Source organism: Primulina tabacum, chromosome 18 (assembly GCF_025594145.1).
Source record: "Primulina tabacum isolate GXHZ01 chromosome 18, ASM2559414v2, whole genome shotgun sequence".
NCBI lineage: Eukaryota > Viridiplantae > Streptophyta > Magnoliopsida > Lamiales > Gesneriaceae > Primulina > Primulina tabacum.
Window position 1 is genome coordinate 22085516 of NC_134567.1, and position 72089 is coordinate 22157604.

General features: G+C 36.4%; 6 protein-coding genes and 1 pseudogene across 10 annotated transcripts; 4 read left to right on the forward strand and 3 right to left on the reverse strand.

Annotated features, from left to right (window-relative positions):
* Positions 1-3059: 3059 nt before the first annotated feature.
* LOC142532368 (uncharacterized) lies at positions 3060-5323 on the reverse strand. The gene is made up of 4 exons (XM_075638683.1): positions 5281-5323; positions 3846-4142; positions 3185-3545; positions 3060-3096 (listed from the first exon to the last, which is right to left on the reverse strand). Exons 1-4 carry the CDS (start codon positions 5321-5323, stop codon positions 3060-3062), a joined length of 738 nt encoding a protein of 245 aa, XP_075494798.1.
* Positions 5324-15379: 10056 nt separating this feature from the next.
* On the forward strand, positions 15380-18688 carry LOC142533454 (uncharacterized). Of its 5 annotated transcripts, none has more exons than XM_075640216.1 (5): positions 15380-15553; positions 16033-16298; positions 16688-16793; positions 17767-17908; positions 18171-18688. In XM_075640216.1, the coding sequence occupies exons 1-4, from the start codon at positions 15476-15478 to the stop codon at positions 17905-17907; spliced, it is 591 nt and encodes a 196-aa protein (XP_075496331.1). In that variant the 5' UTR covers positions 15380-15475; the 3' UTR covers position 17908; positions 18171-18688. The 5 variants fall into 5 exon arrangements, 4 of the variants coding, with proteins under 4 accessions (XP_075496331.1, XP_075496333.1, XP_075496332.1 ...); XM_075640218.1 differs by lacking the exon at positions 18171-18688 and adding an exon at positions 17484-17584 and having other exon boundaries at positions 15382-15553; positions 17767-17797; XM_075640220.1 differs by having other exon boundaries at positions 15423-15680.
* Positions 18689-18815: 127 nt separating this feature from the next.
* LOC142532369 (putative protein phosphatase 2C 33) lies at positions 18816-22447 on the reverse strand (annotated as a pseudogene).
* A 322-nt stretch (positions 22448-22769) lies between these two features.
* Positions 22770-24473, forward strand: LOC142533455 (26S proteasome regulatory subunit 8 homolog B-like). The gene is made up of 4 exons (XM_075640221.1): positions 22770-22898; positions 22995-23093; positions 23446-23556; positions 24152-24473. Exons 1-4 carry the CDS (start codon positions 22800-22802, stop codon positions 24290-24292), a joined length of 450 nt encoding a protein of 149 aa, XP_075496336.1. The 5' UTR covers positions 22770-22799; the 3' UTR covers positions 24293-24473.
* Positions 24474-38629: 14156 nt separating this feature from the next.
* On the reverse strand, positions 38630-39061 carry LOC142532370 (uncharacterized). The gene has a single exon (XM_075638684.1). The coding sequence runs from the start codon at positions 39059-39061 to the stop codon at positions 38630-38632; it is 432 nt and encodes a 143-aa protein (XP_075494799.1).
* A 2465-nt stretch (positions 39062-41526) lies between these two features.
* LOC142533017 (uncharacterized) lies at positions 41527-43145 on the forward strand. The gene is made up of 3 exons (XM_075639602.1): positions 41527-41642; positions 42122-42387; positions 42777-43145. Exons 1-3 carry the CDS (start codon positions 41565-41567, stop codon positions 42991-42993), a joined length of 561 nt encoding a protein of 186 aa, XP_075495717.1. The 5' UTR covers positions 41527-41564; the 3' UTR covers positions 42994-43145.
* A 12136-nt stretch (positions 43146-55281) lies between these two features.
* On the forward strand, positions 55282-58053 carry LOC142533114 (uncharacterized). Its single transcript, XM_075639755.1, has 5 exons — positions 55282-55550; positions 55649-56561; positions 56842-56947; positions 57376-57575; positions 57713-58053. Exons 2-5 carry the CDS (start codon positions 55819-55821, stop codon positions 57981-57983), a joined length of 1320 nt encoding a protein of 439 aa, XP_075495870.1. The 5' UTR covers positions 55282-55550; positions 55649-55818; the 3' UTR covers positions 57984-58053.
* Positions 58054-72089: the final 14036 nt, after the last annotated feature.

Here is a 72089-nt window from a genome sequence, read left to right on the forward strand (position 1 = left end):
ATGTCACACCCTTACACTATACTTAGCATAATTACCATAATCAAAATAGGGTTTGAATGATATACCTATAGTATGAAGCAGATCAAACAAGGGCATCAAATTGACGGTTTATAAAAATTTTGACATGATGTCCCTATATTTTGTATAAGCCCAAACCCAAGCAACAACATTTATATATACATAGAAACATATTTAAATATACAAACATACATTGTATCCTCACACATATCGTGGAACTTGTTTCAAACCCTGACATTCAATTCATTATAATACATATGCGGAAGCTACACAATAAGAAGTCCCGGTTCTTGTCAAGGTGAGGCACGTTACAAGCATCCATTGGCGAACCGACATCCTATATATCTTCATTACCTGATCCTGTAATACATGAGCTACGTGAGTTTATAAAACTCAATAAGTTGGCACTTATATGTATCAATATGCATCGAAGGAACATACATATCAAGTCGTGATAAATAATGAATCTTAAAAACATGTCATACCGTAGCATATATTCAATGTTCATTTTTGTACTTGAGCCTCATTAGTTGACCTGTACTACCGTGCTTGCTTTATTATATAGCTACTACTGTGTTGGACGTCAGGGAGCAACTTTGGCATCCCCACGCCCCATGAACATATATTGGCCAATAGCTTTGGTGGACTTAAAACCACCCATGATGTCAACAAGCTCTATATCATGTAAAATCAGTCATTTTCTTTTCATGTTCATGTTCGTGTTCATGACATAGCACCCCTCTTCAATATTCATGAGTTCCTTACGTATTTAATACATAACAATGGAATATGATGCTATGTTTTCATCAATAAACATACTAACAATGTACATATAGCAATAATCAATGGGAAGTATTTGAAAACATAATACTACTCATGTATTACTTCAAGAACATGCCAACTTACTGTCCAAGCTTAAGAACACTGGTTTGAGACGGTGTTTCTCGCTCCTATACTGTCAAATACATCAATAAACCCATCACTATGTATATACTAGGTGAAAATCACTCCTCTACATGTGGAACAACTAAAGAGAAGAAAACTTACACCTATATGATGTTCTTGTGATGGAGAATAAACTTCTAACCTCAAAATGATGAAGAAGAAGAAGAGATGAGCTTTTGGAGGAAGATTTATTGGTGTCTTTCGAGTTTTGCTGTGGAAAAGGGGTTGTGGAATGGTAAATAAGGTCAAGGAAGTCGAAACTTATCTTCTTATATGCAAGGCGGCGCTCGGGCGGTCATAAATTACCGCTCGAGCGCGGCACTTTCTGTCCGAAACCAAAAATCCAGAACCATTGGCGCTCGGGCGGTAATTTCTTACCGTTCGGGCGCCACTCTGCGCACAGCCACCTCAAAGATCGCTTCAGAAACGGCTCTTCCGTTCATAATCTGAAAAATGGTAAACAGGAAAGTTGTAGCTCTATGTCTTGGCTTGAATCTCCCACTAATTTCATGTCATTTGTAGTTCTGAGTAAAAAGTTATGCCCATTCTTCCAACATGTGTCATTGTAGGAGTGACGATACACACGACCCACTTCGGGGCGCTTTTGGCTTGTCTTCCACAATGATTTGGACAAAACTCAAAACATGAAAGTTGTAACCTTATATATTAGCTTTCTAATGGTTATGACCTGACACCATTTGGATCAATATTTCAATGATTATGCTAAAACACGTACGAACTACCATATTTTCATCTCATTTCCCACCACTTCTGATACACTATTTCTACGTACACATCTTACTATCACTATTTAGACACATATTCATTCTCAATACACCATGGACAATATAAATATCATGTTCAATCTCAATATTGATACCTCACTCATCACGTGAAATCTAATGAGCTAAATAACTACGTAATAAACGACATAAAAGCATTATTATCATTTGTACGAGTAACCGGGCATTACAATTCTCCCCTCCTTCAAAGAATTTCGTCCTCAAAATTTGACGTACCATATAGTTCAGGATATCTCTGTTGAATCTCGTCCTCTCGCTCCCAAGTTGCCTCATCAATTGCATGATTGCGCCATAACAGTTTAACCAAGGGTATTTCCTTGCCTCGTAACACTTTTGATTTCCTATCGAGGATTTGGATCGGTCGTTCTTCATACGAGAGATTTGATGCAATCTCCAATGGTTCATAATGAAGAACGTGAGAAGGATTGGCCAAATACTTTCGTAGCAAGGAAACATGAAAAACATTATGAACATTTGATAAGTTCGGTGGTAAAGCAACTCGGTAGGCCCTGTCTCCTATTCTTTCCAAGATTTCAAACGGACCGATATATCTTGGACTTAATTTTCCCTTCTTACCAAAACGCAAAATGCCCTTCAATGGTGATATATTTACAAATACATGGTCACCAACCTGAAATTTCAATCGACGACGTCGCACATCAGCATAACTCTTCTGTCGGCTCTGGGTAGTGTGCATTCTTTCTTTGATCTTGGTTACCAATTCGGCTGTCTGTTGTACCAATTCAGGGCCTAATAATTTCCTTTCTCCTATTTCATCCCAATGTACTGGAGATCGACATTTTCTACCATATAAGGCAGTATATGGTGCCATTCCGATACTTGACTGATAGCTATTGTTATATGTGAATTCAGCCAATGGTAGTTTACTGTCCCAAATACCTGGAAAGTCAATAGTACAAGCCCTCAACATATCTTCTAAGATCTGATTCACTCATTCTGATTATCCATCAGTTTGAGGGTAGAATGCTGTACTAAATGCTAATCGAGTTCCCATAGCATGATGTAAAATCTTCCAAAATGCAGACATAAATTTGGGATCTCTATCAGATACAATGGACACTGGGATGCCATGAAGTCTCACTGTCTCTTGGATGTATTCTTCAGCATATTGATTCATCGTGTATGTGGTCTTCACTGGAAGAAAGTGACCTGATTTCGTAAGTCGATCCACAATAACCCATATAGCATTGAACCCTCTTTGTGTTCTTGGCAAACCAAGAATGAAATCCATCGTGATGTGTTCCCATTTCCATTCAGGAATAGGAAATGGTTTCAAGAGTCTTGCTGGTCTTTGATTTTCAGTCTTGACCTGTTGACAAGTTAGACATTGTGCAACAAATTGAGCAATGTCCTTTTTCATACCTGGCCACCAAAATAATGGTTTCAAATCTTTGTACATTTTTGTGCCTCCTGGATGGATCGAATAGGGAGTGGCATGAGCATCAATAAGAATGTCATTTCTGATTGTTCCTTGCTTTGGTACACACAACCTCCCTCGATATGTCCATATTCCTTCCCCATTCAATTCATAGTTCAAATTTCCTTTTTCTTCATCTCGCTGTCTCAGTTGTTGTAATTCAGTATCTGTATTTTGTTCGGCCTTGATTCTGTCTGCAAGCGTTGGTCGAACCATAAGAGATGATAACTGAATTGCAGCTCCATTTGGAATAACATCAAGCTTCAAGTTCTGCAAATCCCATAGGATTTGTTCTTGTACTTGCATTGCAGCAATAGAACTGGACTTTTGACTTAACGCATCTGCAACAACATTGACTTTACCTGGATGATAGTTAATAACACAATCGTAATCCTTCACCAATTCCAACCAACGTCATTGTCTCATATTCAGTTCCTTTTGCGTGAATAAATATTTCAGACTCTTGTGGTCCGTGTAAATTTCACACCGTTCACCATACAGATAATGGCGCCATATTTTCAATGCAAATACCACTGCTGCCAGTTCTAAATCATGTGTGGGATAATTCTTTTCATATTCCTTCAACTGTCTTGAGGCATAAGCAATCACCTTCCCGTGCTGCATTAAAACTGCTCCTAAACCTTGTTTCGAAGCATCACTGTATACCACAAAATCTCCCGATCCTTCTGGAATAGCAAGGACCGGTGCTGATGTCAATTTTGCCTTTAACTCTTGAAAACTGTGATCACATTCTTCGTTCCATACAAATCTCACATTCTTTCGTGTTAACGCAGTCAAAGGCAATGCTATCTTAGAAAATCCCGCTATAAACCGATGGTAATAACCAGCTAACCCAAGAAAACTACGTACCTCGGTAACAGTGGTAGGTCGTATCCAGTTATTAACAGCTTCAATCTTGCTTGGATCCACTGATATGCCTTCTTTTGAAATGATATGACCTAAGAATGCTACTTGTTCAAGCCAAAATTCACATTTCTTCCATTTGGCATATAAATGTTTATCCTTCAAAGTCTGCAAAACTAATTGCAAATGTTCTCGATGCTCCTCTACAGTTCGTGAGTAGATGAGAATATCATCTATAAACACAATCACGAACTTGTCTAGAAATGGATTGAAAACTTTATTCATTAAATCCATAAAAGCTGCTGGTGCATTTGTTAGTCCAAATGGCATTACAAGAAATTCATAATGCCCGTACCTGGTTCGGAAGGCAGTCTTTGATATATCATCTGATCAAACAAATCATCAATTCTGGGGAGTGGATATTTGTTTTTAATTGTCACTTTGTTCAACTCCCGATAATCAATACATAAACGAAGAGTACCGTCTTTCTTTTTCACAAACAAAACAGGTGCATCCCACGGTGAAAAGCTCGGTCTAATAAACCCTTTATTAAGCAACTCCTGTAACTATTCTTTCAATTCTTTCATTTCTGTAGGAGCTAATCGATAAGGAGCTTTTGAGATCGGATGAGTTCCTGCCACAACATCAGTTACAAATTCGATATCTCTATCTGGGGGTAAGCCTGTTACATCATCAGGAAATACTTCTGGAAATTCACAAACACATCTGTATCTTTCAATTCACGAACAAGTGGATCACTAGTTAACACAGATGCTAAATATCCTTGACACCCCTTCTGTAGTAATTTACAAGCCTTCATACAAGAGATTATCCGAAGAGGTAAGGATATACCTGCACTTGCTACTGTGAATGGTTCAGCTCCTACTGGTGCAAACTTGATCATCTTTATGCCACAGTCAATAGTAACTCTGTACTTCGAGAGCCAATCCATTCCCAATATCACATCAAAATCGGTCATTTTCAAAACAATCAATTCAGCATACATCTGATGGCCTTGGACATATATTGGACACCCTCGCACAATCTGATCTGTCTGTAATTCTTGCACGGAAGGTAAGGCTATGGCGAGTTGCGTCTCTATTGTACTTGCTGTAATGCCCAGTCTCCTTACAAACGATTCCGAAATAAAGGAATGCGTGGCTCCTGAATCTAGTAAAACAATAGCAGTAATACCAGAAATCAAGAACATACCAGCGATCATCGATGTATCCGCATCCACTTTTTCTTTGGTCATCGAGAAAAGGCGTCCCTGTACTTTCTTAGAACTCCCTGGACAATTCCTGGCGAGATTCCCTGGCTTTTTGCAACGATAACAAACATTGGAACCTTGCATACATTCCCCGCCATGAAGTTTGCCACATTTAGGACAAGGTGGCCTGTCCTGTTCTTTACGTGGAAGGGTACCCTTGTCACGGGGTTCCTCTGGTCGAGTACCCTTGCTATCGGTCTTTTTGCCTTGTCCTGTTCCTTGGCTCTTTTGAAAGTACTGCTGCCTTCGCTGTTGCCTATCTCTGTCAATGTCTTATTCGTCCTGTTCAGCCATAAGTGCTCTTTCCACTATCTCCCCATATGATGCAAATGTGGTTGATCAAGCACAAAAGAAAGCATGGGAGTCGTTGGAGTTGCCCGAAGGACCTATAACGAGGAGACGAAGCAAGAAGTTTAAAGATGCACTTCAAGGACTCATGATGAGCTATCAAGGAAGTCCTACAAGTTGGATGTCTAAATTAGAGGAGGTTGAGAATCATGGGAATAATATTGGAGGTTTTTGGAATGTTATTCAAGTGCAATTGCCGAAGTTAGAGCGCACCCGCGCCAGTTCATGGACTGCACCCACGGTCCATAATAATCAAATTTAAGAGAATATTGCCGAAGCTATACCACACCCGCGGTCAGAAGGCGAGCGCACCCGCGGAAGGCGAGCGCACCCGCGCTCCTAAAAGGACCGCACCCGCGGTTCTTTGCATCCGAATTTCGCCGAAGCGGCACCGCACCCGCGGTCCAGTCTGCAGCGTACCCGCGGTCTTTTGTCAACTTCCGTGTCAAATTTGCTTGTTATCATAATTAAGCCTTTTTACACTACTTTTTCATACTTTATTGAATATATATTCAGTGTATCAGACCATGAACGAATAATGATGAATGATAGATAAATGTTCTTGAGTTTTCTCTCAATTTGCAAAGCTTGTGCTTTGTGTTTATCAAAATCAAACTTATCAAGATTGTATCTTTGTGGCGTTTGTCGATTGTTCTTCGCACGGATTGTCAAAACAAGTTCTTTAAAGGTTCGTTTGAAATTCAATTGTTTTATCGTTGATATTTGTTGCTAAGTTATAATCGCTTAGAGGTGAATATCACAAAATCGTTACTTGTTTCAAAAGATCGGGACAAAATAATCGTTCCTTGTTTGTTATTGAACTGAGGGTGCGATTTATATATTCGTGCTTGCCTTTCATTCGTACGAGGATTCATATCATTTGGTATCAGAGCTTTGGTTCATTGAATTCAAGTAAGTATCGTTGTTGTTATTTTTTAGATCTGTCTCAAATTTCATTCTGTTTTCAGATCTGTGGTATCCTTTTGTTTCTATTGTCATATCTACCAAAAACAAAAACAAAAATTTGTTCTGTTTCAAGTTTTGTGTTATCCTTTGTTCTATTTTAAGATCTGCGTTTTTTCTATCATCTTTTGATAATCCAGAATTCCCGAAAAATTTGTTCTGTGTTATTCTGTCGTTCTTGTTTTTGTGCAATCCATGTGAAACAGTTGCAAGTGTTCACAAGTTGAATCTTGTTAGTTTGATAAAAAAAAATAATATATATATAAAGATTGAGCACACCTTTGAGATAACTATCAAATTCTAGTGAAAAACATTTGAGTGCGAGTGTTATTTCTTTGGAGTGATCGTGAGAATTTGGGTGAGGAAAATCTTTTATTTCTACTAACATTTTATTGCAGGTACAAAATCTGAAATTAAAATGGAGAGGGAAGTAGGAGAGAGTTCGAACCAAGGGTTATCTAAGGTTCAAATGGAGGCGTTATTTGGGCATTTTAGTAGAATGTTGAGGGCCGAGTTGGATCCTTTATATGAGAGGTTGGATAGGCTTGAAGTTAGTACGAGTGAAAATAAATCTAAGCCTAAAGGTTTGGGTAGAGTGGATGAAGAAAAGAATGATTATGATTTGGAAGGAGAAGAGGAGAGCCAAAACGAGAATTGGGGTAGAAGCGGAAGAGGTAGAGGATTTGGTAGGGGAAGAAGAGAAGCCTTACGTGGTAGGTACGATGATGGGAATAAGGAAGATAATAACATAGGCAGCATTAAGATGAAAATTTCGTCGTTCCATGGTAAGTCGGATCCAGAGGCTTATTTAGAATGGGAAAAGCGAGTTGAATTTGTGTTTGATTGTCACCATTATTCCGAACAAAAGAAGGCTAGGTTGGCTGTGGTTGAATTGGTTGATTATGCACTTATTTGGTGGGATCAATTAGTGACCACTAAGAGAAGATGGAATGAGAGGCCTATATAAACTTGGGCGGAGATGAAAAGCGTAATGAGGAAGAGGTTTGTACCAAATCACTACTATAGAGAAATGTTTAAGAAGTTACAAACTTTGAGACAAGGTGTGAAGAGTGTTGATGACTACTATAAAGAATTGGAAGTAGTCATGATTAGAGCAAACATAGATGAGGATAGTGAGGCTACTATGGCTCGTTTTCTGTGTGGTTTGAACAGGGAAATTCAAGACCAAGTGGAGCTTAGACATTACTTGGATCTAGATGAAATGGTGCAAATGGCGATAAAAGTGGAACAACAACTCAAGAGGAGAGGAGTTGTTCGTACCACACAAACTGGGAATACATCAACACCTTGGCGTTCCAACGTTGTTAAACGTGAAGAAAGCAAGGTAGTAGTCAAGCCCAAAGTTGACATTAAACAGGAGGTGCCTAAGCAGGGAATGCAAGGTAAACCTGAAGCTCCTATTAATCGTTCTAGAGATATTAAATGTTTTAGGTGTCAAGGAGTTGGACATATTGCTAGCCAATGTCCCAATAAAAGGGTGATGGTGTTGAATAATTATGGGGAGTATGAATCTCATAGTGAGGGAGATGATGGAGAGGATGAAGATGAGATGCCTGCATTAGAGGATCCTGATGAGGGATATGAAGCAGTTGTGGGTGAGGCATTAGTGACTAGGCGTATCATGAGTGCCCAAGTCAAAGAAGAGGAGACGAATCAGCGGGAAAACTTGTTCCATACTAGATGTTTTGTCAGTGGCAAAGTTTGCAACGTTATTATAGATGGAGGAAGTTGTACCAATGTTGCTAGTCTTGAGATGGTTGAAAAATTGAGTTTGCCTACTTTGAAACATCCTCAACCATATAGGCTACAGTGGTTGAACGACTGTGCTGAAGTGAAGGTGAACAAACAAGTTTTGGTTGCGTTTTCGATTGGGAAGTATGTTGATGAGGTATTGTGTGATGTGGTACCAATGCATGCTTGTCATATTTTGTTAGGAAGACCATGGCAATATGATAAGCAAGTGACACATGATGGGTTTAGAAATAAATATTCTTTTGTACTCAAGAAAGAACCCATTGTTTTACTTTCTTTGTCCCCAAAACAAGTGTTGGAGGACCAATTGAAAAAGAAGAAGAGAGATGAGGCCGAAAGAAAGAGTGAATTAAAAAGTGAGATGGCCTTTGAAAAGAAAAATGAAATGGCTAAAAACAAAAGTGATAAAAAAATTGAGATAGCCATACAAAAGAAAAATAAGGAAAAAGAAAATGAGAGGAAAGAGACCAAAAAGAAAATATATATGGTCCAAAAGAGTGACATGAAACAATTGTTGCACACACATGATACACTTGTGTTGATTCTTTACAAAGAGATTCTCTTTAACACAAGTGATATAGCCGGAAATCTTCCGAGCATTGTTGTTTCCCTTTTGCAGGAGTTTGATGATATATTTCCAGAGGAGCTACCTCAAGGAATACCACCATTGAGGGGGACTGAGCACCAAATTGATTTTGTGCCCGGAAGTGCATTACCAAATCGTCCAGCGTATAGAAGCAATCCGGAGGAGACCAAGGAGCTTCAACGGCAGGTAAGTGAATTATTAGATAGGGGTTTCGTGCGTGAGTCCATGTCTCCTTGTGCTGTACCTGTTTTATTAGTTCCTAAGAAAGATGGCTCATGGCGTATGTGTGTAGATTGTAGGGCAATCAATAATATAACCATCAAATATAGGCATCCCATACCTAGACTAGATGATATGTTAGATGAATTGCATGGTGCTTGTATTTTTAGCAAGATTGACTTGAAAAATGGTTATCACCAAATTAGGATGAGGGAAGGTGATGAGTGGAAAACGGCTTTTAAAATCAAGTACGGGTTATATGAGTGGATGGTCATGTCTTTTGGCTTAACTAACGCTCCTAGCACTTTTATGAGGTTAATGAACCATGTCTTGTGTGCATACATAGGAAAATTTGTTGTTGTTTACTTTGATGATATCCACTAATATAACAAAGACTTGGATGAGCATGTTAATCACTTGAGACTTGTGCTAATCACACTAAGGGCTGAAAATTTATATGCTAATTTAAAGAAATGTGATTTTTGTACAAGCAAACTTGTCTTCCTTGGTTTTGTGGTAAGTTCGCAGGTGATACAAGTGGATGAGGACAAGGTAAGTGCTATTCGAGATTGGCCAACGCCTGCTTCTGTTGGTCAAGTTCGAAGCTTTCATGGTCTTGCAAGCTTCTATAGGAGGTTTGTAAAAGATTTTAGCACACTGGCGGCACCGATGACGGCGGTGATTAAGAATAACGTTCCATTCCATTGGGGCGAAGAGCAAGAGAAGTCTTTTAATATTATTAAACAAAAGTTAATTAATGCGCCTTTACTTGTTTTGCCTGATTTTTCTAATACTTTTGAAATTGAATGTGATGCTTCAGGTGTAGGTATTGGTGGTGTTTTGATGCAAGGAGGACGATCAGTGGCGTATTTTAGTGAGAAACTCAATGGAGCAGCGCTGAACTATCCAACGTATGACAAGGAGTTGTACGCGCTTGTGAGGACTTTGGAAGTGTGGCAACACTACTTGAGGCCTAAAGAGTTTGTGATTCACACGGATCATGAGTCTCTTAAGCACCTTAAGGGGCAGCAGAAGTTGAACAAGCGGCATGTCAAGTGGGATGCATTCATAGGTACATTTCCCTACATCATCTAGTACAAAAAAGGTAAGGAAAATGTAGTGGCTGACGCATTATCACGGAGGTATGTACTAATCTCTACTTTGGGGTCTAAAGTTTTGGGGTTTGAGCATGTGAAGGAATTATATGTGCTAGATGAGGATTTTAAGAAAGTATTTGAAACATGTATGCATGGTCCACATGACAAATTTTATTTGCATCATGGTTTCTTGTTTAAAGAAGATAGGTTGTGCGTCCCTAGATCATCCATTCGTGAATTACTTGTTAGGGAGGCACATGGGGGTGGCTTAATGGGGCATTTTGGTGTGGCTAAAACTTTAAGTGCATTGCATGAACATTTCTATTGGCCACACATGAAACGTGACGTTGAGCGTGTTTGTGATAAGTGCATTACTTGTAGACAAGCTAAATCTAAAACACAACCACATGGCTTGTATACACCACTTCCCGTCCCTAGTGAACCTTGGTTGATATTTCTATGGACTTTGTTTTGGGGTTGCCTAGGACAAAGAAGGGGGGGGATTCTATATTTGTTGTTGTGGATAGATTTTCTAAGATGTCTCATTTTATTGCTTGTCACAAAACTGATGATGCATATCACATTGCGAATCTATTCTTTAGAGAAGTCGTTAGGTTGCATGGCATGCCTAGGACTATTGTTTCGGACCGTGATGTTAAATTCTTGAGTTATTTTTGGAAAACGTTATGGGCTAAACTTGGCACAAAATTGTTGTTTTCTACTACATGTCATCCTCAAATGGATGGGCAAACTGAAGTTGTCAATAGAACTTTAGGAACACTTTTGCGTGCTATTCTTAAAAAGAACTTAAAGAATTGGGAGGATTGTTTACCATTTGTTGAGTTTGCTTATAATCGTAGTGTTCATTCTACTACGAATTATTCACCATTTGAAATTGTATGTGGTTTTAATCCTTTGACTCCGTTGGATTTGATGTCTTTACCTGTGAGTGAAATGTTGAATATGGATGGCAAGAAGAAAGCTGAATTCGTTAGAATTTTGCATGAGAAGGTCAAGGATAACATCGAGAAGAAGAATTTACAATACACGAAGCAAGCCAACAAGGGAAGGAAAAAGATGATTTTTGAAAAGGGAGATTGGGTGTGGTTGCACTTAAGGAAGGAAAGATTTCCAGAAAAGCGACGTTCAAAACTCTTACCTAGGGGTGACGGACCATTTCAAGTGCTTGAAAAGATCAACGACAATGCCTACAAATTAGACCTACCAGGTGAGTATAATGTCAGCTCTACTTTTAATGTCAGTGATCTTTCGTTGTTTGATGTAGGAGATGATCAAGATTTGAGGACAAATCCTTTTCAAGAAGGGGAGAATGATGCAAATGTGGTTGATCAAGCATCAAAGAAAGCATGGGAGTCGTTGGAGTTGCCCAAAGGACCTATAACGAGGGGACGAAGCAAGAAGTTTAAAGATGCACTTCAAGGACTCATGATGAGCTATCAAGGAAGTCCTACAAGTTGGATGTCTAAATTAGAGGAGGTTGAGAATCATGGGAATAATATTGGAGGTTTTTGGAATGTTATTCAAGTGCAATTGCCGAAGGTACAGCACACCCGCGCCAGTTCAGGGACTGCACCCGCGGTCCATAATAATCAAATTTAAGAGAATATTGCCGAAGCTATACCGCACCCGCGGTCAGAAGGCGAGCGCACCCGCTCTCCTAAAAGGACCGCACCCACGGTCCTTTGCATCCGAACTTCGCCGAAGCGGCAGCGCACCCGCGGTCCAGTCTGCAGCGCACCCGCGGTCTTTTGTCAACTTCCGTGTCAAATTTGCTTGTTATCATAACTAAGCCTTTTTACACTACTTTTTCATACTTTATTGAATATATATTCAGTGTATCAGACCATGAACGAATAATGATGAATGATAGATAAAAGTTCTTGAGTTTTCTCTCAATTTGCAAAGCTTGTGCTTTGTGTTTATCAAAATCAAACTTATCAAAGATTGCATCTTTGTGGCGTTTGTCGATTGTTCTTCGCACAGATTGTCAAAACAAGTTCTTTGAAGGTTCGTTTGAAATTCAATTGTTTTATCGTTGATATTTGTTGCTAAGTTATAATCGCTTAGAGGTGAATATCACAAAATCGTTACTTGTTTCAAAAGATCGGGACAAAATAATCGTTTCTTGTTTGTTATTGGATTGAGGGTGCGATTTATATATTCGTGCTTGCCTTTCATTCGTACGAGGATTCGTATCACCATAAGGTAGCAACTTTCGACATTCGTACATCTCTTTTAATTTCAGAGCGAAGTCCCCTCATGAAGTGTTCGCCCTTACTTGTGTCATCCTGGGCAATATAGGGTACGTATTGGACTCCAGCTTCGAATTGTTGTATATATTCAGTCATTGACATGGTTCCTTGCTTTAAATTCAGAAAATCACTGGCTTTCTTAGCTCGTACGTCTTTACTGAAATATTTGTTGTAAAACACAGTTTTGAAAGTTCCCCATGTCAATGGTCTAACCGGTAATGCTACTTTTGCACTTTCCCACCATATTCTTGCTTGTTTTGTTAAGAGAAAGATGACACAAGTTACTTTATCTGCATCTTCCATATGAAGGTACGAGAAGATGGACTCCAACGACTTAATCCATTCTTCTGCTACTGCTGGATCGGTGCTTCCCATGAATTCCGGAGGATTCAAACGTCTAAAACGATCATATACGTCTGTCTGAACAGGCACATGTCTGTGTACTATGGCTTGTACTTGTGCCTATTCATGAGTAGTCCGTTGCATCTCCAGTAGCTGATGTATTTGTTCACCATGGACTTTTGCTTGTTGTTGGAGCAATTTGGCATAGTCATCTACCGATCGTGGTGTACTGCCTTCATCGGTTGCTGGGGCCTTGCCCTTAGATGACTCTCCTTCATGTACCTTACGTTTCGGTGGCATCGTCGCTTATCTTAACCTACATATAGGTCACGTAGAAACACATAACTTAGCATAAACTATGGGATACAAAGATACTTACTTGCCGAGTTCCCCATGTATGGATGAAGTGCAGTGTCTTCCCTGTTGAAGAACCGTGGGCTCTGATACCACTCTAAAATGTCACACCCTTACACTATACTTAGCATAATTACCATAATCAAAATAGGGTTTGAATGATATACCTATAGTATGAAGCAGATCAAACAAGGGCATCAAATTGACGGTTTATAAAAATTTTGGCATGATGTCCCTATATTTTGTATAAGCTCAAACCCAAGCAACAACATTCATATATACATAGAAACATATTTAAATATACAAACATACATTGTATCCTCACACATATCGTGGAACTTGTTTCAAACCCTGACATTCAATTCATTATAATACATATGCGGAAGCTACAAAATAAGAAGTCCCGGTTCTTGTCGAGATGAGGCACGTTACAAGCATCCATTGGCGAACCGGCATCCTATATATCTTCATTACCTGATCCTGTAATACATGAGCTACGTGAGTTTATAAAACTCAATAAGTTGGCACTTATATGTATCAATATGCATCGAAGGAACATACATATCAAGTCGTGATAAATAATGAATCTTAAAAACATGTCATACCGTAGCATATATTCAATGTTCATTTTTGTACTTGAGCCTCATTAGTTGACCTGTACTACCGTGCTTGCTTTATTATATAGCTACTACTGTGTTGGACGTCAGGGAGCAACCTTTGGCATCCCCACGCCCCATGAACATATATTGGCCAATAGCTTTGGTGGACTTAAAACCACCCATGATGTCAACAAGCTCTATATCATGTAAAATCAGTCATTTTCTTTTCATTTTCATGTTCGTGTTCATGATATAGCACCCCTCTTCAATATTCATGAGTTCCTTACGTATTTAATACATAACAATGGAATATGGTGCTATGTTTTCATCAATAAACACACTAACAATGTACATATAGCAATAATCAATGGGAAATATTTGAAAACATAATACTACTCATGTATTACTTCAAGAATATGCCAACTTACTGTCCAAGCTTAAGAACACTGGTTTGAGACGGTGTTTCTCGCTCCTATACTGTCAAATACATCAATAAACCTATCACTATGTATATACTAGGTGAAAATCACTCCTCTACATGTGGAACAACTAAAAGAGAAGAAAACTTACACTTATATGATGTTTTTGTGATGGAGAATAAACTTCTAACCTCAAAATGATGATGAAGAAGAAGAGACGAGCTTTTGGAGGAAGATTTATTGGTGTCTTTCGAGTTTTGCTGTGGGAAAGAGGTTGTGGAATGGTAAATAAAGTCAAGGAAGTCGAAACTTAGCTTCTTATATGCAAGGCGGCACTCGGGCGGTCATAAATTACCGCTCGAGCGCGGCACTTTCTGTCCGAAACCAAAAATCCAGAACCATTGGCGCTCGGGCGCCACTCTGCGCACAGCCACCTCAAAGATCACTTCAAAAATGGCTCTTCCGTTCATAATTTTAAAAAATGGTAAACACGAAAGTTGTAACTCTATGTCTTGGCTTGAATCTCCCACTGGTTTCATGTCATTTAGAGGTCTGAGGAAAAAGTTATGCCCATTCTCCCAACATATGTCATTGTAGGAGTGACGATACACACGACCCACTTTGGGGCGCTTTTGGCTTGTCTTCCACAATGATTTGGACAAAACTCAAAGCATGAAAGTTGTAACCTTATATATTAGCTTTCTAATGGTTATGACCTCACATAATTTGGATCAATATTCCAATGATTATGCTAAAACCCGTACGAACTACCATATTTTCATCTCATTTCCCACCACTTCTAGTACACTATTTCTACGTACACATCTTACTATTACTATTTAAACACATATTCATTCTCAATACACCATGGACAATATAAATATCATGTTCAATCTCAATATTGATACCTCAATCATCACGTGAAATCTAATGAGCTAAATAACTACGTAATAAACGACATAAAAGCATTGTTATCATTTGTACGAGTAACCGGGCATTACAATATATATACATTTTAAAGCTGATATACAATGTGATATATTTCCGTTGATTAAATGAGCTATTTATTTATTCTTTTGTCTGAATTCAATTGAATGGGCTATAAGGCTATTGGTTAAGTGAGATATAAAAAGCCCAAAACAGAAAATTTTGGTCCAACAATATATGGCCCAATCATATAGAACCCACGTCTCAAGCTGTGGGGCTGTAACATCCCTTACGCATTGTTTTCCATACTCGCAGGTAGCTGTTGTTTTTCTCGTTCTCTTATTTTCTCTATACTTTCGTCTGTAGCTTGATTTTATGTTTTTGGCTTTTTTCCTGGGAAATTTGGTCACTTCTATTCTGTTTTGGGGAATTCTGGATTTTGGTAGGGTTTCTAATGATTTTTTCTTTGGCATGTGAACATATTTAATTTAAAATTTTTTTATCGAGGTTTGCTTCTGCAAATTGTTAAATTTTACCTGTAATGGTTGCATCGATGAGAAAAATTATTACATCTGGCTTAATAATCCCTATAATGTTTTTTAATAATAAAGAAAATGTGCTTCCAGAAATATTCTTAATTTTTTGTGCATTTGGTCTTGAGATAGGTCGACTATTAAATTTAGCTGTATTGCGAATGTGAATTGTTCCCCAGACTTGATCATTTGCAGCGGAATTTGACTATACTTTCATTCTTGGTCTTATGTGGTGAATATCTAACTTTGAAACTTCCACAGTTTGCTGATTTCATGGAAGTAGGAGAGAGTGTGCTTGACACAATTTATGATGATGAAGGTATTGAGGATGGCCAAGATGTTGAGATGCAAGATGTTGAAGAGGGTGAGTTACTTGAACCTATTTCAAAGGCTGAATCAGGAGTAAGCTGTAATGTTGAAGTTAATCAGGTTTCCAACAACAGGAATTCAAGACGTAAGAAGAAGAAAAAGAAAAACAAGCAAAAGACAGACATCGATATTGGTCCAAATGTTACTGATATCAACAGGTTTGAAACATTTTGAAGCAAGATTTTGTTCATTTTATAGTATCCCTTTGGCATTATTTCGTCGTCGTATTTTTTATGTTATCTATTGTCATCCATAGCCTTATGTTACACTATTTTTGTATGGCATGGTGGCCTTAGAAGTTGCTATATCACTTATAGAGAGGAAAATATAATTCTGTACTTTTTTGTGTTGATAAACGAACACCATCACAGACGCAGCCTGCTTCTTTATATTCTGGACATGTACTCTATAGTCCGTCTATTGACAGGGATTCATATTTTCTGATGCAGTGTTTTCTAACTTTGCTAGCTTCAAATAAAACATTTCCCCGTTTTTACGATTATTTTCATTTTTTTGGTGACTATTTCCTTTGTATAAATATTTGTAGGTTTGTTTTAAATGTGTGTAAGCGTTTGAGAGAGAGGAAATCTTATCTTATGTGTACTGCTGTTGGTTGTATTGACGTCTCTGCTTTGAGTGATCTCGTCAAAGAGGTAAGACTTTGTTGTGTTGTTCTGTTGTACCACTTCATCTCTGGCCACCTATTGCTGATGATCTTCATTTTAAATTTACAAATTGTACTAAACTTGACTTTGACGGTTTGAACGGTGCTGTAGTTAGAGAATTTTGCTTGAATGATTTGCATGTTTATGATCTCTTAATTGGTTAAGTTACTTGAGGGAGTTATTGTACTTACACTGCAGTGCGATGCAAGATTTACAATCCAAAAATGGGATGAAGTGCGTTTTATAAAAAAACTGACTTAGCCGACATTTGGCTTTCTCATTACAATGCAATGCGTTTTTTTTACATGGTTCCAAAACTTGTTTTGGTGACAAAATGATGCACGTTAATCTTAGAACTTATCCCTATTTGGATGAGCTTTGATATGTGTTTACTTGGTGGGGCAGCGTGCTTTAGGTTTTATGACATCATTATCATAGATTAACCACGCTGCTCTCACCTTTGAACCCTTTCCGACTTATCTCGTACTGCTAACTAATGAAAAGTATTAGAATCTGTCATTAGTACTGTACTGTTTTGGTAAAACCTGGAATTGACCCTTGGTATTGTGATTGGTGAGATATTTGTTAACCATAGTTTTCTACAACTTTTAGGGATATAGTCTACTTCCTTCCCCCTCCTTAGTTCTGATTCTCAGTATTGTTTTCCCTCCATCGCAGATTCTTTTGGCTGAAGATTTTCTTGCTATCGCTATCCTGAAACTTTCATCTGAGAATTGAGATAGCTTCTTGATGAACCACTCATAAATTTTTTAATGAAGGTTGATATTTTTGAACTTATAACCTGTGAATGGCTGAACATCACTATTGACCTTTCGGTCTTTTCAAGATCTTAGTTCTCCATATTGATAGGATTATTATTAGTTTCCTCTTCTCTGACTTTTTTTTTTAATTTCTCACGCATCACTCAAAAAAAAATGTTACATTGAACATGAACGTGCAGGTTGATGCCATTCAGGCCTGTGGAGGTCAGAAGACTGCTGATGGTGGCCATTTCGTAATGGTGGTCGCATATTGTGGACTATCATCAAAGCTTGTGACCAAATGCTTACAAAGAGATCATGAGAAAGGGGAAAAAATTTGAGGTGCACTTTCTACACTTGTATTCTATTTATTTATTTTACCTTTTACATATGCACTCACTTATGTGATTCAAGTACTAAATTGCTTGCTTAAAACCAATTTCTTCATCACTATTCCTACCGGTTGGCCATTGACAATATTTGTATTTTATTACATTCTAATCATGATTTATCTGTTTGTTTTCCCTCGTATATCTGCAACCAATACATGCATCACATAGACTGTAATCGAGTTAGTAACAATTTGGTTTGATACTTGTTGCAGAAGCAATTCAAGCAGCATCATCAAAATAAGCAAGCACATGCACAACAATCAGAATCTTCTTCTGAAAGAAGGGCTCTCAATACAGTTAACCAGATTAAACCCAAGATATCGAATGGTCTGGAGCTTTTGTCACATGATCAGAACCAGCTTGAACAGTCCTCTACCGAAGAGAAACGTACGTCTGTTCATAATCGAATACGAAGGCCAGTTACATACGATGATCTTCTCGAAGGAGAGGATCCCAAAGACGGATAGAACTTGTGATCGAACCATTTTAATTTGAAAGTCCCTGAACTTCATCCAAATCCTCTTTCTACACCTTTTTTGGGAACTAGGTCTATTAGTGTTGATTATTTTCCTTTTCGTGCCTCTTGGATGGAGGAATGATTAGAAACATGAAGGCTGGCTTAATGCTTGTTTCTTCATGTATTTCAATTTTTTGGGGTTATACTATTTTTTGGGGTTATACTATGATGATTCTCGTTACACTTTCTTTTGTTTTAAAAAAAATTCTACTTTATACATGTGTACATGATCCTAAAATAGACGCCAATAAACTATTATGTAATATATAATCGTTTTTCATCTTTCAAAAACAAAGATGCTTTATTCGTCTTGTTGCATCGAAACATTACAAACACCAGCAACGACCAATATTCACTTCCAACTCTATCTTACTGTAATAGAGTACGTTTCAGGTTCTAACGAGCAAGTTTTGTCACACCCAAGTGACCAATGGACGATAATGAACTAGAGAACAAACTATGCATACTCAAGAATATGAACTCTCTCAAATTTTATCTTGCATTCATCTTATACAAGAAGAAGCAAATGACAGTGCAGTCATCTCTCTTTGAGTTCGGAAACCAACGTTTCCATGTAGCAATTGTTGCATCCACCACTGACTTTGCTGCTACCTCTTCGCTATGTGCAGCAGAAACTATTGCAATAATATCGTCATTACTTAATACGTCCCACACCTGAAAAAAAATTCACAAATTTGGTAAATTAGTTCAATTATATTTCGATTTATATCATCGTGACCGTGATAACTTATACATAAGGTTCTATATGATATGTGGTAGAAAGTAAGAACCAGCAACTTTTTGATACATTTTTAATGCAGAAATTCGATTTGTATTTGGGTGGGTTTTTTGTTTTTACCCCATCACTGGCCAGAACAAAAAACTGATCATTTGGAGATAAACCGTTATAAGAGATATCAGGGATTGCAATTATGCCATGGTACTTGAGCACAAAGTCTCCAAAAGCTCGCGACATGGCACGGCCTGGAGAGTCATCATGAGGAAGCCATACTCTCTGAATATGCGGTTCTTCTTTCAGGGCCAGTACTCTGCCATTGCACTTCCTTATTCACTCAGCTTCGGCTGGAAAACAAAATTTTATTTTTGTAAATATTAGCATCGTTGATACACAAGCAGAACCGTGTTGCGTAGATGTTTTCGGGGAAATTCTGTGTTAGACCCGTCTAGCACACATCTTTAGTTCGATTCAAGGGTGTTTACTGGATCGAAACCAAAAAGTCTACATTGGCAAAAGCCTACTTTTTATTGGGTTTCTTGGTTTATATTCATTTATTTATTTTATCATTTCTATCATGGAAAAGAATCTTACAGGGTAGTCCTGGCTTGAAATCAGTAGTTAACTGAATCGCCGCATTCCCTTCCTCGGTTTTTGTTCCTAAAACTGCCCTCGAATCGCCTAGATTCGCAATAATTATATCTTCACCCTGTATGGGAAAAAAAGGGAATACCATGTGATTCCTCCAAACATTAATCAAATACCTCTAATTTGTCCTACGCATTCAGATAATATTTGTTTACAATACCTGTTGGACAACAACAACGGCGGTAGTTCCACTGCAAGAACAGTCCAAACCTGTCAAGAATCTTGATTTCCTTATCCATTGCTTTGAATGCACTCAAACATGCCTCTTTCCATTTAAAGAAATTCTTAGTTGGTTCTGATGGGATAATACTCATTTTCGTCCTTATTGTTTATCGATTTTCCTATTTCAGTCCCTCTTCATTTTTGACTGCTTAATTAATCCTTCAAGTTTCCAAAATCATCCCGAATCGGTCCCTGTCGTTATCTTGACGTTAAGATTAACGTTGACCCACATCATGTGCCTCTCACATGATCATTTCTTTGTGAAGGCAGTCGATTATCAAGAATGATAACTGGTATATATACCTCTGCATTGGGATTTGGGAACTCAATGTATACGAAAATGGGTATTTTCCCAACTATGTATGTAATTTCATTGATTTTATCTTATATAATTAATAAATTAAATTATTAATGGACGAAATTGATAGCATAGGGTCTTCACGTATGGAATCTGGAAGTGGCAATGGGGATAGTGAAGTTCAACAGCCTATGCTGGAGCTTCTCAATCAGCTTGATGGCTTTGAAGCATCTAATAAGATTAAGGTATCTTAAAGTTCTTGTCAACTTTATACCTTGGCTATTGTTTTCTTTTGGTTCTGCTGTGAAAATATCGTGGTTTTATGTATGATATCTATACAGGTATTGATGGCTACCAATAGAATTGACATCCTGGACCATGCTCTACTTAGTCCTGGAAGAATTGATAGGAAAATTGAGTTCCCAAATCCCAATGCAGAGGTATACATACCAGTTATCGTTCTTGATAATTCTTTTTTCTTTTTTGTGTTCTCTCTTGCTTGTATTCCCTTATACTCTTAGCTTTGATGAATTTGATAGCGGGATTGACTTACCAAATATAAATGATGAGGCATTCTACTTTAGTCCAGTGATTTTACTTCAGATATTTTGCTTATATTCCCTATCTTCGTTGCTTTTACATTTTAAACTTCATTTAATTATCACATCAATCACAATTTATTGCCCCTCCTTTTCTCTTTTCTATTTCTATCCAAGATATTTAAACCCACCCTTCGTGACCGCACTACACTTAGTTGTTGGTCTACGCGTCTTGTAAAGTCGTTTCGCACGTAACTTCAATCGATGACGTCTCAAAAGTAACATAATCAAGAAGGATCGACACATGATTTGGTGAAGAATCACAAAAAGTAGAATGTGTCTACGCATAATGGTCATCTATCGAAGATACTTCAAAAAAAAAATATATAACATGTATTTAAAAATGCATTCACAATTACCCCATACAATTTCATACATTGTCAAAAAACACAGTAGGGTGAACACCAGATTTTCAATTTTCAAGGGCTTATTACAAAACACATCACATTATAAAATGAGTACATATTTGAAGTCCGGAGTAAGCGCAGTATTTATTATTACTATTAACCAAACCATGAGTATTTCAAAATTGATTTCTTGAAGCACATCTAGCACAGAGTCTGAAGTAAGAAATGGACAGTTGGTTACTCAGAGTTCGTGTTCGCTTGAAATGAAATGAAATTGATGACATCTAAACAAAAGCTCGGCACAGGAAAAATATCAGAAACGAAAGATTCAATTAAATAGCAGTAAGAAATGGGCATGTACTTTACAAAATTCAGTTTTACAAAAGCTTCTGCAAATTCAAGTAAATATCCAAGAATTTAAACACTGTTTACATGATTTAGGAAGATTTGGCCGAAGACAGCGAAGACCTAAGCCACTCCCCTTTCTTCCGTCGTACGCTCTTGTTTTGTTGGAGGAAGAGTCTTTTGTGGGCCTTCTTTTGATAGAAAAGGGTATAATAGGAAAACAGACGTTGGATAGATAGAAGGACTAATAATTCAGGGCCATGCGATGAGTTTAAATTAACCAGCCTAATACAAGATAGTCCACTGGACACTAGATTAGATGGGTTTAATTACAACCGTACCAAACGTCAAATTAGCTAGGAAAAAAAAACCCAAACCTACTTTATCCACCCAACCAAGCAAGGCCTTACAGGGTAGTCCTGGCTTGAAATCAGTAGTTAACTGAATCGTCGCATTCCCTTCCTCGGTTTTTGTTCCTAAAACTGCCCTCGAATCGCCTAGATTCGCAATAATTATATCTTCACCCTGTATGGGAAAAAAAGGGAATACCATGTGATTCCTCCAAACATTAATCAAATACCTCTAATTTGTCCTACGCATTCAGATAATATTTGTTTACAATACCTGTTGGACAACAACAACAGCGGTAGTTCCACTGCAAGAACAGTCCAAACTGTCAAGAATCTTGATTTCCTTATCCATTGCTTTGAATGCACTCAAACATGCCTCTTTCCATTTAAAGAAATTCTTAGTTGGTTCTGATGGGATAATACTCATTTTCGTCCTTATTGTTTACCGATTTTTCTATTTCAGTCCCTTTTCATTTTTGACTGCTTAATTAATCCTTCAAGTTTCCAAAATCATCCTGAATCGGTCCCTGTCGTTATCTTGACGTTAAGATTAACGTTGACCCATATCATGTGCCTCTCACATGATCATTTCTTTGTGAAGGCAGTCGATTATCAAGAATGATAACTGGTATATATACCTCTGCATTGGGATTTGGGAACTCAATGTATACGAAAATGGGTATTTTCCCAACTATGTATGTAATTTCATTGATTTTATCTTATATAATTAATAAATTAAATTATTAATGGACGAAATTGATAGCACAGGGTCTTCACGTATGGAATCTGGAAGTGGCAATGGGGATAGTGAAGTTCAGCAGCCTATGCTGGAGCTTCTCAATCAACTTGATGGCTTTGAAGCATCTAATAAGATTAAGGTATCTTAAAGTTCTTGTCAACTTTATACCTTGGCTATTGTTTTCTTTTGGTTCTGCTGTGAAAATATCGTGGTTTTATGTATGATATCTATACAGGTATTGATGGCTACCAATAGAATTGACATCCTGGACCATGCTCTACTTAGTCCTGGAAGAATTGATAGGAAAATTGAGTTCTCAAATCCCAATGCAGAGGTATACATACCAGTTATCGTTCTTGATAATTCTTTTTTCTTTTTTGTGTTCTCTCTTGCTTGCATTCCCTTATACTCTTAGCTTTGATGAATTTGATAGCGGGATTGACTTACCAAATATAAATGATGAGGCATTCTACTTTAGTCCAGTGATTTTACTTCAGATATTTTGCTTATATTCCCTATCTTCGTTGCTTTTACATTTTAAACTTCATTTAATTATCACATCAATCACAAGTTATTGCCCTTCCTTTTCTCTTTTCTATTTCTATCCAAGATATTTAAACCCACCCTTCGTGACCGCACTACACTTAGTTGATTTTCACATGGCTAACGTGAAATTTCTTTTTCAGTCTCGATTTGACATTTTGAAGATACACTCGAGGAAAATGAATATGATACGAGGGATCGATCTGAAGAAGATTGCTGACAAAATGAATGGTGCGTCTGGTGCAGAACTTAAGGTATTTCATGACTTTTTGTGAACTTCAGTTAACAGCCACATTATTATGAAAGGCATGTTTTTATTGGCAATGCATCTGTTCCTGTCCATGGTCATTTTCTCTAATAACAATCAGGTCATCTACCTATATGCTTTATAGCAATGATTGGTCTAAGATTTAGTTCAATATGCATTATTTCTTCGTTGAAGAGAAGCCTGGGATGCGATTCATTTTGGGGAATAAAGTTTCTCAGCACGTAATAATTATACTAAATTTGTGTGGGATGGATAAAGCGAGTAGGTCTATCATTTACTTTTGGCCGAGGCGAAACCGTGTTGAAATTGATAGGTATTTGATGAGTACCTGTCAAGTTGTTGCATATCTAAAAACATAGAATCACGGGTATAGCTTAGCAAAAGTTCTTGACATATGCTGATCTATTAAGGGGACCCTTGAACTTGAAATGATGCAACAAAATACGAAGGATGTCAGTAAATTTCTCATAATTGAAATTAGAATTCAAAGCTGCTCTGGGTTTTTACTGCTATCATGTTGCCTAATTGTCGCAACATCAACATATCGTCTCGCTTATGCAAGTAATGGTGTTGTTTTGCAGACTGTTTGCACTGAAGCTTGGATGTTTGCTTTGAGAGAGAGGAGGGTCCATGTAACTCAAGAGGACTTCGAAATGGCTGTTGCCAAGGTCATGAAGCAAGAGACTGACAAAAATATGTCTTTGAGGAAGCTTTGGAAGTAAATTGTGTGTTATATATCACCACTCGAATTGGCAAACTGCTACTTTTCTGCTCTCGATTTGGGCTTACAAAAAATTTTATTGATATATTAATCAGCTCAAACTATATGTTTATTTCACAAATTATAATGAATCTTCTTACTATTTGTTGCACTCCCTATCTCCGTTTTTTTTTAAACATATATTCTTCTTGTGAGAGGCACATGATGTGGAATTGCTAAATTTTCTTCCAGTTCACCGTGGGTTTCGAATTAGGGTTGTAAAGGTGGGGAGTAAGGGTTGTAGAGGTGGGGAGTAAAATGAAAAAGGGAAATCGACTGCCTTCACAAAGAAATGATCATGTGAGAGACACATGATGTGGGTCAACGTTAATCTTAACGTCAAGATAACGACAGGGACTGATTCGGGATGATTTTGGAAACTTGAAGGATTAATTAAGCAGTCAAAAATGAAGAGGGACTTAAATGAAAAAAGCGGTAAACAATAAGTACGAAAATAAGTATTATCCCGGTTCTGATTTATCATAAGTTTCGGTTTCGGCGATGGTTTGTTTAATCGTCGCCGATCTAGATTGGCGACGGTTTGTCAAAACCGTCGCTATTGGCGACAATTTAACTCAAAATCGTGGTTTGTGCAAAAACCGTCGCTATGATTCTATAAATACCGAGGTTCGCGAACATTTTATTCAGATATACCCAATTCTGTGATAAGAAATGTAGATTATACCTCAGAAATACCTATACCTATATATACCAAAAATAGGATATGAAGACAATTAAATATTCCAGAACAACAATTTGAATCAGAACAAGATCCAACTAGTCCAATTTTTTCCTCAATAACAGAAAATATAATTAATGAACTAAATGTTATAGAAAAAGAATTCCAAATAGATAAAAACTTTCTACATAAGGATTTTTATGCTATACATAATAAAGAAAAAAGATTATGATTTTTTGAAAAATTTATGAAAACCAGAAAAGATATTCAACAAAAATTTTATGAATTTATAAATAAAAATAAAATTTACATTTTATTCTTCGATTGGTTTGAATATACTCCTCTCAAAATTCCTTAGAATATCTATTTTGAAACTATGTAAATCCTATTACAATAAGAAATAAATCACCAGAATGGGAAACCATTACTGATTCTAGAAAAATTCAATCTAATTATCATCCTTTACAAGGAATTAAAATAATGGTACAAAATCAACAAATTGAAGCAATTCATATAAAAATCAAGGAGATAATGATAAAATTAATATAAAAAACATCATAACACAAAATAATTTCACAAATACAAATTTAAATACAATAGAAAAACAATTAGATATGATAGAAAATACAAATACAAAAACAACCCAAAAATAAAATAGAAACTTCGAATACAGATAGTAAACTCAAAAACCTAATTTTTAAACCATATTAAATAACTAAAATAGTGTTAAAAATATTAAAGAAAATAATTCTGAATTTATAAAAATATTAAAGAAAATAATTCTGAATTTATAAAAATAATACAAGATAAATTAAGTAAAATGGTAACAACAGCCAATAGTTCAAATCATGCATGAGTTTTTTTTTACTAGATAATTAAGTTAAAACCGTCGCTTAATATAGCGACGGTTTTGTAAAAAACCATCGCTTCATTCAGCGACGGTTAACTTAACCGTCGCTTAAATTAGCGACGGTTTGTATATAAAATTTTAATGTTAATTATGAATTTTGTTTACACGTCGAATTTTAGAAGTAAATGATCTATTTTAAGAATGAATTCAAATAAAACGTATAAAAATATTTTTTTTTGAGAGAATATATGTCACACCCCTTACACTATACTTAGCATAATTACCATAATCAAAATAGGGTTTGAATGATATACCTATAGTATGAAGCAGATCAAACAAGGGCATCAAATTGACGGTTTATAAAAATTTTGGCATGATGTCCCTATATTTTGTATAAGCCCAAACCCAAGCAACAACATTTATATATACATAGAAACATATTTAAATATACAAACATACATTGTATCCTCACACATATCGTGGAACTTGTTTTCAAACCCTGACATTCAATTCATTATAATACATATGCGGAAGCTACACAATAAGAAGTCCCGGTTCTTGTCGAGGTGAGGCACGTTACAAGCATCCATTGGCGAACCGGCATCCTATATATCTTCATTACCTGATCCTGTAATACATGAGCTACGTGAGTTTATAAAACTCAATAAGTTGGCACTTATATGTATCAATATGCATCGAAGGAACATACATATCAAGTCGTGATAAATAATGAATCTTAAAAACATGTCATACCGTAGCATATATTCAATGTTCATTTTTGTACTTGAGCCTCATTAGTTGACCTGTACTACCGTGCTTGCTTTATTATATAGCTACTACTGTGTTGGACGTCAGGGAGCAACCTTTGGCATCCCCACGCCCCATGAACATATATTGGCCAATAGCTTTGGTGGACTTAAAACCACCCATGATGTCAACAAGCTCTATATCATGTAAAATCAGTCTTTTTCTTTTCATGTTCATGTTCGTGTTCATGACATAGCACCCCTCTTCAATATTCATGAGTTCCTTACGTATTTAATACATAACAATGGCATATGATGCTATGTTTTCATCAATAAACATACTAACAATGTACATATAGCAATAATCAATGGGAAGTATTTGAAAACATAATACTACTCATGTATTACTTCAAGAACATGCCAAATTACTGTCCAAGCTTAAGAACACTGGTTTGAGACGGTGTTTCTCGCTCCTATACTGTCAAATACATCAATAAACCCATCACTATGTATATACTAGGTGAAAATCACTCCTCTACATGTGGAACAACTAAAAGAGAAGAAAACTTACACCTACATGATGTTCTTGTGATGGAGAATAAACTTCTAACCTCAAAATGATGAAGAAGAAGAAGAGATGAGCTTTTGGAGGAAGATTTATTGGTGTCTTTCAAGTTTTGCTGTGGAAAAGGGGTTGTGGAATGGTAAATAAGGTCAAGGAAGTCGAAACTTATCTTCTTATATGCAAGGCGGCGCTCGTGCGGTCATAAATTACCGCTCGAGCGCGGCACTTTCTGTCCGAAACCAAAAATCCAGAACCATTGGCGCTCAGGCGGTAATTTCTTACCGTTCGGGCGCCACTCTGCGCACAGCCACCTCAAAGATCGCTTCAGAAACGGCTCTTCCGTTCATAATCTGAAAAATGGTAAACAAGAAAGTTGTAGCTCTATGTCTTGGCTTGAATCTCCCACTAATTTCATGTCATTTGTAGTTCTGAGTAAAAAGTTATGCCCATTCTTCCAACATGTGTCATTGTAGGAGTGACGATACACACGACCCACTTCGGGGCGCTTTTGGCTTGTCTTCCACAATGATTTGGACAAAACTCAAAACATGAAAGTTGTAACCTTATATATTAGCTTTCTAATGGTTATGGCCTCACACCATTTGGATCAATATTTCAATGATTATGCTAAAACACGTACGAACTACCATATTTTCATCTCATTTCCCACCACTTCTATTACACTATTTCTACGTACACATCTTACTATCACTATTTAGACACATATTCATTCTCAATACACCATGGACAATATAAATATCATGTTCAATCTCAATATTGATACCTCACTCATCACGTGAAATCTAATGAGCTAAATAACTACGTAATAAACGACATAAAAGCATTATTATCATTTGTACGAGTAACCGGGCATTACAATTCTCCCCTCCTTCAAAGAATTTCGTCCTCAAAATTTGACGTACCATATAGTTCAGGATATCTCTGTTGAATCTCGTCCTCTCGCTCCCAAGTTGCCTCATCAATTGCATGATTGCGCCATAACAGTTTAACCAAGGGTATTTCCTTGCCTCGTAACACTTTTGATTTCCTATCGAGGATTTGGATCGGTCGTTCTTCATACGAGAGATTTGATGCAATCTCCAATGGTTCATAATGAAGAACGTGAGAAGGATTGGCCAAATACTTTCGTAGCAAGGAAACATGAAAAACATTATGAACATTTGATAAGTTCGGTGGTAAAGCAACTCGGTAGGCCCTGTCTCCTATTCTTTCCAAGATTTCAAACGGACCGATATATCTTGGACTTAATTTTCCCTTCTTACCAAAACGCAAAATGCCCTTCAATGGTGATATATTTACAAATACATGGTCACCAACCTGAAATTTCAATCGACGACGTCGCACATCAGCATAACTCTTCTGTCGGCTCTGGGTAGTGTGCATTCTTTCTTTGATCTTGGTTACCAATTCGGCTGTCTGTTGTACCAATTCAGGGCCTAATAATTTTCTTTCTCCTATTTCATCCCAATGTACTGGAGATCGACATTTTCTACCATATAAGGCAGTATATGGTGCCATTCCGATACTTGACTGATAGCTATTGTTATATGTGAATTCAGCCAATGGTAGTTTACTGTCCCAAATACCTGGAAAGTCAATAGTACAAGCCCTCAACATATCTTCTAAGATCTGATTCACTCATTTTGATTATCCATCAGTTTGAGGGTGGAATGCTGTACTAAATGCTAATCGAGTTCCCATAGCATGATGTAAACTCTTCCAAAATGCAGACATAAATTTGGGATCTCTATCAGATACAATGGACACTGGGATGCCATGAAGTCTCACTGTCTCTTGGATGTATTCTTCAGCATATTGATTCATCGTGTATGTGGTCTTCACTGGAAGAAAGTGACCTGATTTCGTAAGTCGATCCACAATAACCCATATAGCATTGAACCCTCTTTGTGTTCTTGGCAAACCAAGAATGAAATCCATCGTGATGTGTTCCCATTTCCATTCAGGAATAGGCAATGGTTTCAAGAGTCCTGCTGGTCTTTGATTTTCAGTCTTGACCTGTTGACAAGTTAGACATTGTGCAACAAATTGAGCAATGTCCTTTTTCATACCTGGCCACCAAAATAATGGTTTCAAATCTTTGTACATTTTTGTGCCTCCTGGATGGATCGAATAGGGAGTGGCATGAGCATCAATAAGAATGTCATTTCTGATCGTTCCTTGCTTTGGCACACACAACCTCCCTCGATATGTCCATATTCCTTCCCCATTCAATTCCTAGTTCAAATTTCCTTTTTCTTCATCTCGCTGTCTCAATTGTTGTAATTCAGTATCTGTATTTTGTTCGGCCTTGATCCTGTCTGCAAGCGTTGGTCGAACCATAAGAGATGATAACTGAATTGCAGATCCATTTGGAATAACATCAAGCTTCAAGTTCTGCAAATCCCATAGGATTTGTTCTTGTACTTGCATTGCAGCAATAGAACTGGACTTTCGACTTAACGCATCTGCAACAACATTGACTTTACCTGGATGATAGTTAATAACACAATCGTAATCCTTCACCAATTCCAACCAACGTCATTGTCTCATATTCAGTTCCTTTTGCGTGAATAAATATTTCAGACTCTTGTGGTCCGTGTAAATTTCACACCGTTCACCATACAGATAATGGTGCCATATTTTCAATGCAAATACCACTGCTGCCAGTTCTAAATCATGTGTGGGATAATTCTTTCATATTCCTTCAACTGTCTTGAGGCATAAGCAATCACCTTCCCGTGCTGCATTAAAACTGCTCCTAAACCTTGTTTCGAAGCATCACTGTATACCACAAAATCTCCTGATCCTTCTGGAATAGCAAGGACCGGTGCTGATGTCAATTTTGCCTTTAACTCTTGAAAACTGCGATCACATTCTTCGTTCCATACAAATCTCACATTCTTTCGTGTTAACGCAGTCAAAGACAATGCTATCTTAGAAAATCCCGCTATAAACCGATGGTAATAACCAGCTAACCCAAGAAAACTATGTACCTCGGTAACAGTGGTAGGTCGTATCCAGTTATTAACAGCTTCAATCTTGCTTGGATCCACTGATATGCCTTCTTTTGAAATGATATGACCTAAGAATGCTACTTGTTCAAGCCAAAATTCACATTTCTTCCATTTGGCATATAAATGTTTATCCTTCAAAGTCTGCAAAACTAATTGCAAATGTTCTCGATGCTCCTCTACAGTTCGTGAGTAGATGAGAATATCATCTATAAACACAATCACGAACTTGTCTAGAAATGGCTTGAAAACTTTATTCATTAAATCCATAAAAGCTGCTGGTGCATTTGTTAGTCCAAATGGCATTACAAGAAATTCATAATGCTCGTACCTGGTTCGGAAGGCAGTCTTTGATATATCATCTGATCAAACAAATCATCAATTCTGGGGAGTGGATATTTGTTTTTAATTGTCACTTTGTTCAACTCCCGATAATCAATACATAAACGAAGAGTACCGTCTTTCTTTTTCACAAACAAAACAGGTGCATCCCACGGTGAAAAGCTCGGTCTAATAAACCCTTTATTAAGCAACTCCTGTAACTATTCTTTCAATTCTTTCATTTCTGTAGGAGCTAATCGATAAGGAGCTTTTGAGATCGGATGAGTTCCTGCCACAACATCAGTTACAAATTCGATATCTCTATCTGGGGGTAAGCCTGTTACATCATCAGTAAATACTTCTGGAAATTCACAAACAACATCTGTATCTTTCAATTCACGAACAAGTGGATCACTAGTTAACACAGATGCTAAATATCCTTGACACCCCTTCTGTAGTAATTTACAAGCCTTCATACAAGAGATTATCCGAAGAGGTAAGGATATACCTGCACTTGCTACTGTGAATGGTTCAGCTCCTACTGGTGCAAACTTGATCATCTTTATGCCACAGTCAATAGTAACTCTGTACTTCGAGAGCCAATCCATTCCCAATATCACATCAAAATCGGTCATTTTCAAAACAATCAATTCAGCATACATCTGATGGCCTTGGACATATATTGGACACCCTCGCACAATCTGATCTGTCTGTAATTCTTGCACGGAAGGTAAGGCTATGGCGAGTTGCGTCTCTATTGTACTTGCTGTAATGCCCAGTCTCCTTACAAACGATTCCGAAATAAAGGAATGCGTGGCTCCTGAATCTAGTAAAACAATAGCAGTAATACCAGAAATCAAGAACATACCAGCGATCATCGATGTATCCGCATCCACTTTTTCTTTGGTCATCGAGAAAAGGCGTCCCTGTACTTTCTTAGAACTCCCTGGACAATTCCTGGCGAGATTCCCTGGCTTTTTGCAACGATAACAAACATTGGAACCTTGCATACATTCCCCGCCATGAAGTTTGCCACATTTAGGACAAGGTGGCCTGTCCTGTTCTTTACGTGGAAGGGTACCCTTGTCACGGGGTTCCTCTGGTCGAGTACCCTTGCTATCGGTCTTTTTGCCTTGTCCTGTTCCTTGGCTCTTTTGAAAGTACTGCTGCCTTCGTTGTTGCCTATCTCTGTCAATGTCTTGTTCGTCCTGTTCAGCCATAAGTGCTCTTTCCACTATCTCCCCATATGATGCAAATGTGGTTGATCAAGCACCAAAGAAAGCATGGGAGTCGTTGGAGTTGCCCGAAGGACCTATAACGAGGAGACGAAGCAAGAAGTTTAAAGATGCACTTCAAGGACTCATGATGAGCTATCAAGGAAGTCCTACAAGTTGGATGTCTAAATTAGAGGAGGTTGAGAATCATGGGAATAATATTGGAGGTTTTTGGAATGTTATTCAAGTGCAATTGCCGAAGTTAGAGCGCACCCGCGCCAGTTCAGGGACTGCACCCGCGGTCCATAATAATCAAATTTAAGAGAATATTGCCGAAGCTATACCACACCCGCGGTCAGAAGGCGAGCGCACCCGCGCTCCTAAAAGGACCGCACCCGCGGTTCTTTGCATCCGAATTTCGCCGAAGCGGCACCGCACCCGCGGTCCAGTCTGCAGCGTACCCGCGGTCTTTTGTCAACTTCCGTGTCAAATTTGCTTGTTATCATAATTAAGCCTTTTTACACTACTTTTTCATACTTTATTGAATATATATTCAGTGTATCAGACCATGAACGAATAATGATGAATGATAGATAAAAGTTCTTGAGTTTTCTCTCAATTTGCAAAGCTTGTGCTTTGTGTTTATCAAAATCAAACTTATCAAAGATTGTATCTTTGTGGCGTTTGTCGATTGTTCTTCGCACGGATTGTCAAAACAAGTTCTTTAAAGGTTCGTTTGAAATTCAATTATTTTATCGTTGATATTTGTTGCTAAGTTATAATCGCTTAGAGGTGAATATCACAAAATCGTTACTTGTTTCAAAAGATCGGGACAAAATAATCGTTCCTTGTTTGTTATTGAACTGAGGGTGCGATTTATATATTCGTGCTTGCCTTTCATTCGTACGAGGATTCATATCATTTGGTATCAGAGCTTTGGTTCATTGAATTCAAGTAAGTATCGTTGTTGTTATTTTTCAGATCTGTCTCAAATTTCATTCTGTTTTCAGATCTGTGATATCCTTTTGTTTCTATTGTCATATCTACCAAAAACAAAAACAAAAATTTGTTCTGTTTCAAGTTTTGTGTTATCCTTTGTTCTATTTTAAGATCTGCGTTTTTTCTATCATCTTTTGATAATCCAGAATTCCCAAAAAATTTGTTCTGTGTTATTCTGTCGTTCTTGTTTTTGTGCAATCCATGTGAAACAGTTGCAAGTGTTCACAAGTTGAATCTTGTTAGTTTGATAAAAAAAATAATATATATATAAAGATTGAGCACACCTTTGAGATAACTATCAAATTCTAGTGAAAAACATTTGAGTGCGAGTGTTATTTCTTTGGAGTGATCGTGAGAATTTGGGTGAGGAAAATCTTTTATTTCTACTAACATTTATTGCAGGTACAAAATCTGAAATTAAAATGGAGAGGGAAGTAGGAGAGAGTTCGAACCAAGGGTTATCTAAGGTTCAAATGGAGGCGTTATTTGGGCATTTTAGTAGAATGTTGAGGGCCGAGTTGGATCCTTTATATGAGAGGTTGGATAGGCTTGAAGTTAGTATGAGTGAAAATAAATCTAAGCCTAAAGGTTTGGGTAGAGTGGATGAAGAAGAGAATGATTATGATTTGGAAGGAGAAGAGGAGAGCCAAAACGAGAATTGGGGTAGAAGCGGAAGAGGTAGAGGATTTGGTAGGGGAAGAAGAGAAGCCTTACGTGGTAGGTACGATGATGGGAATAAGGAAGATAATAACATAGGCAGCATTAAGATGAAAATTTCGTCGTTCCATGGTAAGTCGGATCCAGAGGCTTATTTAGAATGGGAAAAGCGAGTTGAATTTGTGTTTGATTGTCACCATTATTCCGAACAAAAGAAGGCTAGGTTGGCTGTGGTTGAATTTGTTGATTATGCACTTATTTGGTGGGATCAATTAGTGACCACTAAGAGAAGATGCAATGAGAGGCCTATATAAACTTGGGCGGAGATGAAAAGCGTAATGAGGAAGAGGTTTGTACCAAATCACTACTATAGAGAAATGTTTAAGAAGTTACAAACTTTGAGACAAGGTGTGAAGAGTGTTGATGACTACTATAAAGAATTGGAAGTAGTCATGATTAGAGCAAACATAGATGAGGATAGTGAGGCTACTATGGCTCGTTTTCTGTGTGGTTTGAACAGGGAAATTCAAGACCAAGTGGAGCTTAGACATTACTTGGATCTAGATGAAATGGTGCAAATGGCGATAAAAGTGGAACAACAACTCAAGAGGAGAGGAGTTGTTCGTACCACACAAACTGGGAATACATCAACACCTTGGCGTTCCAACGTTGTTAAACGTGAAGAAAGCAAGGTAGTAGTCAAGCCCAAAGTTGACATTAAACAGGAGGCGCCTAAGCAGGGAATGCAAGGTAAACCTGAAACTCCTATTAATCGTTCTAGAGATATTAAATGTTTTAGGTGTCAAGGAGTTGGACATATTGCTAGCCAATGTCCCAATAAAAGGGTGATGGTGTTGAATAATTATGGGGAGTATGAATCTCATAGTGAGGGAGATGATGGAGAGGATGAAGATGAGATGCCTGCATTAGAGGATCCTGATGAGGGATATGAAGCAGTTGTGGGTGAGGCATTAGTGACTAGGCGTATCATGAGTGCCCAAGTCAAAGAAGAGGAGACGAATCAGCGGGAAAACTTGTTCCATACTAGATGTTTTGTCAGTGGCAAAGTTTGCAACGTTATTATAGATGGAGGAAGTTGTACCAATGTTGCTAGTCTTGAGATGGTTGAAAAATTGAGTTTGCCTACTTTGAAACATCCTCAACCATATAGGCTACAGTGGTTGAACGACTGTGCTGAAGTGAAGGTGAACAAACAAGTTTTGGTTGCGTTTTCGATTGGGAAGTATGTTGATGAGGTATTGTGTGATGTGGTACCAATGCATGCTTGTCATATTTTGTTAGGAAGACCATGGCAATATGATAAGCAAGTGACACATGATGGGTTTAGAAATAAATATTCTTTTGTACTCAAGAAAGAACCCATTGTTTTACTTTCTTTGTCCTCAAAACAAGTGTTGGAGGACCAATTGAAAAAGAAGAAGAGAGATGAGGCCGAAAGAAAGAGTGAATTAAAAAGTGAGATGACCTTTGAAAAGAAAAATGAAATGGCTAAAAACAAAAGTGATAAAAAAATTGAGATAGCCATACAAAAGAAAAATAAGGAAAAAGAAAATGAGAGGAAAGAGACCAAAAAGAAAATATATATGGTCCAAAAGAGTGACATGAAACAATTGTTGCACACACATGATACACTTGTGTTGATTCTTTACAAAGAGATTCTCTTTAACACAAGTGATATAGCCGGAAATCTTCCGAGCATTGTTGTTTCCCTTTTGCAGGAGTTTGATGATATATTTCCAGAGGAGCTACCTCAAGGAATACCACCATTGAGGGGGATTGAGCACCAAATTGATTTTGTGCCCGGAAGTGCATTACCAAATCGTCCAGCGTATAGAAGCAATCCGGAGGAGACCAAGGAGCTTCAACGGCAGGTAAGTGAATTATTAGATAGGGGTTTCGTGCGTGAGTCCATGTCTCCTTGTGCTGTACCTGTTTTATTAGTTCCTAAGAAAGATGGCTCATGGCGTATGTGTGTAGATTGTAGGGCAATCAATAATATAACCATCAAATATAGGCATCCCATACCTAGACTAGATGATATGTTAGATGAATTGCATAGTGCTTGTATTTTTAGCAAGATTGACTTGAAAAATGGTTATCACCAAATTAGGATGAGGGAAGGTGATGAGTGGAAAACGGCTTTTAAAATCAAGTACGGGTTATATGAGTGGATGGTCATGTCTTTTGGCTTAACTAACGCTCCTAGCACTTTTATGAGGTTAATGAACCATGTCTTGTGTGCATACATAGGAAAATTTGTTGTTGTTTACTTTGATGATATCCACTAATATAACAAAGACTTGGATGAGCATGTTAATCACTTGAGACTTGTGCTAATCACACTAAGGGCTGAAAATTTATATGCTAATTTAAAGAAATGTGATTTTTGTACAAGCAAACTTGTCTTCCTTGGTTTTGTGGTAAGTTCGCAGGGGATACAAGTGGATGAGGACAAGGTAAGTGCTATTCGAGATTGGCCAACGCCTGCTTCTGTTGGTCAAGTTCGAAGCTTTCATGGTCTTGCAAGCTTCTATAGGAGGTTTGTAAAAGATTTTAGCACACTGGCGGCACCGATGACGGCGGTGATTAAGAATAACGTTCCATTCCATTGGGGCGAAGAGCAAGAGAAGTCTTTTAATATTATTAAACAAAAGTTAATTAATGCGCCTTTACTTGTTTTGCCTGATTTTTCTAATACTTTTGAAATTGAATTTGATGCTTCAGGTGTAGGTATTGGTGGTGTTTTGATGCAAGGAGGACGATCAGTGGCGTATTTTAGTGAGAAACTCAATGGAGCAGCACTGAACTATCCAACGTATGACAAGGAGTTGTACGCGCTTGTGAGGACTTTGGAAGTGTGGCAACACTACTTGAGGCCTAAAGAGTTTGTGATTCACACGGATCATGAGTCTCTTAAGCACCTTAAGGGGCAGCAGAAGTTGAACAAGCGGCATGTCAAGTGGGATGCATTCATAGGTACATTTCCCTACATCATCTAGTACAAACAAGGTAAGGAAAATGTAGTGGCTGACGCATTATCACGGAGGTATGTACTAATCTCTACTTTGGGGTCTAAAGTTTTGGGGTTTGAGCATGTGAAGGAATTATATGTGCTAGATGAGGATTTTAAGAAAGTATTTGAAACATGTATGCATGGTCCACATGACAAATTTTATTTGCATCATGGTTTCTTGTTTAAAGAAGATAGGTTGTGCGTCCCTAGATCATCCATTCGTGAATTACTTGTTAGGGAGGCACATGGGGGTGGCTTAATGGGGCATTTTGGTGTGGCTAAAACTTTAAGTGCATTGCATGAACATTTCTATTGGCCACACATGAAACGTGACGTTGAGCGTGTTTGTGATAAGTGCATTACTTGTAGACAAGCTAAATCTAAAACACAACCACATGGCTTGTATACACCACTTCCCGTCCCTAGTGAACCTTGGTTGATATTTCTATGGACTTTGTTTTGGGGTTGCCTAGGACAAAGAAGGGGGGGGATTCTATATTTGTTGTTGTGGATAGATTTTCTAAGATGTCTCATTTTATTGCTTGTCACAAAACTGATGATGCATATCACATTGCGGATCTATTCTTTAGAGAAGTCGTTAGGTTGCATGGCATGCCTAGGACTATTGTTTCAGACCGTGATGTTAAATTCTTGAGTTATTTTTGGAAAACGTTATGGGCTAAACTTGGCACAAAATTGTTGTTTTCTACTACATGTCATCCTCAAACGGATGGGCAAACTGAAGTTGTCAATAGAACTTTAGGAACACTTTTGCGTGCTATTCTTAAAAAGAACTTAAAGAATTGGGAGGATTTTTTACCATTTGTTGAGTTTGCTTATAATCGTAGTGTTCATTCTACTACGAATTATTCACCATTTGAAATTGTATGTGGTTTTAATCCTTTGACTCCGTTGGATTTGATGTCTTTACCTGTGAGTGAAAGGTTGAATATGGATGGCAAGAAGAAAGCAATTCGTTAGAAGTTTGCATGAGAAGGTCAAGGATAACATCGAGAAGAAGAATTTACAATACACGAAGCAAGCCAACAAGGGAAGGAAAAAGATGATTTTTGAAAAGGGAGATTGGGTGTGGTTGCACTTAAGGAAGGAAAGATTTCCAGAAAAGCGACGTTCAAAACTCTTACCTAGGGGTGATGGACCATTTCAAGTGCTTGAAAAGATCAACAACAATGCCTACAAATTAGACCTACCAGGTGAGTATAATGTCAGCTCTACTTTTAATGTCAGTGATCTTTCGATGTTTGATGTAGGAGATGATCAAGATTTGAGGACAAATCCTTTTCAAGAAGGGGAGAATGATGCAAATGTGGTTGATCAAGCACCAAAGAAAGCATGGGAGTCGTTGGAGTTGACCAAAGGACCTATAACGAAGGGACGAAGCAAGAAGTTTAAAGATGCACTTCAAGGACTCATGATGAGCTATCAAGGAAGTCCTACAAGTTGGATGTCTAAATTAGAGGAGGTTGAGAATCATGGGAATAATATTGGAGGTTTTTGGAATGTTATTCAAGTGCAATTGCCGAAGGTACAGCGCACCCGCGCCAGTTCAGGGACTGCACCCGCGGTCCATAATAATCAAATTTAAGAGAATATTGCCGAAGCTATACCGCACCCGCGGTCAGAAGGCAAGCGCACCCGCTCTCCTAAAAGGACCGCACCCACGGTCCTTTGCATCCGAACTTCGCCGAAGCGGCACCGCACCCGCGGTCCAGTCTGCAGCGCACCCGCGGTCTTTTGTCAACTTCCGTGTCAAATTTGCTTGTTATCATAATTAAGCCTTTTTACATTACTTTTTCATACTTTATTGAATATATATTCAGTGTATCAGACCATGAACGAATAATGATGAATGATAGATAAAAGTTCTTGAGTTTTCTCTCAATTTGCAAAGCTTGTGCTTTGTGTTTATCAAAATCAAACTTATCAAAGATTGCATCTTTGTGGCGTTTGTCGATTGTTCTTCGCACAGATTGTCAAAACAAGTTCTTTGAAGGTTCGTTTGAAATTCAATTGTTTTATCGTTGATATTTGTTGCTAAGTTATAATCGCTTAGAGGTGAATATCACAAAATCGTTACTTGTTTCAAAAGATCGGGACAAAATAATCGTTTCTTGTTTGTTATTGGATTGAGGGTGCGATTTATATATTCGTGCTTGCCTTTCATTCGTACGAGGATTCGTATCACCATAAGGTAGCAACTTTCGACATTCGTACATCTCTTTTAATTTCAGAGCGAAGTCCCCTCATGAAGTGTTCGCCCTTACTTGTGTCATCCTGGGCAATATAGGGTACGTATTGGACTCCAGCTTCGAATTGTTGTATATATTCAGTCATTGACATGGTTCCTTGCTTTAAATTCAGAAAATCACTGGCTTTCTTAGCTCGTACGTCTTTACTGAAATATTTGTTGTAAAACACAGTTTTGAAAGTTCCCCATGTCAATGGCCTAACCGGTAATGCTACTTTTGCACTTTCCCACCATATTCTTGCTTGTTTTGTTAAGAGAAAGATGACACAAGTTACTTTATCTGCATCTTCCATATGAAGGTAGGAGAAGATGGACTCCAACGACTTAATCCATTCTTCTGCTACTGCTGGATCGGTGCTTCCCATGAATTCCGGAGGATTCAAACGTCTAAAACGATCATATACGTCTGTCTGAACAGGCACATGTCTGTGTACTATGGCTTGTACTTGTGCCTATTCATGAGTAGTCCGTTGCATCTCCAGTAGCTGATGTATTTGTTCACCATGGACTTTTGCTTGTTGTTGGAGCAATTTGGCATAGTCATCTACCGATCGTGGTGTACTGCCTTCATCGGTTGCTGGGGCCTTGCCCTTAGATGACTCTCCTTCATGTACCTTACGTTTCGGTGGCATCGTCGCTTATCTTAACCTACATATAGGTCACGTAGAAACACATAACTTAGCATAAACTATGGGATACAAAGATACTTACTTGCCGAGTTCCCCATGTATGGATGAAGTGCTGTGTCTTCCCTGTTGAAGAACCGTGGGCTCTGATACCACTCTAAAATGTCACACCCTTACACTATACTTAGCATAATTACCATAATCAAAATAGGGTTTGAATGATATACCTATAGTATGAAGCAGATCAAACAAGGGCATCAAATTGACGGTTTATAAAAATTTTGGCATGATGTCCCTATATTTTGTATAAGCTCAAACCCAAGCAACAACATTCATATATACATAGAAACATATTTAAATATACAAACATACATTGTATCCTCACACATATCGTGGAACTTGTTTCAAACCCTGACATTCAATTCATTATAATACATATGCGGAAGCTACACAATAAGAAGTCCCGGTTCTTGTCGAGGTGAGGCACGTTACAAGCATCCATTGGCGAACCGGCATCCTATATATCTTCATTACCTGATCCTGTAATACATGAGCTACGTGAGTTTATAAAACTCAATAAGTTGGCACTTATATGTATCAATATGCATCGAAGGAACATACATATCAAGTCGTGATAAATAATGAATCTTAAAAACATGTCATACCGTAGCATATATTCAATGTTCATTTTTGTACTTGAGCCTCATTAGTTGACCTGTACTACCGTGCTTGCTTTATTATATAGCTACTACTGTGTTGGACGTCAGGGAGCAACCTTTGGCATCCCCACGCCCCATGAACATATATTGGCCAATAGCTTTGGTGGACTTAAAACCACCCATGATGTCAACAAGCTCTATATCATGTAAAATCAGTCATTTTCTTTTCATTTTCATGTTCGTGTTCATGATATAGCACCCCTCTTCAATATTCATGAGTTCCTTACGTATTTAATACATAACAATGGAATATGGTGCTATGTTTTCATCAATAAACATACTAACAATGTACATATAGCAATAATCAATGGGAAATATTTGAAAACATAATACTACTCATGTATTACTTCAAGAACATGCCAACTTACTGTCCAAGCTTAAGAACACTGGTTTGAGACGGTGTTTCTCGCTCCTATACTGTCAAATACATCAATAAACCTATCACTATGTATATACTAGGTGAAAATCACTCCTCTACATGTGGAACAACTAAAAGAGAAGAAAACTTACACTTATATGATGTTTTTGTGATGGAGAATAAACTTCTAACCTCAAAGTGATGAAGAAGAAGAAGAGACGAGCTTTTGGAGGAAGATTTATTGGTGTCTTTCGAGTTTTGCTGTGGGAAAGAGGTTGTGGAATGGTAAATAAAGTCAAGGAAGTCGAAACTTATCTTCTTATATGCAAGGCGGCACTCGGGCGGTCATAAATTACCGCTCGAGCGCGGCACTTTCTGTCCGAAACCAAAAATCCAGAACCATTGGCGCTCGGGCGCCACTCTGCGCACAGCCACCTCAAAGATCACTTCAAAAATGGCTCTTCCGTTCATAATTTTAAAAAATGGTAAACACGAAAGTTGTAACTCTATGTCTTGGCTTGAATCTCCCACTGGTTTCATGTCATTTAGAGGTCTGAGGAAAAAGTTATGCCCATTCTCCCAACATATGTCATTGTAGGAGTGACGATACACACGACCCACTTTGGGGCGCTTTTGGCTTGTCTTCCACAATGATTTGGACAAAACTCAAAGCGTGAAAGTTGTAACCTTATATATTAGCTTTCTAATGGTTATGACCTCACATAATTTGGATCAATATTCCAATGATTATGCTAAAACCCGTACGAACTACCATATTTTCATCTCATTTCCCACCACTTCTAGTAAACTATTTCTACGTACACATCTTACTATCACTATTTAGACACATATTCATTCTCAATACACCATGGACAATATAAATATCATGTTCAATCTCAATATTGATACCTCAATCATCACGTGAAATCTAATGAGCTAAATAACTACGTAATAAACGACATAAAAGCATTGTTATAATTTGTACGAGTAACCGGACATTACAATATATATACATTTTAAAGCTGATATACAATGTGATATATTTCCGTTGATTGAATGAGCTATTTATTTATTCTTTTGTCTGAATTCAATTGAATGGGCTATAAGGCTATTGGTTAAGTGAGATATAAAAAGCCCAAAACAGAAAATTTTGGTCCAACAATATATGGCCCAATCATATAGAACCCACATCTCAAGCTGTGGGGCTGTAACATCCCTTACGCATTGTTTTCCATACTCGCAGGTAGCTGTTGTTTTTCTCGTTCTCTTATTTTCTCTATACTTTCGTCTGTAGCTTGATTTTATGTTTTTGGCTTTTTTCCTGGGAAATTTTGTCACTTCTATTCTGTTTTGGGGAATTCTGGATTTTGGTAGGGTTTCTAATGATTTTTTCTTTGGCATGTGAACATATTTAATTTAAAATTTTTTTATCGAGGTTTGCTTCTGCAAATTGTTAAATTTTACCTGTAATGGTTGCATCGATGAGAAAAATTATTACATCTGGCTTAATAATCCCTATAATGTTTTTTAATAATAAAGAAAATGTGCTTCCAGAAATATTCTTAATTTTTTGTGCATTTGGTCTTGAGATAGGTCGACTATTAAATTTAGCTGTATTGCGAATGTGAATTGTTCCCCAGACTTGATCATTTGCAGCGGAATTTGACTATACTTTCATTCTTGGTCTTATGTGGTGAATATCTAACTTTGAAACTTCCACAGTTTGCTGATTTCATGGAAGTAGGAGAGAGTGTGCTTGACACAATTTATGATGATGAAGGTATTGAGGATGGCCAAGATGTTGAGATGCAAGATGTTGAAGAGGGTGAGTTACTTGAACCTATTTCAAAGGCTGAATCAGGAGTAAGCTGTAATGTTGAAGTTAATCAGGTTTCCAACAACAGGAATTCAAGACGTAAGAAGAAGAAAAAGAAAAACAAGCAAAAGACAGACATCGATATTGGTCCAAATGTTACTGATATCAACAGGTTTGAATCATTTTGAAGCAAGATTTTGTTCATTTTATAGTATCCCTTTGGCATTATTTCGTCGTCGTATTTTTTATGTTATCTATTGTCATCCATAGCCTTATGTTACACTATTTTTGTATGGCATGGTGGCCTTAGAAGTTGCTATATCACTTATAGAGAGGAAAATATAATTCTGTACTTTTTTGTGTTGATAAACGAACACCATCACAGACGCAGCCTGCTTCTTTATATTCTTGACATGTACTCTATAGTCCGCCTACTGACAAGGATTCATATTTTCTGATGCAGTGTTTTCTAACTTTGCTAGCTTCAAATTCAACATTTCCCTGTTTTTACGATTATTTTCATTTTTTTGGTGACTATTTCCTTTGTATAAATATTTGTAGGTTTGTTTTAAATGTGTGTAAGCGTTTGAGAGAGAGGAAATCTTATCTTATGTGTACTGCTGTTGGTTGTATTGACGTCTCTGCTTTGAGTGATCTCGTCAAAGAGGTAAGACTTTGTTGTGTTGTTCTGTTGTACCACTTCATCTCTGGCCACCTATTGCTGATGATCTTCATTTTAAATTTACAAATTGTACTAAACTTGACTTTGACGGTTTGAACGGTGCTGTAGTTAGAGAATTTTGCTTGAATGATTTGCATGTTTATGATCTCTTAATTGGTTAAGTTACTTGAGGGAGTTATTGTACTTACACTGCAGTGCGATGCAAGATTTACAATCCAAAAATGGGATGAAGTGCGTTTTATAAAAAAACTGACTTAGCCGACTTTTGGCAATTATACCTTATAAGTAGAGAGGATAGCATAGGGAGAACGCACCTCCGTGTCATTTTCATTAACAACTTATTCCTCGTTCCTAAATCCTAACTAAGTTACAATAATAAAAGAAATAACTAGTGTTTCATATTCTAGTTAATGGATATCAGGAGTTCGATTTTTCCTATCAACACTTTCTCGGACGAGCTTGTCACACCGTCATGTTATTGCATTAGTTCAGGTGTTTACCCAATGCACACAGAATGGTAGCAGCCGCTAGATCTCACGTCATAAAAAATTAAATAAATAATAAGAGCAACAAATAATAATAATAAGTTGTACTATGAATGAAAATAATACAAATTCAATATTTTCTGAATAAAACTAAGAAATTTGAATCACGCTTTAAATACACATGAGATTTTAGTTTAGACGAGCTATGAACTATAAATCCGTTTGTATTTTACTGTTATTCTTGTAAAATTAAGTGATAACATAAATAATAGAAATCGGAGAGTCAATAGCGTTTGCCTCATTATTCTTGTTTATTATTGTTAGAAACGAGGAAATTTTTTGTCATAATAATGTGTGAGAAGGAGAGGTTCATTGTCCTATTCCCTCCCTATTCTATATTTTTATATAAAAAATATAAACATGAATATACAACTTTCTTGTTCAAAAAATTGAACAATTTAAAAAATTATGAAACAATACGATTGTATGTCTTTTTCAGAAAAAATATTTGGTTGAATGGGTTAAAATATCAGTATTCAAAATATCGTTCAACACAATAGTATTCATCAATACTAAACAATAATAATATATGCTCGTACGTCAACACGTATCTGATAATCGAGTATATATAAAATCTGGCTATTTCTTTGATCTTGAGGCTTGTGACGTATCTAAATAATTCAACAACAATTATCAGACCATTGTCACTGTATCAACACAATCATAACAGCATCAATATATAACATCAAATAGCCCAACAACAATTAAGTCAACAAAAATATAAAACTCGGTTATACGTCTTCATCGTTCAACAATTAATATTCCGGTGTATTTAATTCACAATACTAACATCAAATACACTCAAATAAATTAACTTCAAATAATATGCTATTTTATAACATCTATTAAACTACAAAACTTTTATATCAACATATAGCCTATACTTCATAGACTCCGAATATATAATCAGAATTAATAACAACTGACAAACAATTCCCCAATTTCAATACAACGATTAAAATATCTAATTATAAGAAATTATGAATAATTCAAAATAACATCACGATAAACTTCTCTACTTCGTTAAAATCATACAATATTCAACAATTTTCAATTTCTGTATGATTTTACAATTAATCGAATTTATTCCAAAAATCGACGAATTTCAAATATCGCCAAAAATATAAAATTTATACCTCAAATCGAAGACCTCGTGTCAACGATTCCAGAACTGAAGTCGGTTCGTTGATTGAATAAACCGATAAGGCGCAAGATCAAAAAGAAAAATCGAAACCCTATTATTTCTTTTCTCTCCTCACTGCCTTTCTCGTTCTCTGTCAGTAGGCAAAGTTAGATTCATTTCATGAATGAAATGAATCCACCGCATTAATTTTTTTTAATTTTTAATATTATAATATTTAACATTTAACATTTTGAACACGTGTATATCAATTTGGACTAGTCAAACAATCAAATTTGCCAAAACTCAAAACATGAAACTTCTATTCTTTGAGTTTTCTACGTTATATCCAAATTTCAAATCATTTGGACTTCATATGACCAAACTATGTCATATTTCATTCATTAAAATCATTAATTATTTAGTAATATCACATTACTAAATCAACAAATTATGATATTTACTTCAGGCATTACAGAACCACTCTTAACAACTTTCAGATTGTTAAGAAATATTATCGAACGATTAGATTTCGCTGGACCACTGGAAAAGTGAATAAGTGCTGAAATGGTCCGGGTTGACTAGTGATGAAATATATAATGCATTCAATGGTTAACAAAAAACGACTTGAAAATAATATGCATGAATGTAAAGTGGCGTAATGAAATGAGACATATATTTTTATGGATATTCAGATAAAATATTCCTACATAGCCCTTTCATTAACTCAGGAGAATTTTCACTAAAAGACTTTTGTTTTACAACATATTATAACGACTCACTTCAACTAAGATTTATCATTGTTTAAGCTGAAACTCTTAGTGATCATTTTGCAAGGTCTGAATGTTTAAGACCCTCGGTTCACCAGAAAACAACATAAATAATTCAACAGTTAGCTTGAAAGCTTGAGTAAGTAATGTATCACATAATGATTCTCGCAGATATGATATATTTTGATAGGCATGTGCTTTGAGCATCGTGAAATTATATTAGCTTAAGTGCGATCAAAATCTTTTGCGAAAGCAGATAGGCAGATGCACGAGAGTTCAAGAGCGTTCTTGAAGTTCTTGAATCTTCATATTTATAGTTGAAGAACTTCAAAGGTCGGATTTTCTTTTCAACAATTATCTATGCTATTACCCGACAAAATGAACATGTCGCTTTCACTCACCATACATATTATTAAATGCTCATTTAATGTTCCTCGTGTTTTTACGATTTTAGGCTATTTTCTTTTCAAAAAACTGAAAGACCATGAACGAAATAGTTAGCTTTATGTCATTCGGGGTTTGGTAGGATACTATTTTATCATTCTAAAAATAGTAGTTGTTGAACGGCTTGTCTTGTAATATCTTTTTTGAAATTACTCAACTCTGACAAGCGACAATGCTGTTGGAGTTTCAACGATTTGAACTAGTGTACTGCAAGCAGGACTTTGATCTGGTCAATTTAACAGATTATATCTTGCAGCTAGAGTTCGATAATTTGCATATTAACTTTGTTGCGAAAACGGCTTGATCTTTTGATGTTCAGTCTGAACGGCTTGAAATGATCCCATGGTCTAAAAACCTAAAATTAAAATAAAAAAACATCTGGATCTGAAACATCTCGATGTTGTTATTTATCGATCACCAAAACTAGAGGGTGTATTGGTTTTAAACTTTTAATGACTTTTATGGAGTTTAAAAGTTTAGATGTATTCAATATAAACTTTTATATACTCTATAAAAATTTAGCGGTATTCAATGTATACTTTTGTAGAATTTTAAAAAGTCATGTGGTATTCAAACTTGACATTTAAAAGCTCTAGAAAAGTCTATAGGTATTCAAAATGTCAATAGACTTTTAATGACTTCATGAAATTCTGTTAAGTACAAGAATTAAAGCCTGATGTACCACAATAAGATGTCAAAAAATGTCATTGATTCAACATGTTGTGCCTAAAATATAATCCAAGAAGCCCACTTTGAAGCCCATGAGCAGTAGCCCAACAAAAGAAAGCCCAGGAGAATAGCGGTTGGCCCAGGGAAAAGCACGATGCACCATTATACGACGTGGAAATCGTGGGGAGATCGTGGAATGTGGCTGGAACTCACCCGTGGAAGGTGACAAAAGCAGAAGGAATAATCAGAAAAGAAGGACCGACAAAAACAACACAAACATCCAACAAAACTACAACAAAAGCTTCTTCAATTTTCTCAATATTTTATCTGCATATTTTCCAATTTCTACCATCCTAGTTTCTTTAGATTTTGGCATATTCCTCCAACTTTCTTGTAAAAAATGTCGTTTATGTTCATAACAACGTAATTAAATTTGATGTTGTTCATAGATTTTCTCTTCAATTTCATTATATTCCTCAGTTTATATTTTTCGCTTTGAAGCCACACTGAGGGAATTAGAACTAACGGTCTAATCGGAACTCGCAACGCTTGACATAGAAGTCAGATCATTTCACAACTTTGGCACAAACACGTGCCTGGCACGCCCGCAAATTTTCGTGACAAACAAGTTGGCACGCCTGGTGGGACACAATGCCTCCAAAGCGTACTGAGAAGAGTGAAGGAATTCCTCCATCACTGGAGACAGGTCATCGCTCACAAGAAGAGTTTCAGGAAACTGATGCAGAAGGAAGAACGGTTGAAAGGCTCGTACACCAGTTCGAGGAAGAGACTATGAAGGAAGGAATTGCTGTTTCTGGTGGTGATGGGTCTTCGCCGAACTTTATGTTGGCCATGGAGAAAAATATCCGCAGCGATCTCAAGGAAATGACTCAAACTTTCGCTACTGTCATGATGGAATTTGTGGCAGAAATGAAGGAATGGAGAAAGTCTGCAAAAGGCGAAGTGGTTATACCAGAGAGTGATAAACTTCAAGAGAATGACGTCAAGCTGCTGAAAGATCAAGGCCAAGGATCAGGAGTTTCTAAGGCAGGTAAAAGTCGTCGCTTGGGGGAAGCACGAATTCCTGAATCTGCCAGGGAAGGGAGATACACTCTTCCGCACAAAAGGGATGAGGAGTTAGGGTTGAAATTCCAAAACTGCAGCAACAGTAAACAAATGGCTGGTAAAGTGTTCTCTGTGACGTCTCCTAGCTTACATCTAGGGATGTATGTTGATGGGGAAATGCGTGGATATTCAGTGCCAGGTTTGGGGAATAACACTCGGGGGGCAATCTATCCTCCTCACCAGTTAAGCAAACTCCAACGTTGGATTTTGAGATGGTATGTGATGTGATTCAAGAGTTGTATGGCCCAGGAGTGAGGCCAATCAACCGACCAGAATTTCATAAACCGTATCCTGATGTTGTGGATCGTGACAACCCTTATCCAAAAGGATATCACATTCCAGACTTCACGTTATATTCCGGGGAAAACGGTCAATCCAGCGTGGAACATCTGGCCAGGTTTACAATTCAGTGTGGGGAGTTGGCAAATCTGGAGAAATTTTCTAATTACAAGTTACGTTTGTTCCCCAATTCCCTGACCAATACTGCTTTCACATGGTATGCAACATTACCTCGAAACTCTATTATGACTTGGCACGATATGGAACGTCAATTTCATACACAATTCTTCCGGACAGTACCTGAGATTAGTATAGCGAAATTGTCAAGGGTGGTCCAAAAACCGGGGGAATCTGCCAATGATTTCATTTGTAAGTTCAAGAAGGTGAGAAGCAGATGCCGAGTTTTCCTCCTTGAATCAGAATACGTGAAGATGGCACAAGCGAGGACTCAATTTTAAACTTAGAAAGAAGTTCCAAGGGATGGAATTCCGTGATTTTTATGAACTTGCTGCCAAAGTGTCAGAGTATGAGGAATTGTTACGAGAAGAAATCATAAAAGAAAGTCCACAGTGGGCTCTTATTTCCAGGAAGTGGAGGAAGTTGCACTGGCAGAAGTAGCAAATTCCGGATCACGCACTGTCCCTTTAATGAAGCGCAAGAGTGAAGAACTTTCCAAGAAAAACATTCATCCAGTGCAAACTCCTTATACTTTCGATGCATCAAAGACGGAGGAAATCTTCGATCACTTATTGAAGGAAAAGTTCATAACATTCTCCCCAGATCACAAGCTACCCACGAAGGAGGAGTTGAAAGGAAGAGATTACTGTAAGTATCACAATTCCTTCAACCACAACACTAATGCTTGTTGGGCGTTCAAGAATGTCTTGCAGGAAAGAATCAACAAGGGAGTCCTGAAATTTCCCGAGAAAAAGGAAGAGATGATAGTGGATGAAGATCCTTTTCCCCCGGTAGCCAATGTGAACATGGGCAGTACTGACTTGCGTTTCTTGATCAATGAGAGGAGAAGGAACGGGTACGGGGACAGGTCCATCAAACCAAGATTTATCATAAAGAAGTGTTGGGTGCCTCGAAAAATGATATTTGAGGTCAAGGAGAAGAAGACAGAAGCTGTTCATGAAAAAGACCACTATTACAGTGGAGGCGGTCTGCATTATACTGGGAGGAAGATGAGGTATGACAGGGAATTCATGGCCAAAAGGCCAGGGAACCAGTACCTCAGAAGGGGCCCACATCCTTGGTCGATGAATGGCGAGAGGAGAGCTGACCGGCAGTTATTTCAGAAGACAAGACAGAGGCCATCCTTTCTGGATACTAATAAAAAATATGAGAGGAAGTCCCGCTTTGTTGTTCCTCCTAGAGTAGTTCCTGACGGCGTATGGAGACGAGTAGAACATCCAAAGTTTTCAAAACCTCTTTCTTGGACCCAAAAGCGACGTTTATTGAGGGAAAAAGCTGCTGAGCGTAGGTTGAAGATGGAGGAACCAGGTAAAGAGAAGAAAAAATTTGGAAGGAGGGCCACTGAAGATTATGGTGAGGAAGATGACGACTTGTTATCAGAAGAGGACGGTGAACCAGTCAAGAAGGCTACTTTCAAGGTGGGACAGATCCTCGTATCATTTGAGTGTGCCACTGGCTCGTTAATGTTGCCAGAGGAGTTTAAACGCAAAAGGACGTGTGAAACCGTTGTCTTTACTGGAAATCAAAATGGTGCAGAATCCGTTCAATCTGATATGGTGAGTGAAAGCATCGGTGTTTTTGTTGATGAAGAGAAAAGAGTATTGATGAAGCGACCTACAAATGAAATGACTAAGCATATCAAACCACTCTACATTGTAGCGCATGTGAATGGAAAGCCGTTGTCTAGAGTGCTGATAGATAATGGATCTGCTGTGAATATTTTGCCGTACAGAATCCTTCAGAAGTTGGGGAAGAATGTGGAAAACTTAATTCCTACCGAAGTCTCCGTGGCAGCTTTTACCGGGGAGTCTACAAAAACCTTGGGAGTGTTGCCAGCAAACGTCACTGTAGGGTCCCGATCTTCGTTGTCAGCCTTTTTCGTGGTAAATTCCAGTGCTAGTTTCCACGCATTGTTAGGAAGGGATTGGATTCACACCAATCATTGCGTACCATCATCCATGCACCAGTTATTGTTGATGTGGAAAGGGGATGAAGTGGAAGTGGTACAGGCTGATTCGCAGCCGTATCAATCTAGTTCCAACGCAGTAGAGGCCAGGTATTATGATGGAGCCTTCGGTCCTATTAAGATTCGGAATTACAAAGTGAATGGACAGCAAGGAGCAGTCTACATGGATACTAAAAAAGTAAGAGAAGCAGTTGAAAAAATTCTCAAACCCACCGTCATGGTCTCTCCTAGACCCATGGTCCGGCCTATTATCGAGGAGGTCGATGACTAAGTTCACTAAAGAAAAGATAGAAGTCGCTGTAACTTCCGAGAAGAAAGCCAAAATGCAGCAGCTAGTGAACGAATTGCAGTCTCAAGAATTGTGGGATATCGATGGAGCAGAAGTAATATTTGAGGAGGAATGTGGAGGTAGCGAGGAAGAAGAGTTACAAATTGAGGATTTAATCTTAGCTCCGGCTCAGATGAAAGATCGACAGTCGGAGACATATGGTTCATAAAGCTGAATAGATGAGAAGTATTGTACAAAGTAGGCTGGATGGCCACTTTGGTCAGTTTTGTCATATTGGCTTATAAGAAGTTTCTGTAAATATGTGAGGAATAAGCTTTTAAGCCATTCCTTGCTGAAGTTGTTTGTAAATAATGATGGAGCATTGTGAATAAATAAAATCATTGCTCATGAAATCCGACGTAGTTTATGTATTTTGAGAGGAATATTTGTTGTGTTAGTTGGCCAAATTGATGAAAAAGTGAAGTTCGTTTATGGCATATCTCGAAACCTTGGGGAGTATTGTTAGAAAAATGTTGTTTAACAGTTGGTTTGTAACAAGCAGTGTTGACCCGCATGTTTGCGTCAATGTTAAAGAAAACAAGCTTTTTGCCGTTTGTTCATTTTTTATAAAAATTTTGGCAGAGTTTCCCTTGTAAATGTGATATGCCAAAATTGTAAACACCTGCAAATATATCCCAAGCAACATATACAAGAACAACAATGTATTTTACAAACAAAGTTTGGTTTTCAAGCCACTTTTCCAACCCTACACCTCATAAAAGACACTTGCCAAACCATGACAAACAAGTGCAAAAAATCAGTTGCAAAGATATTCATCCAAGCTTGGAAATTATTTTGGATTGGCCGGCGGCACTCCCAAGAGGTAATTTCCATATCCATTGGTATTTAAGGTACTGCTTGCATTGGCCTTTGAGATAAATCCTCAATTCCTCCAACTATGTTCCTGCGAAATAAATGGGACCACATGATAAATAATGGAATGTTGATCAACAAAACCATGCTTTGTGTGTGCTATTGTTGTCATTGATGTGGCACGTGTCACTTCTTTGTGAGATGGAATGAATCTTGCCATTTTTTAATTTATGGCTTGCCAAGATTCCAGAAAATGAGATCTCATCCTCAGTGAATTTGGGTGGAGCATCACAATTCCTTGTGCTGGTGCATTTCTTTTAAGCGCATGGAAGATTACAGTTGCTCCAGCTATAGGCCAAGTTTTGAATATGGGCGCCAAGGGAGCCGTCCTGTTGAGATGCAAGCAGTGGGTGTTACAAGGTATTGCTCATAAAAAACTCATTCAGACATATTCACGAACACCTTGAGTGCATCATGAAATATGATATATTCTACAATGTTTTTGTGATGGGGGATTGGATAAATGGTGAAATATACATACCTTGAGAAGGTGTGGTTTGATGTAAAGGAGATTGACGATGACAACTTTCAGAAACTTGAATGGCATCCGATGGAGCGGCAATTTCTTCGGGAAAATCGGTGGGCACCGATGGAGGTTTGGGGGAAGTGAGAAAGAAAGAGATAAGGATGAGGTTCAGGAAATGCACACTCGGATTTAACCTGTTGGAGGAAGAACATGTGTTTCAGCTGTCAATTCTTCTTCAAGTCCGTAGAACTATTCCTTTCAACCTCACGTATCTGAATAAGAAAGAAGACTGAACAAAAGCAAATATATAGCAACCTTGGCCCACTGGGCCGAATTTGTCAAATTAGCCAAATTGGGCCAAATTGGCAATTGGCCCAAATTGGCTAGGGGGCAATTGTTGTGCCTAAAATATAATCCAAGAAGCTCACTTTGAAGCCCATGAGCAGTAGCCCAACAAAGGAAAGCCCAGGAGAATAGCGGTTGGCCCAGGGAAAAGCACGATGCACCATTATACGACGTGGAAATCGTGGGGAGATCGTGGAATGTGGCTGAAACTCACACGTGGAAGGTGACAAAAGCAGAAGGAATAATCAGAAAAGAAGGGCCGACAAAAACAACACAAACATCCAACAAAGCTACAACAAAAGCTTCTTCAATTATCTCAATATTTTATCTGCATATTTTCCAATTTCTAGCATCCTAGTTTCTTTAGATTTTGACATATTTCTCCAACTTTCTTGTAAAAAATTTCGTTTATGTTCATAACAACGTAATTAAATTTGATGTTTTTCATAGATTTTCTCTTCAATTTCATTATATTCCTCAATTTATATTTTTCGCTTTGAAGCCACACCGAGGGAATTAGAACTAACGGTCTAATCGGGACTCGCAACGCTTGACAAAAAAGTCAGATCATTTCACAACTTTGGCACAAACACGTGCCTGACACGCCCGCAAATTTTCGTGACAAACACAATCTAAATATTTGGATGCACATTTAGTTGAAAAATCTCTCAAACTCATATACTCAATACAAACACTAATTTTCATTTTTTTCTCATCAATATATTTTTCTTTTTATTTTTATTTATTAAAAACATATTCCTTTATTGTTAACAACATGTTAAAATCAAAATATTATATATATATATATATATATATATATATAAATATGTGTGATTAATATATAATTTTAGAAGTTTAACAAATCATATAAGAATAACTGCAATAAATTAAATATATTAAAATTTTACAAATCTAAAATAATTGCAAATATTTTAACATACCTATTATTTATTTTTAGGTACCAACAATTGTCTTTTTTTTTTATTGACATATTGTTAAAAACAAAATTGATATATTTTTTTATACAAAAGTTATTTAAAATGAATGAAATTATTTCTGTTTGATTATTTATTAATCTTGAAAATTATTATTATGTATTTTTTTAAAATACTAATTATTTAAATAAACATGTTGATTTGACTTGTGAATAATTGAAGTTTAATTGCAATAAATTTAATACTGATTAATTTATTGTCTTTCGTAAAATCAATATGTAAAAAATATTATATTGAGAGAGAAATATTTGAAATAAATAAAAGTTATTCACGTTCAATTGTTAGTTCAAATAAATTTTAGAAATCATAAAAATAAATTAAAAAATCCATAGAGTTCTATGAAAAGGTTTACAAATGTAAATAAAAGTCTTGTAAAATAAATTTACAAGATTCTGTGAAATTTTTTAGAAATCTGTGAGATTCTGCAAAAGTCAATAGAAATCTATAAATTTCACAAAAGTATGTTATTTAAAAAAAGCCAACAAATCTCTGTAACGAATACACTAATAAAAATATTTGAATAGGATCGGATCAATTCGTCCCGTCTAATAAGAAATCAGCTCATCTTTAAATTATCTTTATATCGATATAATATTGTTGACAACTCATTATAAAATCTAATGTCACATATTAGTTTAATCTGGCTCATATTTAATATCTGACAAAAACTTGTGTGAGACGGTCTCACGAGTCATATTTTGTAAGACATATATCTTATTTGGGTCATCCATGAAAATATTACTTTTTATGTTAAGATTATTATTTTTTATTGTGAATATCGATATGATTGACCATGTCTCATAGATAAAGATTCGTGAGACAGTCTCACAAGATACCTATCCTTGAATATTTATTCGAATCAAATATCATAATAAATTTTTCTGAAATTATAAAATTATTATATTACACAATAAATGTAATAGATCGATTATATACATGTCGTCATCTTTCTAAATATACGTATCCCAATAAAATACCGAAAATAAGATGGAATATCCGAATATTCCTTCAGAATATTATTAATATATAATTTGATTCCCATTAAAGAATATTCTAATTGGGAAAAAAAAATTAAACACGTGCTTAAAGACGAAAGGGTGACTCGGCGTTTTCCTTATTTTTTATACATTAAATTAAGTTTAATTTGTCAATATTCAGTGGTTCAATTTTAAAAATTAAAAGACAGTAGCTCAACTAATAAAAATGAAAGGACCCGTGAATTATTAAATTCAGATATAAATGGTAAAATCGATAATTTATATGGCTCAATTTCGGATTATATATGTCAAAATGGAATGGATAGAAAAAATCGAATTTTTATTAAATTAATGATTTATTTATAATTTTATTTAGATTATAAAATTTATGATATTATATTTTAATAATGAAGAATAATTTTGAATAATTTTTTAGTTTATTTAAATTTTATGCTTAAATGTTTTATTTATAAATTATTTAAGAAGATAATATATTATATTTTAAAATATGTTTTTACTATTAATTTAAATAATTATCAAAACTGAAAATATCCTAACCGTTTTGATAGAAAATTAAACCGAAAGAAAATAATTAAGATATTAAATTATATATTTATAAAATGGAAAACCAAAACGCACCCCTAAGAACAATACTCTGCATTACTTTTATGTTTCAAAATTTCATATAAGGCAAAAACTTGTGTGAGACGGTCTCACGGGTCATATTTGTGAGATAAGTCTCTTATTTGGGTCATCCATAAAAAAATTATGCTAAGAATATTACTTTTTATTGTGAATATGGGTAAAGTTGATCCGTCTCACAGATTAAGATCCGTGAGACGGTCTCACATGAGACCCACTCTTCATATAATTTGTTTATATAATAATTGTTAGACACAAAATAAAAATCATTTTTAAAAGTCATTCTAATATAAAATCAATAATATTTTTAAAATATTACATGAAATATAAATAAAAGAAACTATATTTAAGTCACATATGTTTTGTTTGATAATTTATATTATTAAAATTTTATTCTATTATGTTATTTTTATTTTTTTCGTAATTTTTTTTATTTGATATAAATATAACGTTGACATATGTAATATTATATCATAATTTTTATTAAATAATGAAATTTGTCTAGTTAAAAGATCAAAATAAAAAAACTTACTGAATAGAATTTCCCCTAAACAAAATTAATAATATTCATAAAAATATTCTTAGAATCCCCATCTCAAAGTTAAAATTTATCCAGAGTTCCAATTTGATTGGATTTCTCATTCCGTCATTTTCGGAGCGTGCAAAAAGGATTCGTTGGTTGTTAGAAGTCATGGAGGAAGCAAATATTAGCCAAGACTTTTAATTCAATATTATTTATATATATATATAAAGAAGGAGCGGAGAAGGAAGTGATTCAAGAAACGCGTTGAACAATTAAGTCTCCGAGGCGGACGAATTCTTGCTCGCGGTCGGTGGATTGTGTCGGGCTGTCATCTTTGCTGGCTGGCAGCCCGATTTTGACTTTAATTTATTCGTCTCGTGCTGATCTGGTTGAGGCCCTCTTCTATTTTCGATCTTTTTAATGTTTTATTGGATTGATGTTATCATAATTTTGATAGAACTTTATTTATAATCAACTTTCACGCAGGTTGTTCTGGTTTTGTCTTCTTGGATTTGTGGGGTGTGCGTGACTGAATTAAGTGTGCAGAATTATTGACGCGCTTAGTTTATTTGATTTGATTTCTTGTTGTTCGTTAGATTTTGCGGAAATAAGAAATTGATTGTTGTTTGAATGAGATAAAGATTGTAGAAAAAGTCATGGGTTCTTTTGCCGGATTCATTCAAAGGCCGGTTATTGCTGCCTCTGCGGTAGCTGCAGCCTCCATATCTGCTGATTTCTTCGACAAATTGGGCCCTTCAAGATCTTCTAACACTTCATCTTCTTTGGAAGAATCAAACCCTTCTTCCATTTCATCACATTCATCACGAGAAACAAGAAATTCGTCGTGGGTCTCTCAGATTTCGGTTTCGAGATTGACCCAATTGCGTTTTGTTACTAGAATTCAGGTTCCCATGCCTAAGGCACGGATACCATTCCCTAACACTAACTCGAATTATCATTATCATTCTTTGGCCATGTATTCTCCTGTTTTATTTGATTTATATCGCTCTGCCAACTTGGGAAAATTCGCTAATCCCATTGTAGATAGATATGATATTCCGTCATCGCCATCTGATGTTTTGTATAGATGGCATTTGCCGGAGCCTAACACCGTTGGATTATCCGGTGGTTCTTCGAATAAAGCTAGGACAGTAGTTGTCTTGCTAGGGTGGCTGGGGGCAAAGCAGAAGCATCTTAAGAGATATGCCGAATGGTATACTTCAAGAGGGTTTCATGTGATAACGTTTACTTTCCCCATGTCCGAGGTCCTCAGCTATCAAGTTGGAGGAAAAGCTGAGAAGAATGTAGAATTGCTTGTGAATCATCTTGCTGAGTGGCTTGAGGAGGAGCATGGGAAAAATTTGGTCTTTCATACTTTCAGTAATACTGGGTGGTTAACGTAAGTTTCCTTGTTTTATAATGATTTATCAAATTAAACCAAATGCTATTTATATTTGTACGTTCGAAATTGAACACGAATTTTATAATGCCAGCTTGAAAGCTCGACTAGAAACTTGTATTTGAATTCTTTTGGCTCTAGTTTGGGTACAATAATAAATTGAGAAGCTCGGATGGAGCTTCATTTCATTTGCCACCATACAATGATGTTGAGAAGTGGATTTTGGGATATATGTAGTAAAGCAACGCGGTGATGTATGTGTATCTTGTTTGTATTGCAGTTATGGGGTCATTTTGGAAAAGCTTCAGAAGAAGGATTCCGATCTAATAGAAAGGATTAAAGGCTGCATTGTGGATTCTGCTCCTGTGGCGGCCCCTGATCCTCAGGTAATATTTCTTGCGTGGTTAAACGAGGACAACCTTTCTCAGCTTACTTAAATGATAGAATTTGAAAATCGTCTTTGCGTAATATGCTTAATATAGATAATTTTAATCTGTCATACATAATTACCTATATCTGAAGCTGACCTATACGACCAGCTGTATTAAGAGCATTTTTACCTTCTGGCCTTTCTATTTTGTACATAATTTGTTCAATATTATTGAGTGAGTTTCTTGACTAGTGCTGTAGTTTCATCGTCTGTCATCTGGTTGTACGGTAAACTAAAAACTAAGACCAGGATACGCTTTCCGCTGACAGAGATGAGGAAAAGTGTATTTGTACATTAAGTTTGGTTGAAATGTGTTCTATGTCATAAACTTTTATCTTGTGCCTGAGGTAAAAGTTTTTTTGACTTGTTTTTATATCTATCTAGGTCTGGGCTTCTGGATTTTCTGCAGCTTTTCTGAAGAAAAACAGTGTTTCGACGAAGGGTTCTTTTGATGAACCGAATACGGGGGCACTGGCTGAAACCAGAACCTCCATTGAAGTAAAACCCGCATTAACTGAGGCAGCTCTGCTCCTCATTCTAGAGAAGTTCTTTGGAGTGGTTTTGAATTATCCTTCCGTAAATAGGTATCGATTAACTTGTCCTAGCTATATTGATTTAGTATATACTGATTGATATCATAGCAGAGATTACGTTTTACGGCATTCAATGCCATTTTTCTGCATGACACTTACACTGCTTACCTATTTCTGAAAAATCACAGGAGGCTCTCGGATGTACTGAGTCTATTATCATCTCAACAACCATCATGCCCGCAACTATACATCTACAGCTCTGCCGACAAAGTGATTCCAGCAGGGTCGGTCGAGTCCTTCATCGAAGGGCAACGGCGTAGTGGGGTTGAGGTTAGAGCCTGTAACTTCGTTTCTACACCCCATGTGGATCATTTTCGGAACGACCCGAAATTGTACTCTTCTCAGCTCACTCAGTTTCTGGAGGATTGTGTACTGGTTCAATGCAAAAACTCTTCTTGAAATACTTTGCTGACCAATTCTTGATTCTTTTTCTGGTATCCCTTTTTTTATACTACTGATTTTGTACCTACACTTGGTCTCCTCTTTCATTCATCAATACTAAAATTTATAAATAACGTTGTATTCATACATTAAATTTCCATATCGCTTACATGTAGTTTAGGTAAGGCCTTAGCAATTAGCAAATATTCCAAACAATTGCAATTAATAGGAGCATTTGTGAGTATTGAAAGAAATTAAAGGGAGAAATAATTGTTATATTATTTAAATCGTGATTAATATTAGTTTTTAGTTTGGCAATTGTCGCTACGAATAAATTAGTTAGAAAATTAAAGTTAATAACAATAAAATAATATAGAATACAATTTCTCAATTAATATATCTTCATAGTTTATATATTTTTAAATTTTTTATATTTTTAAATTTTCTCTCTTTAACATAATTTTATTGTTATTTTATAAATAAATGATATCACAAGAAGATATATAGAAAAACAATTAACTATACAATAGTAGAATGATATGGTAATGTGAAGTTTAATACTAACATATTTATTGTTATTATTAATCAAATGCAGAGAGTTTAATAAATTAATTTGAGAAGTTATATCGACAATTATAAATTTTAATAAATAAATAATTTTATAAAATATGAATCTTTTAGAACAATTTAGCTACATGAAGAAATTTAAAGAGTTTAGTAAAAAAACCTTTTTTTTTGTATTAGACAAATTTATAAATTCAGAATACAAAATTTGGTAATATGTGATCTTTCGATTTACTATTTTTACAGGGTTTCATTACTCATTAACTATAGCATATTTCCCCTACTTATTTAACTACAAATGTTTTAAAAATTTATATAACTCAAACAACAAAATATATTCATAAGTAACTCAGTATTGTCAATCATGATAACCCACCTAGCTACTCAAGTTTAAATGAAATTTAAAAGTTATTATTACAAATTACTAATAAAATATTAATTTTAATATTAAAATTGGAAAAATTAAAAGGCACTAATTAAAGATCCTAGCAACTCAAAAATGGGAACATAATTGCAATTTAATTGAATCTCACATAAATTAAGAAACTGAAAATTTATATCAATCAACTACAAAATGATAATCAATTGTGCAGGAAAGTAAAATGCTCTTCAAATATATTTAGTTAATAATAAAAAATTCATTTTTAAAAATTTAATAAAAAATATCATAATAAAAAACACAAGTTTAACAAATTTACATCTTATTTCTAATATTCGTTTAAAAAAAAAAGAAGATATGTTACTTTTTTTGTTTCAAGTATTGATTATGAGATTTACGAAATTGGCATTCATAATCAATATTCATAATTATTTAAATTATAACTTTTTTTTTATGATCAGTTCATTCAATAATAATTATCGGGGTTTATTCAAAATAGAAAAGTTGGCACAATTACTACCTGGAAAATAAAAAAAAAATCTTATGCATTTCCACAATTACAATTGGATTTGATTCATTTCACTTGAAACCAATTTCTATCATAGTTTTAGATTTTTATATGTGTTTTTAATTATATATGAAATTTTAAGAAAATAAAAGTTTTTCTAAATCAATGAGAACATGGAAAATTTCACAATTCAGCGAGTAACTGAAAAATTATAAATATTTTGACTATGCTACAATTTTAAAACATAATTAAAAACAAATAATTTCAAATGTCTAATATGTTAGAGTAAGTGTTCAGCGAGCCAACTAGTTGCTTGAATTTTATTGACTTTTGTATAAAAATAATATTTATTTTAATAATATTTTACGTTTTATCCAATTGTAATGTTTACTTTATCCGTACACACATACAAACTGCATAGAGAAAGTCATTGAATATACTATAGTACCATGAGGTACACAAGCCGTGTAGGTAGTGAAATTAATTAGAAGTGTATTGTATATTCTAAACTCGTTCCTAGTCGATTCTGCTGCCTAAAATAAGGATATGTCACTCGAGCTCGAGACTAGCATCTGTGATGTTAACGCTACATTTCATTGGTATGCGCATGCAGATGAGTAATTATATGATGATTATACTGAACAACCCTCCACCAAGTGGTTATCACTTACCGCGTGGATTAATTTACAGTTATGGTCGTACATCATTTGTTCTTTGACCCGAGACAACATATAGACTCTACATATTAGTGCTGGACTTTGACTCATTTACTGACACCGTGAGGGTCATTAGGTGGCGATATTTATTGTAGTTTCGACATGCATTATGCGTAGGAGACGATGCAATGTAGTCGGTGATTCACTGTTCACCTACAGATGTGGATGTGATATGATGAGTCAATAGTGCAAAGATACATGACATCGTTATCAGATTCATATACTACTCTCGATATATCAATAGTTGCAGATTCGATCAGGAAATATGTGTCAACTTACTGTACGCTAACCATAACATACTGGTTCTCGCAAGCACTATAAGTGATACCTAAGAGATCATGAGACGATGATAATAAATGCCATTCCATGATCTAGTGGGTGCAATCAGAACTTACTTCTGATGTACTTGTGATCAAGGAGTTGATGCACATAATCGGGCAAACAAAGGTAAGCCCGTATAAGAGACAAATATTATCTCATATCACATGAGTTGTGAACCTACAACATATCTCTGGACCATTGAGACTCATACAAGTATTGGATTATGTGTTCTCATTGACGCAGATGAATTCAAGGAGTTGAATTTGATGATTATGTTTGATGGAGATCAAACACATAGCTCATAAAAAATTTTATAAGTGAATTTCATATTTGAAAGTTGTGGAAGTTAGCGTGACTGCTAATTTTATGAGGAGAGTGCAATTGCATAATTTAATGAATGAGTTCTAAAATAGCAGCTAAAAAATAAATTAGTGAAAAATTATGATTGTCGAAATTCTCACTTTGCATCATAATAATGAGTTTTGTATCATCGTCATATAGGATATATCTGATCGCAAATCGGGATTGTGATGAAACAAGACTAATGAATTGTTTGATTAATTGAACTTGAGTTTTCCTTGTCAAACATGGATACCCAAAGAGAATTCTAGAAGGTACTAGAATAACATGGATATATAAGGGCATATATAATCCTATCAAATATGTTAAAAGTTGATACGATAAACATGAGAGATTTGACAAGAGAGAGATTCCTAGTTCTAGTAAAATTTGGATTCAACAATTGAAAGAGAATAAATATGTGTATTCAATAGTTGAGACAACACAAGACAATCAAGATTGTAGATTTTCCCTTCTCTCATCTTTAAAAACTTGACCACTGCCACCTTGTGAAGGTATCCATGGCTGAGCATCTCCTTTCCACCGCCGTACTCCGCCGCTGCCCCGCCACACTGCCGTGGGAATTCCGCTGTCTTCTGGTTGTCCAATTTTAACTCGAACTTCTTCTATATTCTCTAGCACGAATTAGAAGAGAAACACAATCTTCGATCGTAGACTTAATATGACGATTGAAGATCAATGTATGATCCAATTTATTATTCGTATGGAGATATAAAAAGTAATGTTACAGCCTAAACATCAAGATAATTGGAGCCGAGCATAAATCACTAAAAGGTAAATTTCGAATAAACACCTTATGAATAGATTTAGAATCATACGATACACAAGTCAATTTTTGAACGTCAAACCCAAAATTTTAAACTTCCGCTGCATTTTGGGTACGAAAAAACAGTACACCAACAAATATTACCTATCATATTTGATATTAAAAATTGGATAATATTTGAAATGCTACAAATCTAAAACATAAAAATCTAATGATTTCAAATGTTCAGTATTCCATATATGTCTATTTGTAATATTAAAATTTTGTATGGCCTTTTTGATTGACTATATTTGAGCCTAGAGTACTTTGATCTTATACTCCTTGTCAAGGACCCGGATTGCTTAGTTTTAGAAGTTAGATTTCTTTATATTTCAATCATTTGTTATGTTTCATACGTAGAGACCCGAGTTCCATTTTATGTACTTAAAATGATGAAACATGACTGAAGGGTCATTAATAATAAGCATAAACATGATTGGAACCACCGAAGTGAGATCGAACCTTGCGAAAGTTCGAAACATCCAAACCTGCGAGACCAATATGACAACTTATGTGTCAAAGTGCAGCGACACATAACATTTCAGACCTTCCGAATCCAGGTGGCCAGATAGGTGGCAAATAAAGCATGACACGTAGCGCATGCATAGTTCGGACCATCAGAATTGGAGTTCGGACCGTCCGAACTCTGCCTGTAAATAGGTTATCCGAACTTCAGAATTCTGCACGATTATGGTTGAGCATTTTCTCATTTCAAACCATATTTTAGTGTTTTCTTGTCGTATTATCGAGGACCAGCGAGCAGTGAGGCGCTACTGAAGTCGCAACAAAGCTAGGCTGGAGCGGCGGGGCTTTTAACATCAAAATGCTAACGACATACGCAAGTAGAGCTCAATAGCCTTATATAGGGTTGGAGTATGATCAGATCAGTATGTTGATTATGTTGTCCAGGACCGAAGCTTAGGATTCATAGACCATTTGTTTAGAGATACGTAAGTGCTGTCCGAGATATCCTAGCTGAGTATGAATTTCTATATGTTTCATTTTACTTGACATGTTTTTCTGTTGCATATCTTATGTCGCGATTATTATGTTGCATGCATATCACGTTGAGCACATCATATCATTTAGATAGCCCTGTTGATGAGGGTCGCCCAACCCTCTGTCTAGGGATGTAAACGATCCAAACCAATCCAAACAGTATCAGGCTTGAGCTTGTTTGTTTAAAATTGTTTGAGACTCGAGCTCGAGCTCGATTCGAGCTTCTATTATCAGGCTCGAGCTCGGTTTGTATTGAAATTATTGAGCTCGAGAAAAGCTCGAGCTCGGCTCGATAAAAGCTCGTTTAGCATGTTAATCAAGCTAGGCTCGAGCTTGATTCATTAATAGCTCGTTTAGCATGTTTAACAAGCCTGACTTGAGCTCGTCTCGTTTTCGAGCTCGATAAGCATAGAATTGAGCTCAAGTTTGAGTTTGAATCGAGCTTGTTAAAAATTAAATATATCTATAAAATAATTTTAAATCAGACATAAAAATGTAAATTCATTCATAAATAACCAAAACGACACAAATAAGAACTAATTCATTCAACTCAACAAATGAGCCAAACTCAAGCTTACGAGCCACCTAAACGACTCAAGCTCGAGCTCGAGCTTACGAGCCACCTAAACGAGCCGAGCTCGAGCTCGAGCTCGCGAGCCTATTATCAAACATGTTTGCGAGCTCACGAGCCGAATATCCTTAGGCTTGAGCTTGATTTGATTAAATTTTTGAGCTCAAAATCGAGCTTGGGCCTTGGTTTGATATGATTAACAAACAAACTCAAACGAGCCGAGCTTCGAATAGCTCAGCAAACGGTTTGGTTCATTTACATCCCTACCTCTGTCTTCTTGGATGATTTTGCACCGTGAGCCTCTTTCGTCGAAAACGATTGCTAGTGACATTTTTGTCCACGACCAGGGATGTAGCCAGAAAATATTTTGATTATTAGCTAAATGAATCAATATACAACACTAAATAATATAAATCAAATATTTAAAAATTAACTATTATTATTACAGAGTGATACAAATCAGATATAAACTACTGAAGATGTGCTCTGCGATTTTTTATCGAGTAGAACTCATCAATTATTGAATCAATGTCTATCATTGCAGTAAACTCTCTTTCAATGTAGACAATCATAGAATTTGCCAATAATTCTTCTTCCATCTTATTCAAGAGAGATGTTTTAAGAAGTTTCATAGCTGAGAATGATCGTTCTGTTGTCGAGGTAGAAACAAGGAGCATTAAAACAAGACGAATCAATCCGTCAATTAAGTGATAGTGACGTGCCTTTTCAGTATCTAGTAATCGTCAACATAATTCAGAAATTACAAATATTCCGAAACCTTTCATGATGAATTATATCAAACTTATAATGATCCAACCGACTTTTCAGATAATGTAGTTCTTGTTTATTGAAATCACTAGGATAGAATTTCTCTGTAAGATTGTAAATATTATCAGTATTAAACAACTTAAAGTTGTCTCGAGGTTCCAAAGTAGAGCTAAGTCTAAGAATTTCTACAACCCCATCATTGAATCTGCTATTGAGTTTTTCCACTTGAAAATCTATTGCAGCATTAAATACATCAAAATGGTAATGATGTTCAAATGTAATAGAATCTTTTTGCTGGCACGAACGTCCTGTAGCAGATCTATACCAAACATTCATATCTGGTATCTCAATACCATTATTTTCAAAAACTGATTGAACGATCATTAGAAGAATATCATAAACTTCTGCTCTCAAAGTATGAAGTAAACCTTTGGTACTTTAGACAAAATCCATTGCATTTAAAATGTCCAAAAATTCTCTTGCAAAGCTCGACAAAGCAAATCTCTGATCTCCATAATCTTATGCATTAAATATAAGATAAATATGAAATCAAATGATCTCAATGCAATCAAAAAACCTGTAGCTTCCCCTCATATAGAATTCGAAGATGCTTCCTCCATCATGTGCTCAAGCACAATAATAACATGGCTGTACATATCTATCATACTGCAACTCGACTCAAAATGAGAACTCCAACATGTCTTTCCAGCTCGTTGCAACGCAAACAAATGAGAAGTGAAATGATTAATGAGAAATAAAATGAGAACTCAATTTTATTAATAAAAACTCATATGATTAAGTTTAATACATGTCTCGCGAATACCAGCAGCTACCATAGTTGCAATTTCAATAGCTTGGGTAGATTGCAACCCAGCGTGACGTTTTGGAGATGCCTTAATAAGATTACAAATAGAATTCAATTTTGAAAAAAATAGCCAAATAGAACTCTCCTTTTCAGCAGCAGCCACCAACGCTAATTGAAGTCTATGTACAAAACAATGAACATAATATGCTTGAGGAGAATCCCTCAGAAAAAGAGCTTGCAGTCCATTCCATGAGCCACGCATATTGCTAGCTCCATCGTATCCTTGACCCCGAATATCTTTGATATGCAAATCATGTCGACCAAGCACATTACATATTTATTTTTTAAGTGGTACCGCATTGGTGTTAGAAACATGCACAATATCAATGAAACGCTCCATTAAGAACCCTTCACGATCAACAAATCTCAACACTAATAGCCATCTGCTCTTTGTATGATATGTCTTTAGCCTCATCAATCAAAAGACAACATTTTGCACTCCCAACCTCTTCACATATTTTCTTTCTTACTATCTCAGCAAGAGTATGCAAATTTTTTTTTTGAATATCTGGTGATGTATACTTTGCATTTTTTGGTGCTTTTTCTAAAACAACATTATTAATGTTAACATCCATTTTTCCCATAAGCTTTATCATTTCTATAAGATTACCTTGATTTTTGGAATATGAAGATTCATCATTTCCTCTCAATTGCACATCCTTGCAAACAAAGCCAACGAATGCTTTCAATTGTGGCTGTAAGCCTCAAACAGTTTTACTTCACTTCTTCTAATGTTTGTGCAATCATCAGTTTATCAATGTGACTACTTACATTCATCAAAGCACTCATAGATTCCACGACATTGTTATGTGGTGAAGTAAGACTTCCTGTATGTATCAATAAAGAACATCTTTTTCTATCATTAACTCTTTTCCAACCTCTAAAACCATCAACTGTAAATGCACCATAACGAGCCTCTTTTCCTTGGGAAGCAAAATGTTGCATCTTTATTAGGAGAGTACTCCAACCAAGGAAATTGCTCAAACCAACCTTTTTGAAATCGTCGGTATTGTTCTCCTAATTTGGTTCATGGATACTCCATAACAGGTTGATATGGCCTCCTTAAGATATAAGCTCGTCTGATTGCATTTCTTTCATTGATAGGATATTGCCAAATTGGAGTACGCTTGGCTGGATCTAGTTGAACATAACCTCTTACATCACTATCAACTCTTTGATACTTGACCGGATGTTGTTCATCATGGTTTGAGATCTCATCATTAGTTGAAGAATGCTCATTTCTAGTTGATGTACTAGCTTTAGGTTTAAAATATGAAAAAATATTTTTCTTCTTTTCTCCTTGAGCTTCCATTGAAAAATCAACCTATTATGTACAACAAATGAGAAATGACCAATATAAAAGCTATAAATTGATATCAAATGGATGAACAACTCAAAATTGATATAACATGAATACATGACAGTGATAATAGAAACTTAAAATCCAGTCTCTGTCAAGGGAAAGAAAATGGAAGATCTAGTAAGCAATAATAATAATCACATTAAATTAACCTAAAATAAATAGATCATGAAACCGCTGAGTTATAGATGGATGATCATTAAGTTAGGTTTATGTTATTAAATGTGGCTTCCACATCAAATATAAGGATCCAATCCAATTGTCCCATTTAATTGTCTTGTGGTTTTTGACATTGCGGGCTTGCTTTTGTCAAACCAAAAAGAAGAGAAATGTAAAGAACAATGCTTTATCCATTTTATATGAACTCACAGCCTCTTAACCCCAATTATTGTCTGCACAACGAATCATGTACTTCAATTCTAAAACTGAATTATACCTAAAACCTACACCATCATTACCAAACCGAACAAGCCACTTACACTAATAAATTAATTTCTCCAAATACTAAAAAATATACATAAAAAGGGAAGAAATTGAAACATTCAACATCAAAATAATTCTCAAATTGCAAATTTTAAACAAAAGCCAACTGTGAGGACCCGGACGCTAATTCATTCCTTAATCGTCTTTAGGAATAATTCCAACCATTATAATAAACATGGTCTAAATTTTTTTTTTTAAAATACAAAGCGGAAACGTAATGTAATTTACTTCAAATTACATATTAAACATTAACATACAAATCTTGTGTTATCTACAAGAATTCAACTAGGTTCAACTATATATCAGTGCTGAATCCTAAGTTGCTTCGAAGCCCGGATCTCCACGCTATCTAGTCTAGCCCCGTTCTCTTCTTGACCCTAATCCTATCCCACCTGTTGCCATGCACACATACAAATAAGACAACAGCCGGATAATTCCGGTGAGAATTATATTCTCAGTATAAATAATGTATACATGCAATCATAAAATCGATATAAAAGCATATAACAGATATTTCTAACATGTATACAAATTAGAAACATAAATCAATATCAAGAATAACTCATATTCTAAACATGTACCATCATCAGGAATATAAATCGATATGTACCATATTCAGGAACATAATCAACATAAATCAATATAACTGTCAATTAGACTCGTGACTCCACATTTTAGACTAGACTCAATCCTAGCCTAGGGATCCCGGTTTCCAGATGTGGGTATTCCTATATCGACCAACAGTAATAGAAAAGACTCCAGTTCTATCCACGTCGATATAACCAAACATCCAGTGTCCTGACCTAACCGTCATGGACTGTGGCCCTATCGCCAATATCCTATCTTGTGACATCGTGCAATGTGCCCGTGGCGATCCCACCAATATCAGGTACTTCTGTCACAAGATTACTCGTCTAATGCATGCTCCTATAACTCCATAGAACAGGCATTTAATCAAATCAATAAACACAATGATAAAACATAATAATAAGTATGTGATTTAGGGAAACTCAAGTACATCCTACTTGAGTCGATGTCCCAATACCACATTGACTTATACCTTTATCTTCTCGGTCTGACGAAGTCGAAGTATCGAAGTCAACTTTGTCCATATCCAATTTGATAATGACAATCGAATAGATAAAATATCAGTATATAACTCCGTTCAAATCCTGTTCTGATCAATACTCAAATCAAAACATAATCTGATCAATGACAATCGATATATGGTACCACAATACAATCTCAACCAATACCGAATCTGATCAATATCAATTTACGGATGTTTCGACGGCATAATAATACAATCTCGATAACCCCGTCAACTTCAACATCACATATATAATACAAGAACTCATAATTAATATCGGTAGGAATCAGAATCTCAACGATGATATAAATCTGATATCAATTCTCAATCAAATCGACTCCAAAATTCATAACAATTACATAAACAGTCTGTTCTTCAATCTGACTCCAAATATACGATGTCTACTATATCAAAAACACCATATAGGATTCATATTCGATTCTGACAATATCATAATTTCAAATTGTATCTAAACGTAGCAAAACTTACGTCCAGTTGTAGCTGTCGTCGCCAGGAACTCGATACCGTACTCGAATTCAAAATCGAACGGACGGATTTTGCACAATCGCAAAAGAAATATCAATTCTCCCAGCGTTTCCCTTCGGATTCCTTTTGCTGAATTATTCTGAATTTTAACATATATACATATATATATATATATATATATATTTATATATACACGTTGGACCTAAAAAGACAAGTGGCTTGTTATTGTTCTGCATGTCGCGCGCATATGCGCACATAAGGCCGCGCATATGCGCCGGAAGCCTTATCCGAGCTACCGGACTACTCGCGCATATGCGCGAGACCTCTGTCTCGTGCCTTCACCGTTCGCACATATGCGCGCCTTCTGCCGCGCATATGCGCCGAACTCTCTGGAGTTCTCCCTTGGCTTCTCGCATGGCTCGCGCATATGCGCGCACACTTTCCGCGCATATGCGCGAGACCTTCTGGTCACGCACAACCCGCACTTCACAATTCAAAATCCAATTCCAACGTGTCTCATCTATATCACATCAATTAATCAATAAATCATTTCAGATTAATCTCAGATTACCGTAATTAAAATCTCGGGCCTTACATTTCTCTCCCTCTAAGATATGATTTCGTCCTCGAAATCACCTACAATCAATTCAGATAAAGAAGAAATGTATAATAGAGGTTACTTCAGAAAACTCATTCTATAAAACCATCCTGAAATCTTAATCTCATAACCGATTCTGTTTCTCAGGTAGTTTCTTTCAATGCCCTACTAACTTTATTGTATTTCCAACAACAGAATGGTCTTCATTCTGAATTTTTCAATCTTTCACGCATCCTTGATTTCAATCTGAAGAAGAATTCAAGAAGTATAATATCATAATACTACTTAAGATCATTCTGATAGAATCAATTGCAAATGCTGGCTATACAACATCCGTATATACCAATCAATAGCTCTTAATAACTCAATCTCGGCTTCAAATACCAACAGTCATCACCTGACGTTGGCATATTTCATATCAACTTCCGAGCTATCTTCATTAGCTTCTGAATCAGTTTCATTTTCTTTATCAGATCTCTGATCCTATCAATCCAATCTCAGGCATCACCGCAATATCATTCCCATGCGAAGGAAATCCGCAGTTCTCACTGTACAATACCTCGACTAAAGCTATTTCGATATTCATCTAATAGCTATTATTGTACAATAATTCATAAAGTGACAAGATCTCAGGTCACTAGTGCTAAATCCAGCACTACAGTTCCTGGATATCCTCCAGTATCTAGATAGTTCGCTCCGACAATCCGTCAATCTATAAACCATAGATAAAAAATCATGCTATACATTCTGTTAAAGGTACGAAATCAACCAAAAATCACGGTATGATATAATTAACTCTGGCATTCAATACAATCTGAGTCCCTTTTCTGACATACCTCTCAGTCGTCTAGTCATATCTGTACATCATCCTGTACAGTATAACATATATAGATTTGAACAATCGTTTAATCATAACCACATTCTGGTACATTCTTGGCAAGATTTCGGTAAATCTATCACCATATTCATAGAATTGTACTCCTATTTCCATTCAGGAATCGATAATCTGTATAACCAATCTCCTGGTTTCTATCTTCCTGTCTTCATCTGTCAGCGATTTAGACATTTCAATACAAATTCTGACATAACTGATTTCATTTGTTTACATCAAAACTGTCCGTTGGAATTATCACACATCTCATGTTATCAGAATAATACTGAATCTACTACTGTGTGCCTCTGACAATACCAGTCATTTCAAATTCGAAATATCTGGCACAACCAAATCAGCTAATTATATAAAATAAAGCATTACCTACCTGGTGTTCTGGTTGACACACTGTTCTGACTATCGAAATCAAGTTCTGAACAGTCCGATCAAACTTCCAAACTGCTGTAATTTTCAAAATCAGCTCTGAGTCGGCTTGAACTGTATATAATCTCAACGGTTCATCACAATCGGTATAAAATACGGATTCAGAATAACAGCAATATCGGATCGGATTAAAAATACCAATCATTTATACTGATTTAGTAAATTCATAAAACGCAATTTTTGACATTTCTGAAGTCCTGCCATTTTCAATGTCATCTTCAACCACTGATCACGGTCTCAACTGTGCTACAATCAATCAGTATACTATCTTCAGATATCACAGACTCTGAATACAATCTGTTGTAATCAAAATTCATATCCGAACCATTCTGTACACAACAATCTCAGTTCCCAGAATATTCAATACAATTTCAACTGTTCGATTCAATTCAATCATACGCTGCGAATATATCACAATATTATAGATAAAACGAGCATAAAGTCATCAGAACACTTCTGACCACAGGATTTATCAACTCATACACAGAACTGAAGTATTTCCCAGAGAAACACATAATCAGATGTAACTCTAACTCTCAGGCAGTAAATATTTTAACTGACATTTCAATTCTTTCAATTCAATCAGTATCATTCTATATGGAATTCTAAAATGAAACCAGTACCTGACATCAAATCAAGGCTGAAATCACCCTCCCTGATATAAGACAAACCTGAAATCTCATCTGAAAAACTATAGCAACTCTCCTGCTACTGATAAATCAGTCTCTGATAGGCTAAACTTCAGTAATCAACCGCATACATACGGAATTATTCCATTCTTTTCGATAATCATCAAATCATACATGATACGGATATCAAGGAATTCAAACTCGAGAATCCTTACCGTATATCATTCGTTCATCGGCCATTTCAGGTCCGAATCTTACCATCTCCTGGCAAGAATCTACAACAACTCTGTACTTGTTCGATATATCAATATCAATCATGCAGTCATAATCAGACAACACAAGTACCACACAGTCTATCTCAATTCCATTCTTATCTTACTGCAGTATACTGTATGTCACAGAATTTCACTGATGTCAAACTCTCTCCCCAAACGGTACAAAGATCAATACTACAGTAATACAGACCCAACAGGTACAACATATATCAATGCAACTCAGTCAAAGATAATTTTAATGAATGCATTAGTATATATATCAATACATATGCAACATAATCATAAAAGAACAGTACCTGTCACTATGTCATCGCGTGTATCCTGGGTCTGTTCCTCGATTACTACCACCAGATGATTCTGCTCCCTGAAATCTTCGGGAACCCTTCTGTGGACAGACTCTAGCAAAGTGTCCCTACTGTTTACAGATATTGCACCTACCAGTCACTCCCTGGCACTGCTCCATGGGATGTCTCCCTCCGCAAGTCCTGCAATAAACTCCAGTATAACTCGGGCTAGAACCACTGGAGCTAGATGAACCACTCGGTCCGCTTCCCAACTTCTTAAACTGTTTCTTTCGAGCTTTCAATTGTTCTTGCTTTCCACCAGTGCTGCTGCCAATCTCGATTCAGGGAAGGCAGTTGCTGTGGTCTCGATGTTAGAAGAACATACGAAGCTCCTTTTTGTCCCATCAGAATTGTTCTGCTCTTTTGGCTCTGTTCAGGGTATCAGCAAAGTTAGTCGGTTGTTTCACATTTACCAATGTACGTATCTCCGGATTCAATCCTTGGATAAACTGACCAGATATAGCTTCATCATTCCTAGCCACGTGAGGGGCAAAACGTAGCAAGGTAAAGAACTGGGCCAAATACTCAACAATATTTAACTGACCATGTCTCAAATTTGCAAACTCTGCACTTTTATCCTGTCTATATGATGCGGGAAAGAATCGTTGATAAAATTCAACTTTAAAAATTTTCCACGGAATCACTGAACTATGCTGTTCTAGGGCTTCTTTGGTTACCATCCACCAGC

Coding starts and splice junctions, on each gene's coding strand:
- LOC142532368 (XM_075638683.1), bottom strand. CDS start 5,323: ATGACCAAAGAAAAAGTGGATGCGGATACATCGATGATCGCTG. Junction 4,143..5,280: donor GGATACATCGATGATCGCTG/GTATGTTCTTGA, acceptor TTTCAAAAGAAG/GCATATCAGTGGATCCAAGC. Junction 3,097..3,184: donor CATCCAGGAGGCACAAAAAT/GTACAAAGATTT, acceptor ACTTGTCAACAG/GTCAAGACTGAAAATCAAAG.
- LOC142533454 (XM_075640216.1), top strand. CDS start 15,476: ATGGCCCAATCATATAGAACCCACGTCTCAAGCTGTGGGGCTGTAACA. Junction 16,299..16,687: donor AATGTTACTGATATCAACAG/GTTTGAAACATT, acceptor AAATATTTGTAG/GTTTGTTTTAAATGTGTGTA. Junction 16,794..17,766: donor TGAGTGATCTCGTCAAAGAG/GTAAGACTTTGT, acceptor ATGAACGTGCAG/GTTGATGCCATTCAGGCCTG.
- LOC142533455 (XM_075640221.1), top strand. CDS start 22,800: ATGGAATCTGGAAGTGGCAATGGGGATAGTGAAGTTCAGCAGCCTATG. Junction 22,899..22,994: donor AAGCATCTAATAAGATTAAG/GTATCTTAAAGT, acceptor ATATCTATACAG/GTATTGATGGCTACCAATAG. Junction 23,094..23,445: donor TCTCAAATCCCAATGCAGAG/GTATACATACCA, acceptor TTTCTTTTTCAG/TCTCGATTTGACATTTTGAA.
- LOC142532370 (XM_075638684.1), bottom strand. CDS start 39,061: ATGGGAAGCACCGATCCAGCAGTAGCAGAAGAATGGATTAAGTCGTTG.
- LOC142533017 (XM_075639602.1), top strand. CDS start 41,565: ATGGCCCAATCATATAGAACCCACATCTCAAGCTGTGGGGCTGTAACA. Junction 41,643..42,121: donor ATTGTTTTCCATACTCGCAG/GTAGCTGTTGTT, acceptor AAACTTCCACAG/TTTGCTGATTTCATGGAAGT. Junction 42,388..42,776: donor AATGTTACTGATATCAACAG/GTTTGAATCATT, acceptor AAATATTTGTAG/GTTTGTTTTAAATGTGTGTA.
- LOC142533114 (XM_075639755.1), top strand. CDS start 55,819: ATGGGTTCTTTTGCCGGATTCATTCAAAGGCCGGTTATTGCTGCCTCT. Junction 56,562..56,841: donor AGTAATACTGGGTGGTTAAC/GTAAGTTTCCTT, acceptor TTTGTATTGCAG/TTATGGGGTCATTTTGGAAA. Junction 57,576..57,712: donor AATTATCCTTCCGTAAATAG/GTATCGATTAAC, acceptor GAAAAATCACAG/GAGGCTCTCGGATGTACTGA.